The sequence below is a fragment of the Vigna unguiculata genome, chromosome 11 (assembly GCF_037176805.1).
Source record: "Vigna unguiculata cultivar grain cowpea cultivar isolate G323 ecotype 2 chromosome 11, ASM3717680v1, whole genome shotgun sequence".
Lineage (NCBI taxonomy): Eukaryota > Viridiplantae > Streptophyta > Magnoliopsida > Fabales > Fabaceae > Vigna > Vigna unguiculata.
In genome coordinates, this window is record NC_140802.1 from 33,620,796 (window position 1) to 33,692,884 (window position 72,089).

The 72,089-nt window shown below is 30.6% G+C and overlaps 5 protein-coding genes and 1 pseudogene across 5 annotated transcripts; 5 read left to right on the forward strand and 1 right to left on the reverse strand.

The window, feature by feature from the left end:
- Window positions 1-15,865: 15,865 nt before the first annotated feature.
- LOC114168848 (transcription factor bHLH30-like) lies at window positions 15,866-17,747 on the forward strand. Its single transcript, XM_028053811.2, has 2 exons — window positions 15,866-16,625; window positions 17,071-17,747. The coding sequence occupies exons 1-2, from the start codon at window positions 16,323-16,325 to the stop codon at window positions 17,542-17,544; spliced, it is 777 nt and encodes a 258-aa protein (XP_027909612.1). The 5' UTR covers window positions 15,866-16,322; the 3' UTR covers window positions 17,545-17,747.
- Window positions 17,748-18,683: 936 nt separating this feature from the next.
- LOC114168831 (uncharacterized) lies at window positions 18,684-22,489 on the forward strand. The gene is made up of 8 exons (XM_028053794.2): window positions 18,684-18,996; window positions 19,850-19,962; window positions 20,072-20,121; window positions 20,221-20,454; window positions 20,583-20,735; window positions 21,193-21,288; window positions 21,389-21,409; window positions 22,014-22,489. The coding sequence occupies exons 1-8, from the start codon at window positions 18,710-18,712 to the stop codon at window positions 22,179-22,181; spliced, it is 1,122 nt and encodes a 373-aa protein (XP_027909595.2). The 5' UTR covers window positions 18,684-18,709; the 3' UTR covers window positions 22,182-22,489.
- Window positions 22,490-25,138: 2,649 nt separating this feature from the next.
- On the forward strand, window positions 25,139-29,330 carry LOC114170107 (uncharacterized). Its single transcript, XM_028055593.2, has 5 exons — window positions 25,139-25,416; window positions 26,041-26,224; window positions 26,548-27,211; window positions 28,692-28,819; window positions 28,903-29,330. The coding sequence occupies exons 2-5, from the start codon at window positions 26,129-26,131 to the stop codon at window positions 29,095-29,097; spliced, it is 1,083 nt and encodes a 360-aa protein (XP_027911394.1). The 5' UTR covers window positions 25,139-25,416; window positions 26,041-26,128; the 3' UTR covers window positions 29,098-29,330.
- A 19,511-nt stretch (window positions 29,331-48,841) lies between these two features.
- Window positions 48,842-49,962, reverse strand: LOC146881815 (uncharacterized). Its single transcript, XM_085669353.1, has 2 exons — window positions 48,985-49,962; window positions 48,842-48,907 (listed from the first exon to the last, which is right to left on the reverse strand). The coding sequence occupies exons 1-2, from the start codon at window positions 49,960-49,962 to the stop codon at window positions 48,842-48,844; spliced, it is 1,044 nt and encodes a 347-aa protein (XP_085525479.1).
- Window positions 49,963-56,953: 6,991 nt separating this feature from the next.
- On the forward strand, window positions 56,954-59,906 carry LOC114170605 (protein trichome birefringence-like 39). Its single transcript, XM_028056117.2, has 5 exons — window positions 56,954-57,285; window positions 57,439-57,610; window positions 58,909-59,084; window positions 59,162-59,320; window positions 59,403-59,906. Exons 1-5 carry the CDS (start codon window positions 57,020-57,022, stop codon window positions 59,689-59,691), a joined length of 1,062 nt encoding a protein of 353 aa, XP_027911918.2. The 5' UTR covers window positions 56,954-57,019; the 3' UTR covers window positions 59,692-59,906.
- Window positions 59,907-66,321: 6,415 nt separating this feature from the next.
- Window positions 66,322-72,089, forward strand: part of LOC114170312 (uncharacterized) — a 6,222-nt pseudogene continuing 454 nt past the window's right edge.

Below are 72,089 nucleotides of genomic sequence, written 5' to 3' on the forward strand. Positions count from 1 at the left end.
TGTATGCATTTTTTTAAGTATGTGTGATATTATATTAGTAGGTAATAATATTGTAATGTTATTAAGTTAATATATAAACTAAAATTATATTTATTAAAAATAAAGTGAAATATATCAGAACAGATGAAAGAATAATCATTGATAAATAAAGAAGAAGAGAAAAAGCAGAGATAGTCGATTTTATAAAAAAACTTGAAAGTAACGGTCAATTTTTAAAAATTTAATAAATTATTATATTTAAAGGATAAAATTGGTATTTTGAAATGTGGACACAAAAAGGGAATCCCCTTTATATATATCTAATAATAACTTATGACTCTACAGTGACTTTGGATTCTAGGTTATAGAAAATAAATAAATAAATATATATATACATATATATATATATATATATATATTAAATTTTTCATCATTTTTATAGAAAATAGGCGCTATCGCGTCTGTGTGTATGCATTTTCTAAATATATATATATATATATATATATATATATATATATTAAAATTATATTTATTAAAAATAAAGTGAAATATATCAGAACAAATAAAAGAATAACCATTGATAAATAAAAAAGAAGAGAAGAAGCAGAGACATCTGATTTTATAAAAAGTTTGTAAAAATAACGGTCAATTTTTAAAAATTTAATAAATTATTATATTTAAAGGGTAAAATCGGTATTTTGAAAAGTGGACACAAAAAGGGGAATCCCCTTTATATATTGTTATATATATATATATATATATATATATATATATATATATATATATATATATATATATATATATATATATATATATATATATATATATGAGTATTATTCCTTTGGATACAGGATGCAGGGAATATAATGATAGCATTCTTGTTTGGCTAATTACATCGAACGTCATTGGATAAAGCTTAATTACATAACGTTAGAACATTAAATGCTTAGAGCTTTGGATAAATGAAGATAAACCAAATCTGAACAAAATATAAAAGAAATTGAATGCAAAAGTATATCTATATATGTATGTATAGATTTAGATGTCTATAAATAGAAAGGATTCAAAGCTAAAAGAAAAAAAAAAGACAGTGAGAGTGAAAGGAAGCAATACAGAGAAGTGAATGATAAAAACAACGAAGGCGTTAAAAAAAAAAAGAGAGTGTGAGTGTATAAAAAGGAGAAACGTACATTTATCTTTTTCAATCTTTGAGGTAAGGGGAGGAGACATTTATCATTATATCTTTTGACTTTTATTTTTTTTCTTATCTCATAATTTTTTTTATATTTACATGTAAGTCAGGTGTCCCTAACCTCATTCTAATTTATATTTAGTTCTCGTTCTCATTTATTTATTTATATTCATCTCCAGTTGTGCACGGATCCTATTTATTCAATTTATATTTACTCTTATTTATTTATTTATATTTATCTCCAGTTATGTACTGGTCCTTCTTATTTATTTATATTTATTTTAATTATTCATCGATCCTATCTATTTATTTATATAATTATATGATTTAATATTGAAATAAAATTTATGATAAATAAAGATTTGATTATTGTAGTTGGAGGTATGACCTTGGGGGTTTAAACGAGTTAGTATTACTTTATTGGCCATGAGCTCATTTATCTTGACTAGTTACTACAAAATTAATCAGTATCTTTATAGAGTACGATAAAATACAATTTTATAGATTTGAGAGAATTTTCATTTCATTTTATCTTATTATGATATGGTATTTTTTTTGGTGATATTTGTCTCACTTTTCTATTTTATGATTGTGTGTGAAAAACAAAAAAATTTATAACCTTATCATCGTATAATTTTGCCTTTAAATTTTATAAATATATTATAGGAAATAATAATAATAATAATTAAATAAATAGAAATCTTTATCGTCACGGTGAGTACCTATTACCAAAATTATTCTCCATAACAAAAGTAATCACAAGGATTTAACATAACACTACATTTATGATTTTAGATCTTGAAATCTCTTTTGATTGTTTGAAATATCTTTAATTTCTCACTCAAAATTCACTTTTCCAATTCTGAATTCTTCTTTCAGAGAGTGAATGAGAAACTCTATTTACAAATATTTTGAAATTTTGATTTAAAATTGATAGTTATGCTTTTAATCAATTATTTCAAGCTCTTAATCAATTATTCTAGCTGAATTTTGAAAAAGAATTGCAATAATTTCCCTTTTAATTAATTAAATTAACTTTTCATTTATTATTTAATGCAGAAAACAAATTTCATCGATTATAAAAGAATGTAATCAATTATTATTGTAACATCCCATTTAATAGTTTTTACGCTACTAAATAAAACATTATATCATGATCAAGTAAAGCAGATAGTTGGAATAGGCCAATATAGAGTATTAATATAGTCATCCAAAATAACCATATAAGTACTAACTATATTTACAACCTATACTAAGAAAGAGTTAACTTGAACATCCCAAAATTTTAATACAGAGTATGAAACAAAAACTACTACTGGATATCCCATGCTACAAATAAACTCCTGTCCAAGAGGGAAGTGTCTTCGCCTGAATCTTTCTCTGCTCACACCAATTAGTAGGTGATCATTGCAAAGGAGATAACACACATGGAGAACAAACACATGCAAGAAGGGTAAGCTAACATAATTAAAAGAAATCATGTAGTTCAATTATGAATACCAAGCAAGATTTTTCACATTCATCATAATTACTTAAACCACCACAACACAACACAGATACATGACTCTAGACTCAATATCTGAATTATGTAAGCGAAATTGGATTTCTTGGTGGCGTGCACCTGTGATGGTTCCCAAACTCTGCAGAGTTTGGCCTCAAGGGGTTATCACCTAACCACTCACAGGGTAAGTCCCCTTCGCGCCTAAGACTGATCAAGTCCAAAGGATAGGACCTCCTACTACTCCTCACGACATAATCCATTCTACTCTATCTGAGCTTGAATGATTATTAGAGTTTTAGGATACCCCCAATAGTGAGTCATTATGTCCTTACATACCTAAAACATACACATTGGAATTTCCCTTGAAATTCTAGTTCAACCACATCTCCTCACAGTCCAAATCCATGCAAATCCACCATACATGTTACCAGTCACAACAATCCAAGCATATCATAGGCTAAATTCACATTTTAACATTTAAACATATAGCTTCATTCATTAAAACAGATAATTAAGCACTCAGTTGCAGTGGTTTTCACTCAAGCTAGAAGATCTCGCCCAGGCGAGAGAGCTATCTCACTTAGGCGGATCATTTTCGCCTGAGCGAGACTCAAAATAGAGAACAACCCAGACTCTAGGCGAATTCTCACTCAGACTGAGCTGTCTCGCTTATACGAGAGTGTCTCTCCCTCAAGCGAAACTGGCCCGCCTAGGTGAGACCTCGCGCAGTGGCAGGGGTGGGTTTCTGGTGTTTTCGCTCAGCCGAGAGCTACTCGCTTAGGCGAAAACACCAGATTTCCAATTTGTTCTTACATGCAGCAGCCCAGAACTTGGCACAAATTCATCCACACACTCAATTTACACAATCCAAGCATCAATTCACACCCAATCATGCTATCAGAGTTGTTAGAGATGATTTCTATACAAAATTAAAGAAAAACAACTAGCTTCCCTTACCTCTAGCAATCACCAACTAGCAAGAACACTTTCAACATGGGGCACCTCAAATGCACCACCTAAGGAACTGGAATGCATAAACTTAGAGTGAGAATAGGGCTCTGATTCAGTTTAGAAGAAGGAGAAGGTCCCAACATTCAAAATTTGCAAAGAAAGGAGGAAAATGAAGTGGACTTACGTGATTGGGAAGGAGACTCAACTTTGTGGAGGGGTTCTATGCTGAAATCAGATTTACTTGCTGCAATAGTAAGAGAGGAATGGATCAAAATGGGAGTGCAAGCCTTCTGGTTAGAGAGAGAGTGGAAAAATGAGAAGATAAGTGCAAAGTGTGAATGGTTTTAGGGAGAATATGAGTTCAGAGGGTGAACAGAGGAGAGAAAGAAAGAGTAATGAAAAAGGGGGTCTCACAATTATCTTGCAACTTGACTATCCAACTCCCTTATTTAATCAATTATTAAAGAAATAATAATTATCCTGTTCTAAACCTCATCAGGAATAATTTAATCCATCATATTAAAACTTAATCGATTAAAAACATCATAAAACCTTTTTAAAACATTTTTTCATATTTCAAAACTTTTTTTCTTTTTAATTCATTTTAATATGGACCCGTGTTGATTTTAACTTTATAGTACTTTATGTGAAAGACTCAAATAACACCTAATGAAAGTAAAGACCCTTAAACATGTCTCCAACATCTTCATACTTCAATGATCCTTAAAGTAAAGACTTGAGCCTTCTTTCAAAATCTATCAAAGTTGACTCATACTTCATTAAGTAGATTATGGCACATGGACACCTAATATATTAGTTTGTATGCTCATTTTGGTGTTGCTAGAAGACCATACTAGCTTCAGAAGAAAAAAGGTGTTAGTCACCATACACATTCAATGTGATAGTAGGAGTTATCAATGTAAAGTCAAACAAATTACAAAAATTTGCTCTGACACAAGGACAAAGTTAACGCATGCAAGTCACAATGGTTTGATTGAGACGTTTATAAAAGGAAGTTTTCTCATGCAAATATGACCAATTAATCACATATCTTATGTGATAATGCATGTTTCATAACTTAAGTGCTTAGTTTTTATAGTATTTCTAGTAAACCACTTAGAGAGAGTATTTGTGTAAATTCTTCACTTAGTGAAGTTAAGACTCTAGAAGCATGTAATGCTAGATTGCTTTATCCATTTTTTGAGAAATATATTCTTATATAAATTATTGGAAGTATGGTTTATATCTTTGATGAATCCAACCAGTCTCTTGAAGATTTGAATATTAGAATAATCATGAAGATCTGTAAATATTTTAGGTTTAGTGTATTGATTAGGAAATGAATGTAAGTTTTCTCTTTTATAATTTGATCCTACAGTGCAATTAGAAAGCTTTTTCAAATAAATTAGAACTTGTTTTGGTGACATGTATTTTTTAATTGATTAAACATATGTTTTAATATGTTAAAATGTTCTTTACTAGTCTGCAATGACTACAACAAGCATTTTAATCGATTAGATAATTATTTTAATCTATTAAAATCACTTTAAACCACGAGTAATTCTAGCCTTTCTATTTTAATTTGTTAAAACAATTTTTTAATAAATTAAAATCACTTAAGCCTAGTCAATATTTTGGATCCTTTTGTTTTAATTTGTTAAAACGACAAGTTAATAGTGAAATTAATAGCCAATTTTGGATCCAAAATAAAAATTCCACATTCTATGTGGATTGGGCTGTAATCAACTTAGAAGGTGTGGTTTTTTGTTTTCTTATTCTTATTTAGTTGTTCTTTGATCTTTGTGAAGGACTCACCAAGGCAGTTTAGGAAGAGTGAGAGAAAGGAATCTTTTTGTTATATGAGGGCTTGGAGGAAGAAGCCCTTGATCAGTTTGTGGTTAGGCTCTGTCATGTTGAGGTAAGTGCAGATGTTAGAAACTGTCGATGAATTTGGTGGAGGACATGCAAATCTTGTTGAGGACGTTAAGCTTTTGAGCCTTGTTGTTGCCGAAGAGTACGAGGAAGGAGGCACTATTGAGAAAGAGAGAGAGAGAGAGACCAATAACCACTAGAACGACGAGGAGATGAGGGTGCAATGTAGTGCAGCAAGGAGGCAAGGAGGAGATAAGGGTGCAAAGAGGAGGAAAGTTGGGAGTGTGAACCCGTATAATAAGTCATTATAAAATCCAATTAGACTTTAAATATTTAGAAGCTGATTCAAGAACTATCTAAAAAAATTGTAGTTTTTTTTTGTTATCAAAAGTTTTTGTGTTAGTGTAGTTTATACTATTTTATACATAATTTTAATTTATGGACTTTTCTGTTTTTAAACTCTTGTAGAAAAAAAAAATCGTCCTAAACATGTAAACTTAAAAATGTTATCTTAAAGAATTTAAATATGGTTAGAGAAACACTATATTGACAAAATAACTAGTAAATAATAATTTTTTTTAAATAAAAATTTAAAATTATAGCACAAAAATAATGTTTAACGTTGACATGCTTATTGCCCCATTGATCTTGAGGTGGATAATTTATTTATAAATTCATGGATATGTTATCTGAAAAATCTTGAATTAAGAGTTATATATACACCATAACATTGCTGAGCTAATAATACTTAATAATTGGATAGTATATGTCATATTTATTATCTTTATTTTCCCACCCATATATGAATATATTTGCTCTAATTCAATCAAGGTATTCACGAGAAAGAAAAATGTCAATCATATTCAAAGAGATAGTGAGTATCATAAGGATAGATTTCCATAATCTTGTCTCGAACAATAAGTAAATAAAAAATGTATTTTTAAATTAATTCATATAAAAATTAAAAATAAAAGAAAATTTGTATTAAGAGAAATTTTAAAACCTTTAAGTTTAAATACAAAGTTCATAAACGAGTTTTATTATTTTATACTACAAGAAAATGTCTCATTAGCAACCAATTTTAGTGACCAAAAGTTGTTAGTCACTATAATGACAAATTTATACATCAATTTAAAAAATAAAAAATTATTGGTTACTAAAATAGTCATTAATATGAATAAAAAGTTATAATTGGTCTTCAATTAATTAGATACCAATTTAGAAACAAATTCCTTTGGTAGCAAAAATTTTGATAGCTAATGTTTAGTGACCAATTTTTTTTTGTAGCTAAAACCTTCGTAGCTAAATTTTAAAAACTAATTTAGAGACCTATTATAATTTTTTATTCAAAATAGTGAATATTTTAGTAAGCAACAAATTTTTATTTTGTAAATTGGTATCTAAATTGGTTACTATAGTAACTAACAACTTTTGGTTATTAAAATTGGTGGTTAATAAAACATTTTCTTGTAGTGTTAAAACATATTATCTAGCTAAAAACCACTTTTCTAGAATTCACTGTGCTTTTTATTCTCTTTCTTACTCTCTACTTGTCTGTTTGAAGATCTAAGACTACTAGAGTGATCATTGCAGCGAGTTCTTCAATTCCAACCGGTTGTTTTTTCCATTTGAGTAAGTGGACTTTTTGCCTTTTCTTGAAGCTAAATTTGTTTTCTCTTGCATGTGAGCTTTCTTCCTCTTACATGTGTCTTTAGAGTTTTCTATGTAGTTTGTGATCTAGTGTTGATATCATGTGTTGTTTGATGCTTATTTGTGATCATGTGATTTCATTGGTGTTAATTGGGGTTTTGAATGTGATTGAATGAGGAAGTGGTGATCGAGTAATTGGCCAATTAGTATTGATTTGAAAATGTTTTTAAAAGTTGTTTGAGCTAAGAAAAGAGAGGAAAGTACCAATTTGTGAAATTAAGTAATAAAAACTCACTCTATTGTGATCTTTCTATCATGGTGTTGGGCAGCAGTAGAGCGACGCTAGGTACCACTTTACATTTTCAATCCTGGAAGCATTTTTGCTCCAGGGCATTGAACGCAGGACGGTACAGTCGAGCACCACTTTAACATTGGGCCCATGACTTGGTTGTCGTTGAGTGAGCCAATGCTTTAGTGGGCGAGACTAAAGTCAGGGAACTCACTGACTTAGTGTCGTTGGGCGCCACCTTGTACTATTGGGCTCAATTCTTACAAATTGTTCCAGAGGGGTTCCAAGGGCCCTGATGTTGGGCAATAATTTTGTTCATTAGACGTCAAGTCCCTATGAAGTTAGTGTTGGGCGCCACTTTGTGTTGTTAGGCACCATTTCTATTTGAAATTTTTCTTAAATCTCTATGGTATTTTTCATCTTATGATGTCCTTTATTATATATTTTTGTTCCTTGTGTGATAATCATAGGACAAATTTTATTTTTTAACATGTTTAGTTTTGGGAAAACTCTATAGTGAGTAGTTTCTTTATATATACTATATTATTATGGTTATACTCATTTTGGATAATTATACTAATATATTACATTTTGTAGGAGGTATCTGCTATTGTTTATTAATTATGAAATGTCTTTATTTAGTAGTTTTCATTATTAAATGGGATGTTACAAAAAATATTGATCTAAAATATAATTGTTGAAGATCTTATGTTGACTATAAATATGAACAAAATATCAAGTTGGTTTTTGTATTAAACTAATAATAATTGAAATTTAGTATAAATGTTTCATCTTTTGAACTTCAATATATGTTGGATGGTGATAAACAAGATTCATGAATATAAAACTAAATTATTATATTATAGTAAATGAAATATCTTTACATAATTACAATAATAAAATTACACTTATGATAAAGAGTTAGAAGACAAAAATAATTATATAAAAAAATATCAAAACATTATTATACATGATAAAAATAAACGATAAATAAAATTATTAAAAAGAAGTAAAAATGATCAAATGTGTGTCTTAGAAACAATTTAATATAACATTGAATGAATCACACAAGGAACAAAAATGTATAATAAAGGACATGATAAGATGAAAAATACCATAGAGATTTAAGAAAATTTTCAAATATCAAGGTAGTCTAAGTATTGAGAGATGATGAAATTTGTTTTTGTAAGACTAAATAGTTATTCAAGTGAAACAAAAATTAAGATAAAAGAATAAAGGAGATAAATTTTATATATTACCTAATAAATGAATGATTTATGCTATTGAACACTTAAACAAGAGTTAAACATTCTCATGCGAAAAAAAAAGAAACAATAAATAAAAAATAATAAAAAATATTCAAATGTGATAAAAAAAATATTTTCTTGACATACATCATTTGAACATAACAGTACAAAAGTTGTGATAAAAGGTAAAATATCCTAAAGATGTAAATGAATTTCGTGGCAAGTCAAACAATTAGAAGAGGAAGAAAAGATTGTGTAGCTAAAAGAAAAAGAAGGATTATAAAACTAGAGACTAAGAATTATATATATATATATATATATATATATATAAAAGGTTACCTAATAAAGTATGAATATTAGAGCTAGTATGAGGTTGAGGAACGGGTAGATATATATATACACATCATCCCTATAACCAATCGAAAAAAATTGAGTATTACCCATACATATATCTTAACCTAATGAATGCAATGATTTATCGTCAAAACAGGGGTGTTTATACTGTTAGGTGTTAAGTCAAATAGTATGGCAGGGATTTCTCCCTATTTTATGAAGATATAGTGATTGATGCAACCTCTGCCTAACATTAGACACAGAAACAGAATTCCCAACCTGTGATTGTGCTTGAGGAAGATAGTGTTGCCAGTAAAGTAGGGTCTGTTGACCAAGATATTCACGTAAGGAGATCATTTAGTACAATACAAAAACCATCTTGTCTAAATGATTATGAGCTTTTGCATGATGTTGATGTCACACCAGAAGGCAATCTTGTTCATATTGCGTTAATTGCAGAATCTGAAGCTATTAATTTTGATGAAGCTGCCACAGATGCAAATTGATGGAAAGCCATGAAGGAAGAAATAACTTCTATAGAAAAGAACCACACCTAGGAATTGGTTGATCCTCCTTATGGAAAGAAACAAATTGCTTTGAAATGGATTTACAAGGTGAAAGTAAATCCAAAAGAAGAGATAGTGAGATACAAAGCAAGATTGGTTGTGAAAGGATTTCTGCAGAAAGTTAGTGTTGATTGTGGAGAGATTTTCTCACCAGTGGCCAGAATAGAGACTGTGTGTGTTGTGGTTGCCTTGGCCGTTTCATCCAATTAGCCTATGCACCAATTGGATGTAAAAGCAGCTATCTTAAATGGATTTGTCGAGGAGGATGTGTATGTGCAATAACCTGTTGGGTTCGTGGTAAAAGGTCAGGAGGAGAAAGTTTATAAGCTTAGGAAAGCCTTGTATGGTTTGAAGCAGGCTCCTAGAGCTTGGAACTAAAGAATAAATAGTTTTATAAAGCATATTGGTTTTGGAAGGTGCAACTCTGAATATGGTGTGTATGTTAAAAGTCTGAATGGTAAGGTTCACACAAACAAGTTGATTGTGTGCTTATACGTGGATGATCTGTTGGTGACTGGAACAACAGTGAATTAATTGCTTAGTTCAAGACTCAAATGCTAAATGATTTTGAAATGAATGATCTAAGTGAACTCAATTATTTTCTTGGAATTGAGTTTACTAAGACCAAGCATGGAACTGCGATGAACCAAACCAAGTATACTCAAGACTTGTTGAAATGCTTCAGAATGGAGAAAAGTAATTCTACTATTACACCTGCAGAGGTTGAGTAGAAACTACAAGTGGAAACTAATGGAGAATCTGTAGCTGCAACAGATTACAGGAGGATTGTTGGCAGCTTGGGATATTTATGTAACTCTAGGCCTGATTTGAGTTATAATGTTGGGTTAATAAGTAGATACATGCAATATCCAAAGGAATTACATATGTATGTTGCCCAAAGGATCCTAAGATATCTGCAAGGAACCATTGGCTATGGTATCATGTTTCCAAAAGGAAAATCTGATTTAGAATTGGAATTGGTTGGATATTCTGATTCATATTGGTGTGGGGATAAGAGTGATAGGAAAAACACTGCAGGGTATATCTTTTTATTTGGAGGAGTTCCAATTTCATGGAACTCAACTAAGGAAGTAGTGGTGGCCTTGTCTTACTTCGAAGCAAAGTATATAGCAGCGTTAGGAGCTTGTTATCAAGTAATCTGGTTGGAAACAATGCTACAAGAGTTGCAGGTGAAACTCTCAAGCAGAACTAGATTGTTAGTGGATAACAAATCTGCAATTAACTTGGCAAAGCACCCAACATCATATGGAGAAGTAAGCACATTGAGACATAGTTCCATATTATACGTGATCAAGTGTGCAGCGAAAAACTCAATATTGAACACTGCAAATCTAAGTTGCAGTTATCAAACTTATTCATAAAAGCTCTTAGAGCATAATGGTTTAGCTAGTTAACAGATGCAGTTGGAATTGTTAACAACAATGTCACTTTTACTTGAGGAGGAAGGTTAGGTGTTAAGTCAAATAATATGGCAGAGCTGTTAGTTTTTAATGAGTTTGTTAGTTTATGTTGTATTCGTTTTTCTGAGTGTGCTGCTACATATATGCACCTCATTTATGTAATAATTACGAGTTGAATTAAACCTCTGCATATCCATTCAGTTGCACTCTCTATGTTCCTCCAGTGTTAACATATACATCAAAGGTACTCAAAATACTATATGCCACTTTTATATTCAAATCATCCATCATAAGCACTACAAGAAAATGTCTTATTAGTAACCAATTTTAGTGACCAAAAGTTGTTAGTGATTATAATGACTACTTTAGATACTAATTTACAAAGTAAAAAAATATTGGTTACTAAAATTGTTACTATTATGAATAAAAAATTATAATTGGTCACTAAATTGGTTTTTAAAATTAGCTATCATGGTTTTGGCTACCAAAGAAAATTGGTCACTAAAAATTAGTTACCTAGGTTTTGGCTACCAAAATGACTTAGTTACTAAATTGGTCTCTAATTAATTAGTTACCAATTTAGTGACCAATTATAATTTTTTATTTATAATAGTGACTATTTTAGTAATCAATAATTTTTAATTTTATAAATTGGTATCTAAATTGGTATCTAAATTGATCCATGTAGTGACTAACAACTTTTGATCACTAAAATTGGTTACTAATAAAACATTTTCTTGTAGGGAAGTTTCTACTTAAATCATAAATAACTTTCCGTACTTGAAATTGTTTTCTTTAGACCAACTTTCAAATCCAGGTAATAATACTATTCAAAAATTTAAGGACATAAAACATTGTATTTAAACTTGTTCACACCAAGTTGAGGATATCGATTCTTTCCTGACCCACCAAAATTGATGACAAAGAGATAACAAAGAATATTTGCTGTAGACGGGGATAAAGAAGATGTTTCAAGAAATGAAAATGTTGTGCATTTATTCATTCAAGATTTTAATACTATAGTTTGATAAGTGACAATAATGATTTGATGTTAGATAGTAATTTATATTTTTGTGATTTTGGTTTGTATTTGGAGTTTAACATAATTTGGGATTTTATTTGGATTGTATTGAAGTTTATTTAGATTTTTAATCGGAATTATAATTTAGTTTTCTTGAGATTGAAGAAAAAAAATTGTGTGTTTTTTTAATTAAGTGAGCCAGTGAGTCAACCTGTTTAACCCGCCAACCCGTAGTGGGTCGGATCGGGTTCTAATTTTGTTGGCTGGCTAATAAGTGAGCCGAGTTTGGTTTACCCACCAAGTGATCAACCCGTCGCGAACCGAGCCGGATTGGGTCGGGTGACACGTTTTGACAACTCTAAGAACAAGGTATAATTAAATTCTGAAATAACTAAATTATATATATATATATATATATATATATATATATATATATATATATAAAACCAAATTACAGGATAAATTTCACCTTAGTAATAAAATTAAGTTGTTTCTAACGCAATAACTAACAATAGAACAAAAATGGATACATTTTAATTTAAAAATTAAAATTATATGTGCAAAATGAAAGCAAATAAGTGAATTCACAATTGTTTAATTTTCATTTACATCCTTGTCCAAAAATTACCTATGATTAACTAGTAATGTGGAGGATAAAAGAGTAATTTACTATTTTTAATTGTACAAGTTGGCTTACAAACAGGGAGAATGTAGTTTTAGGGCCGGCTACGGTCCCAGTCTTGTTGGAGTATCAAGGAAAAAATACTTTAGCACGTGCATTTAAAATTTAAAAAGATATTAATTTTAAAATTACTTTCGCTATTATTTTTTGAGTGCACAATAAATTTAAAGATTAAAACACACTTTAAATATTGAACTTTATAAAAAAATGAATTATTTTTAAATTTATGAAGTATTTTTAAAGTTATAGTAACTTAGAATTATTTTTAAAGTTACAACTAATAAAATCCTTTCTTACATTTAAATATTTCTGTTAGCTTACTGCCTATCAATTAAAAAGTATAAAATTTAAATTTAATTGTACAAATTTAATAGTTGATTTGACATTAAAAATAAAAAAAATGTACAAAATTTTTTTAAAAAATAATCTACGCCTTAACATATTTTTTGTTTAAGGTCTCAAGTACCCTAGTTGATGATGAATTTTAATGAAGTCTCTGATTAGAAAAGAAAATAGATTGTACAATAAATTTAATCACGTGTTGAATTGTTATGATTAATGATTCGTTCATTATTAGTGAGAGAATTTAAAGTTCGATGATTATATGTTAAAAGCTTAATTATTATACGTTAACAGTTTAATTATTTTGGTCCATGATAAATCGAGAATTTTTAACTGAATTTTTAATAAATTATTGTGATTTATTATTGATTTCTTAAAATTTTTAAACTTTTTAATTAATTTTTTATAATTAAATGTTGCGATTAATTTTATGATATAACATTATTTTTTACTGTGATTGTCAGATAATATTTTGTTATAAAATATTCTGATGACGACGAGATCTTATCAAAAATATTTATTATATTTAATAAAAGTTGTTTAAATTTAATTAAAATTATAAAATTAATAAATTAAAAATAAATTATAAAAAGTAAAATATATAATTATAAAATTATGAAATATAAATTATAAAATTAAAAATTAAAAAGTTAAAAAACTAAAAAATTAAAAGTTATGTAATTATGTAACTATTGTGAAATTATAAAAAATACCAAATTATGAAATTATAAAATTATCACATTTTATAATTTTTTTATTTTGACTTTAATTTTATAATTCATAATTTTATATTTACTTATTTAATATTTTTTTAATTTATATTTTTTTATTTTAAATTTTAAATTTTAATTAAAGTTAAAACAATTTTTTTTAAAATACAGTTAATCTAAAAAAATCTCGTATAACATGATAACAGTCAAAATAGAAATTCAAACCATAATTAAGCAATATTAAAAAAATATTTTTACCTAACACTTCACAAGTAATATGCATTTGTTTACTTTTTTAAGAAAGTGATAACAATAAATACAAAATATTATTTATTTTTTATTACTTTAATAAATACAAAATATTATTTATTTTTTATTACTTTATATAAAGTAGATGATATTTTTCGATAAGATATAATTGTAAGATAATAATTACTTAAAATTATAATTAGGATTTAATATTTTCTGATGAGAAGTTAACTCAAATATATTTTTGAAATAATGAGAATCTAATATTTCCTTTTAGGATGGTTTTTGTTTTCAAAAACTTAAATAAATACTGTAATCTTTTTTTAAAAAAATAGAACTGTTTTAAAAGAAGGACGAGTTTTGTCAAAGAAAACATTGAGAATCATAAAAATATTTTCTTTTCTTAGTTTCTCTTTTATAAATTGTTTAGATAAGTATTTTGTGTTTAAGTGTAGTATTTTTTGAATTTTGTCTTAGGTGTAGTTTTTTTTTTTTTATAACTTAATATTAACATTTTAGTAATTTCACCTTTAGAGCGTGTTGGTCTCTAGAGGAAAAAAACCATTTTGCTTTCTGTTATCAAGGGAGTATTTGAGCGAAAAGTATAAATTATAATCAATTAACATAATAAATACTGTAATTTTATTTTAAATAAAACTTTCAAAAAGAAGGACTAGTATATCAATGAAAACATTAAGAACTAGAGAAATAAAAACCATTTTCTTACTCTTTCTTTTATGTTGAAAAATCTTCCAAGTTTAAGTGACTAAAATCAGAACATTTTTCTTTTTATAAATGATTTAATAATAATATTTTTTTGTTTTTAATAATATAACGTTGACCACCATAAAAACGTATTTCTTTCTGAGAGAAGAAACACATAGAAATATTGTACCAAAATAAATTTTAAAAATAAGATAATAAAATGTTTAAATCGCTAAACAAAACCGTTTTACATAAGAAACTTGTTTTGCCAGTTCAAGAAGTATTTGCTTGAAAAATATATAACCAATTAACGTAATTATATTTTATTGTAATAAATTATTTTTAATATATTTATAACTATATTTTTATTATAATAAAATAAATAATTAAAATAAAAATAGTAAAATAATAACTAAATTTATTTTAATATATTTTTGGACTATAATGTTTTATTTATTAAAATTTAATATTAATTTTTATTTTTATTTTAATTTATATCATCAAAATATTTTTAGAAAATTATTTTATAGTTTTTTTTAAATATACATAACTTTTTTCCATTACTTTCATTAAATCAACTATAAACTTACCATTCATTTTCTTTCTCTTTTCTCTATTTTTTTCTTCAATTCAAACCAATTCTCCAATCTCTTTCTCTTCCTTCCTTTCTTTTTCTAATCACAAAAACATTAACTACAATCCATATTTCCATCTTCTGCCGGTGAAATTGTGCAGTGTTCTTCGTTTTAAACAAAGAAACTGCTATATAGTAATGTCAACTTTTACTGCTGATTAACTTTATATATATATATATATATATATATATATATATATATATATATATATATATATATATATATATATATATATATATATATATATATATATATATATAAATTACTCTTCTAGTAATTTTTAAAATTTTTTTTATTTATTCTCAAAACTTCAACTTGACTTTGTTTAAAATATTTGAACCCAGTTTCCTTCTACCAACAAATAATGTATTGTGTGAAGTTAGGTATTGACAATTTTTTTTGCACAAAATTTCCATCACAAGATTTATCAATTATATATACACCTCAAACAGTGGACTGCTTCAAAAATCAATTTTCTAGATTTGAACCACCCTATTGGAAGATTTGACTGAACAAGTACAGATCTCAATTTAATTTGTTCCTCCAAATGAAAATTTAAATGATTCTACATGATTCTTGTACGGGTAAGATATTGAAATCTAACAAAATATAGTTTCTGAATATAAAATGGTGCAAGAGCCACACTCAATTTTTTTTTGGGACAAGAACTACTCCATTATAATATAAAAGGTGTTTGTGTGTGTTCTTCCTTCCTTAGCAACACAGGTCAAGTTTTCTGTAATCTTACATAGTTTACCATTACTCCTTTGTCATCTTCATATGCTGCCACTGACACAGTTTCTGACACTCACCACTTGCACTCTCTATCTTTGGCTTCAAAGATACACTCCAAACCCACAATGAGAAAGAACAAAACAGCCCCCACTTTATGTTTCACTTCCTATTTCTGAAACTACCGACCCTTTTGACCAAGTAGCTTTTGTTATTATTCTTCTTGTTGTTGTTGTTACTGAGGAATGGAAATGGAGGAATTTTTATGGGGTGGTGACATTGATGGGGATGTTCCTAAGGGGAACAGTGATGGTTTTGAAGGAAGCAGTGGAGTGATTGGAAGTGGGTGTGGTTCATCTTTCTCTCTGGTTTTGGATAGGGAGAGAGGGGAGCTTGTGGAGGCTCCTGTGAAATTGGAAAGAAAAGGGTTGTCCAGTGAGAGAAGCACTGAAGCTTTGAAGAACCATAGTGAGGCAGAGAGGAGAAGGAGGGCAAGGATTAATGCACATCTTGATACACTTCGCAGTGTCATTCCAGGTGCTATGAAGGTATGTTCTATTCTGTTTTTTCAGGCATCATTTTTCTTTTCCTTTTCCTATAGATGATTCAGAAAGCATGTAAATTGTTTGAATGTTTGTGAGTAATGTTTAACTAAGGTAGTCATTTAATTCAATTGGGTCATGAAAGTAAATGGGTGTGCAATAATTATCTGGTTAACTTTATCTGAATTTGGTCCATATCATGTTTGTAGTATTGCATCATTGAGCTTTAACCTTCTCTTCTGCTTCCATTTCCATCTCAGAGTGTCTGTACTAATGAAAAGTGTTGGTAGCTTCAATTGAAGTTACTTTTTACTGTCAAAGACTCAATCTGAGTTTTCTATCCAACTTTGTGCTTTTAGTATGATTCGAGAAGCTCATATGTCAGTAGAAATAAACATGTTTCCCTATTCATTCCTTGTTTGAAAACTTGAGTTTCATTTTGGACATGTAGATGGACAAAGCATCATTACTTGGTGAGGTTATCAGACATTTGAAAGAGCTGAAAAGGAATGCAGCACAAGCTTGTGAAGGTTTGATGATACCAAAGGACAATGATGAAATAAGTGTTGAAGAACAAGAGGGTGGGTTGAATGGTTTTCCTTATTCAATTAGAGCATCACTGTGCTGTGAATATAAACCTGGCCTATTGTCTGATATAAGACAAGCACTGGATTCTCTACATCTTATGATAACAAGGGCTGACATTGCAACCTTAGAAGGCAGAATGAAGAATGTATTTGTGATCATTAGCTGCAAAGAACACAACTTTGAAGATGCTTCATACCGTCAGTTTCTGGCTGGTTCTGTTCACCAAGCTCTTAGGTCTGTGCTGAATAGATTTTCTGTTTCACAGGACATTTTGGGAACCAGGAAAAGAAGAAGGATTTCTATATTCAGTTCTTCATCTTTAGAAGATTTCTTGTAACCTCCCTTTCCAAGTCTTAATGTGCTGAGTGATAGTAGTAAGTTCTTGATGTACCATGTAATGTAAACTCATGTATACATACTCAGATGTTGTCCTTCTATGCTTTCTGATCTGGACATGTACTTGTTAGAAGACAAATCATGTGAAAATATAATGGGCATCTTTTTTTGGGGTGTACAAAATGTTAAAGGTGCTTTGACAGATTGGTTGATGTTTGAGTTATCAAAGTAACATCTTTTGATCGTTTGCTCAACACAAACTGGAGTGGATGATACCAGTTGGTATGAATTATCTTTATGAGCAAGAAAGCAAACTATTGTAAAATGTTATTTTGGAAAAAGTTGTTGATTTGATCAAGGTTTAGCAATGGTTTCTACTAAGTCCTATACTTTTTCTTCAAAAGAACAAAATCAAGAAAAGGCTACTGTGGAAGCCTAAGTTTTGACTGCAGGAAAAGAATGAGAAGACTGTACGATTGAAAAACCCAAAATTATGAGTTTTGGTTATGGAAGAGTGTCAAAATTTTCTAAACATTTTTTATCTTTTTTTTGTTCATCAAACAAAGTATAAAGAACATTTAAAAGAGTTTCCATGAGTATGGTTAGATCACATTTAAAGAACAAAAATGGATACTTTTATAAAAAGAGATGTTAATACAATGTTATTTTAATTTCTAATAGGAATATTCTGCTGTGATATCTTAACTCTAGTTACAAAAGTTAAATCCCAAGTTTTTATGAGGGACTTAATAGGGCTCTAAAACAAGAGTATTTTTCGGTTTAATTATACTTTTTAGTAACGAAAATTTCGGAGCAAATCTTGTTTTTCTAAATATAATTTTAATTCCTAAATGTTAAATTTTAGCTTCAAAAAATTTATTTTAAGTTTTCATTTGTAACATTTTTAGAGATTAGAATATCTTTTTAAAATTTAGAAAGTAAACATGGAATTAACGGAAATTTCAGATACATAAATTTGAGAAAACAATATATGTAAAAATAATGCATGTATTAACACTAAAAAATCCACGTGGTGAGCAAGAGGATATAACAGTCTCTTTCAAAGTCCACGTGGCGATACAGTATAGGTGAGTGAGATTGTGTGGCAATGCAGTGCAATGTCTTTGTGGTCGTCACGGTTGCCCACACAACACATCAGCGACACGATGGCTCTGTCGTCGCCACTTCAGAACCTCTCCGCAGTTATCTCCGCCACCGGCAATGCCACCACGGCAGCGGCCCGGCCGCCGAGGGGACGACGGTGCGAGGTTCGCTCGGCGGCGTCCAATACAAGCGCCACCGCCCCGGTGCAGTTCGGCGGTTACGAAGAAGGGAAGCTTGAGCGACCCAAGTGGACTGGGGAGACCCCTCTTTCTCGGCTGGTTCAGACTCTCATCGCCTTCAAGCCTTTGTACTCTGTTCTCAAGCTTGGTGCTAGAAGGGTTATGATAAGGTTCTTCATCGTGCCTTCTTCACTTTCCTTCAATTTCAAATTTTGCTTACTTTTTTGAACTCGAAACGTGTGTATTGTGAGGGTTGATCGTTTAGGAACTTTTTTTTCTTCTGCATAGTAAATTCTATTAATCAAAGTATTATATGATATCGTATTACGTAATCAACGTTTTGCCAATTGTAGATGATTTAAACATTTGAAAATATGAATAAAGAGGAGTTCTTGCTACACGTTCTTTCAAAAGGATCTGGTTACTAGTTTGATGCATGTAACAAACTCCGTCTTCTGGGAAAAAGAGTTTGGTTGTTATGTTACATTATTGAACTAATATTTGATTATTGTCTCTTAGGATTTATGTTTGAGTCTAACTCAATCGTCCAAAATCAATTAATAAGAAGTGAGTTGTTCCATTTATATTTTATAATTTAATTGGAGTGGTTTTCATCTCCCTCTCATACTGAGAACGGGATAACTTGAACATGACATTTGTAGGATTCGACAATTGTAAGTAGTCTGACGGCGTGGTGATTTGATAGAGCCAATAATAATAATTTGATCTATTGTACCATGAGCAAACCAAATAAACTTACACCATATTCAATCTAAAACTTTTGGAGATTTGACATCAAGTAAAGATATGACCAAATTATAATATATAGGTAGATACAAATCACACTTGTTCAAGTTAGTTGTGTAAGATTTAGTTACACTTAAATTTCACTTTCTTAAGATGGTATTTGAGTCCTGCTTTATAACCCAATTGCTATTGGCAACACGATGAATTGAAGTAGTTATAACTTATAAGGATCTCTTTGTCGGGAAGTGAGTGTGGTTTTTCAATGTGAATGCACAGTACAGCTGAGAAGAACAATATACCGTGGAGGCAAATGGCGAAAGAGGTTTTAGAGTCAGAAGTGTATAGGGAGATGGACAGCATTCAAAACCAGTCTTTAGTGTACCCTGATTGTAAGTTTCTGACGATCTATTTTACAGTATGTTACCCTTCTATCCATCGTTGTCTTTACTCTTGCGTATCATTGAAAATGATGGAATGACCGCTTAAATCAAATAACAGATTATTTGAATCCATTCCATGCATACGAGGAGGGCAATCTTACATGGCTGGTATGTGATAATTCTGAATTTTCCCATATGTCAATTGATGGCTTAATTTGGCCATTCTTTTTTGATGATCAAACAACACTTAGCAAGTTCCTATTATAGGCAGCAGCAGAAGCAGAGGCTGCTACAATGTCAATGGTTAGACGAGCACTTCCAGGTGCTTCTTCATTGGAGGAAGCAAATCAGATACTGCGTGGCAATTGGCTTCAAGCAATTGAACAACACCATATACAGTATTCAGAATCATCTGGGATTAATGACATTCTAGATATTGGATGCTCTGTCGGCATAAGCACTAAATATCTTGCAGACAAGTTTCCCATAGCCAAAGTCACCGTGAGTGAGTTTTTAATGGATGGATGAATATGCTTTCTTAATACTATAAAATCATTCTTTTCCAACTTGAATTTGCCAAGAATAAAAGAAATGTTATACATGGTATTGATGTAATATTTTTGTTCCAGGGGCTAGATCTGTCACCGTATTTTCTAGCTGTGGCTCAGCATAAGGAAAAGGGGGCAATGCCTAGAAAAAATCCTCTAAGATGGATGCATGCAAATGGGGAAGACACGGGCTTGCCTTCTAAATCATTCGACCTTGTTTCTCTTGCCTTTGTGGTATGCTTTTTCTTTTCCTCTTCAATCCTTTTAAGTTTCACCAAAAAGGGTTGGGTCTGGAGAAATGAACTAGTTTGCTCTAATAAAATAGTGAAGGCGTTCACATCCTTACCGGGAGAATTGGGCTAGATATACCTGTCAGAAACTTAGCAAAATAGGTTTAAAAAATGTACTATTTTTCTATATATATTTTATGTCAATCTAGTCAACAAAAACTGAGATACGGTATCATTACTTCAATCAAAGGCCTGAAACGCATACAGATTTTGAAGATTCACATAATTGAAACATTGAATTCTCAAGACTAATATTTTTCAGCGTTCTTGCATTAAATCAGTTGCGAATTTCCAATTTCATATCCCATGATAATTACTTGAAAAACAGATAGGTTGCTCGAATAACGTTCTGGAAAAATTACTAGTGGATTTTAATATCTGGAATCCCTGACCATATGCAGCTTCATGAATGTCCTACAAGAGTTATAGTGAATTTAGTGAGGGAAGCATTCCGTCTCCTTCGGCCTGGAGGCACACTAGCTTTGACAGATTTTTCGGTATATAATATCATGATTTCAACTTCTCTTTTATTCCATGTCTTTTTTGTTTCATGCCTCCTACCACAAATGCTCATATTGTTATTTTTGGCTTCTGCAGCTGAAGTCAAAGGTCCTTCAGGTACCGTATTGTCCAGCTTTTATGCTCTATTTTTTTAATCGTTACACAAATATTCCGTTGACTAAAGTACACTTTTGATTTCTCCTCTTAATTTTTTATTTTAGCTTGGTTTAAAAGGTTCAACTTTGATTCCATTCATGTTAAACTAAATTAATCCTTCTATCAGTTTTCTCTTAGTTTCAACTTATGCACCATCCCTTTGCCATGTGTTATTTGTCGACCAAAGTAGTGTGATGAATTGGTTAAAGGACCAAAGGGATGCCTAAAGAGACCGAAGTGAACATTTTTAAGCTATAAACTGAAACCAAAAGACAAAAATACAAAAAGTAAGATGAAAGACCCAAAGACATAGCATATTTTCTGTGGCCTTTTGTTTAATTGTGCTAAACCTGGTAGTATTAACAAGTCAAATATGCCTAAATGAGATCAAGCAGAGCACAGAGTCCTTTTGGGGACTGCTTGATCTTGGTATTTAATTCTAGGTTACTTTTCTTGGAAAATTTGGTCATCCATGACAAATGATTAACTTAATAATAGCACATTTACATTGTTGTCCATGTAGAAACATCATCTAACTTGGTCTTCCTCTTTCTCTCTCTTACAGGAATTGTCTCCTGTTCTGTTTACACTGATTAAGAGCACAGAACCTTTTCTGGATGAGTATTACTTGACTGATATGGATGAAACACTGAGGGAAGCTGGTTTTGTGAACATAACATCAATTCTTACAGACCCCAAACACGTCACAATTACAGCAACGGTGCCTCAATGAAACATCACATCTTCTTGACAGTTTTTTAGTTTCATTTTCCTTGGTACACAAACATTTTCTTGGGTTTGGCATCAAGCAAGTTAGCACTTGGTCAACGTATTTCCAAATTAATAGTGTGGTCCAAAATGGTTTAACTATGTATCAATGTGCCACGGTCTAATGTTATTATTTATCATTTGGTTTTGTAGAGTATCCCAAGATCTGGTGCAACATAAATTCCTTTGAACATAAACATGATTATCCATTACCAAAGATGTACTGTTGTTCTTTTCTTGAAGCACCGATCAATTACTGTCGTGTCCTTCTTATTTGGGTTTTGTCAATCTCTTTTCTTTTTCTTGGTTTGCTTGCACCCTTTTGATAGTAAACGTTGAATGAAAAGTAAGCGTAGATAACAACAAGACAATAGTTAACAAGACAAGATGTAATCTTATCTTTATAATTCAGTTCTTTTTGGTTGTGATTTCAGTACATTCCTGAATAAAAAGGAGTTTTTCTTGTTAACAGATCATAGATACTTTTTTCTTATGAAAATACAACCAATTTTTTTTTCTATAACTGGTAAAAGGTTACGCACTTAATTATATGTGAAGCAAGTAAAAAAGTAAAACAAACTTTCTACTTCGAACATATGAATTGAGATAAGAGGTGGAAGAAAGGGAGAGAAAGAAAAGAAGTAATAAAAAGAAGAGAAAAGAAAGTAAAGGAGGAAATATAACATAAATGTATATAGATACACTATTAGAATTAGAACCTATGGGAAAACTAAGATCATTCACCATATAATCTTTTAACCTCACATTATTTCAGTATACTTTTTAAAGAAATTATAATTTTATTATATTTAATCGATGTTGTCGAATTTAATAACACTAAATAATTTTGTTTCTAAGGATGATTATTTCTATTTTGGAGAATAATACTTTAATAAAGTTTTTTTAACAAAAATTGACAAATTACTTATTTAACTAAAAAATATTATTTTATTACTTTATAAAAAAAATTGTCAAAAATTCATATTCTTCTATTTTTAAAATCACGAAAAACAAATATATTATCCTCATAATTGTTCCATCATATCGCAATCAGAACTCAATAAAACCATACCACACAAATCTTACCTTTCTCACTAACGATTATTATATATATTATAATTTCTCATTTTTATTGCAATTGTCAAATTTTAATGACGATAAATAATTTTATTTCTAACTTTACTTTTTGTAACTTTATATTCTTTTTCCGATGGCAATTTTTTCTATTTTCAAAATCATAAAAAATGAATATATTATCCCCATAACCATTCCACCATATTCCATGCATATCGCATATCGAACTTAATAAAACGATAAAAACCATACATTTCTAACTTCATTATTTTCAAGAATTGTCGTTTTTATTCTCAAAATCACAACAAATATATTATCTCATAACCGTTCCATCATATTTCATGTATGTCGCAAACAGAACTCAATGAAACCTTACCTTTCTCTCTCATAATCACTATAATATATATATATATATATATATATATATATATATATATATATATATATATATATTCAATTTTAATATTTTTGAAAATTTTATATATTTCTTGTGTTAAATATGTTTTTAATTTCTGAGTTTTGATGGGAAATTAAAATGTGTTCCTAACATTTGAGTTGTTTACTGTGCTTGACAAGTTCCCATTTCAATATCTGTTGAAAATTTTGTTTAACGCATAAAAAAAATTAACTTAATTGGGTTAAAAGTACTATATCTATTCTATCTATTCAGACAATAACGAATTATAATTTTGCATCAAAGTTCATAGACTAAAAATATATTGCTTTAATAAGTCGAATGGTACCACTATTATTCGGATGTGTCACTTTGATACCCGTTTTTAAAAATGTGTCAATTGAGTCCAACTTTTGAAAAGATGTATCAATTAGGTCTTCTTTCAGAAAGAATTGGATCATTTTAAAGAAGGTTAAAATACATTTTTAGTCTCAATTTTCGTCAACTTTTGTCAAATAGGTCCCAATTTTGTTTTTGTGCTCAATCATAATTTTTTTTTGAAAATAAATGATGATTAAATATCTAATTAAACTTAAAATAGTGCCACGTAGGATTACTAATGCAACACGTAGCACAGAAATGCCAACTGTATAGTGAAACATTACACATTTAAACGACGTTACCTAATTAGGACCTAATTGAATCAAATTGACAAAAATTAGGACTTATTTGAGCACAAAAATAAAATTGGGACCTATTTGACAAAAGTTGGGACCAAAAAGATATTTTAACCTTTTAAAGAACAGATGACTAAATTGAAACAAAAATTTAATTAGATAACTAAATTGAAAATAACTATTACACTGACACTTCTCACGATGGTAACCTGACATGTGATAATTTATTAATTTTAAAAAAAAATTCACAGCTTGACACGTGTTGAGGAATTCACAGCTTGACAAGTTGGAGGACACAATGATGTATCCTCCAACTTAACAGCTAATTGAATCATTTTAAATAATTGAGAAACTGAATTAAACCAAGTCAAAAAATTAAAACTAAATAAATAATTATACCCAAAAGTAAAATACAGTGGTTTAAATATAATATCAAAAATAAAATATATTTTATTAAGTTGCAAACAGTAAAACAGCGCCGTTATACTAATCCAACAGACACTCAGCAATTTTTGTATACAGCAGAGAAACAGAACTCAAAAAATTCAACTTGAACAATATAAACCTTATTTTTCTCTCTCATGATTATTATTATATATATTATAATTTTCTCATAATTTTATGAAGGCTTCATTTGATTTAAGAATAATTATTTCTACTTTTAAAATCACGGGCAACAAAAGTGTTTCTGTCTCTTAATATATATATATATATATATATATAAGATTATCCAAAACGAACATAGGAAAAATAGAGGAATATAACAGAAAGATATATCTTAGGAATGAAGAGCATGTACACGTGTGCAAAGTAGGGTTGTCAGGAGCTGAATCTTTAGTGTGTACGTTTCCTTATTCTGTTCCTCCTCGTACACTTCTCCACAAAAACTCACAATCCCTCCCAAGTTTCTCGAACTGTTCCCAGGCTTTTCGTGTTCGAATCTTCTTCTCGTTTGACTCTTTAGAAAGCCAACGATTTGCCGAATTGGGGTGTCACATGACTCATCCTGCAAATGGTTCATGACTTTTTTTTCTTCTCTGCTCTTCTCATAACAGGTATTCTCTTACCCTTTTCCTTTTCATGATCGAATATGTTACTACTGACTTCGTTCCTCTGTTATCACTGATTAGGGAGTTGTTGCTATGGCGTTAAATAACCCTCTTACTCTTTTTTATTCTTTTGTTTGCGTTTGATATAATTTGGTGTGTGCGTATTTCTTTAATTTGGTTATAAGTTTTTTCTGAGGCAAATTTATTCTCTTGACTTGCGTCAGTGATAGTCTATGGTAAATTATCAATGAAAGTTAAAGCTCAACTATATGTGTGTTTAGATTATCTCTGTTGGTGACGGAGAAAAGAGGCAAGTAAGGTTATAACTAGAAGCTGTAGATGGTTTTGGACAATGAAGTTGAACATTCTGGGTTATGTGTGGGGAGTTACGTGAAGATTACTTGTCTTTTTAGAAGATAAAGTATTAGCGTGGTCCCCTTGTGGCATGTTGTCTAATTGGACAATATAAGTTGTAGTTTTAAGTTTGGATGTATTAGGTAAGGACATGTATGAATGGTTTTTCATTATTACTTAGGCGGTTGGATTGATGATTACTAAATATAATTGTGCGATTTTCTGGAATATATCTGCATTTCATGTTACATGTATGTTCTTTCTTCTTTATTGCAGATAATTGAGTACAACCACCTTGAAGTTGAGACAAGAGTAATTGCAAACTTGCTATAATCAGACAATTTTCTATTCCAGGAAGTATATTATGATCACTATGGATGTAAAAGGCATAACATGGGTTGGAAATATGTACCAGAAATTTGAGAATATGTTCCTTGAGGCTGAAGACGTGATGTACGAGGTATGTCTTCGTTGTCACTTGATTGAATACCTATGCTTTTATGTTTTGCCCTCTTTTGACACATATTGCCTGCATCAGAAACCACTAGGACTTTTTTCAGGTGCCTTTCTCCTTTAATTTCCTTGATCTTACATGAGTGTTGAATGCAAATTTACTTATACTTGTCTTGTTATCTGTGATAGTATTTCTGAAAGGGTTTTTCTGTATGGTCCTAATTTTTTAACAGTGATGGGTTAAACTACAGATAGTTCCCTACCCTGCTATTAGAAGACATTCTCACCAGATACTATATATTCTTATAACTGTTTGTTCTTTGGGTATAGGATACTGTTAAGTACATAGAGGATCAAATGCAGGCTGTCGGAGAAAGTGTTAAAAAATTATATTCAGATATTATGGAAGATTTACTTCCCCCAAATGAGAAGGTAGGCATTGAATTGTCTATGGATAAGCGTGCTGAAGCTGGGCTCTGTAAGAAGCCATTTCAAGTGTGTAGTGAAAGGCATGTAAAAACTGATACCAAGCAAGCAACTGAGGATTCAAGGATTGATCATGGTGTTGATAATGTTGCCACACTTGCTACTGCATATAATGGAACTTCTAAGGCTGATGCTTCGTTCATGCCATCTTTGAGAAGTTCCATTAGTTCGCCTTCAAGACAAATTGTTGGAAGAATGGATGTTAAATCAAACCTTCCAGTAAATGATAAAATGGCTGCAACCAAGATAATTGATGAAACCACTTTGGCTGAAACCACTTTGGCAGGAACAAATGCATGCATAGCATCACAATCTTGTGAGACCTCAAACCAAAACCAAAACCAGAATCATGGAGTGCCATGGATTCGCTGTGAAACATACTTTTCTGATGGAATTGAAAATGATAGTACCACACAAAGCCTCAATTATCCGGTGCTAGTTAAATCAGCTGGAGAGAAACAAATTGATACGATTTCTTCCCCGTATGTCTCATTTGCAGAGCCAGTTGGTGAGTACTTCAGTATCTCTTGGTTATAGTATCAAAGTTTACTAATTGTTTAGCTTGATCACTTTTGATTTCTAATATTTTTTGTTCAGTAAGTATGTAGTTTCTATGGTAGGTTTCTCATGGATAGGACATTGCAGTCCTATGATTTACTTCTAATTACTGTAGTTGCTGAATTTAGACATTGACTGGTATCATTCTGAAGAGCTTACCTTGTAGGTATTAACATGACATATTGAAAAATTCTAATTGGTTTCAACCTATGGACTTATTTTGGTTGAAGTTGAGTATTCAGGAACTGTATCATTGTACTGTTTTTCTTTTTTTGCTAATGTTAAATGAAAATAAGTATGAGATTTCCCCACTTGGCTGTATCTGAGAGGTCTGAACAATTCTATTGAAAGAATTCAAGTTTATGATCTACTCTTGATCTGCAGTATATGATGAGAAAACATAGGCCTTTTCTATCAATTGCTTCATGTTACTTGGTCAAAGAGCTATATATTCATTTTTTTTCCTTCACAGTTGAAGCCTAGTGGTTGAAAAAGGAACATTAAGTTAGGTTGTGAGAATTAGGAGTGTGTGACATGGGATTTGTTTAGTTTGTTTTGAAGAATGTATCATCTTTCTTTATCTTCAAGCCATAGTCAACTTAAAAATTTTGCCGTAACCATGCTTAAATAGTTAAATTTACTTAGATCTTTTATGGATTTGATTCTTTCCCCTTTTGATGGGTTCTTAATAGATAACTACCCAACAACTGAAAAATTTATGGTTCATGGAAGCTAATCATAAACCTTCAAAAATGCTGATCCCACTCAACCAATTCAATTGACAGGCTGTTGAATTAATTCATTTATTTTATTTAATGACACTGGTGACTTTCCTAATTTTCTTTGACAAACTTTTTCAGTTTTACCGGTTGGTTGTATAAACTTTCAATATATAGAACTTGATGACAGAATCATCATCTCCCATTCTAGAATCTCATCCATTTCTTTACATTTCTTGCCCAAGGTTCCTTGACTTTCATGTGTTATAGGAAATCATTAATGGCTGAAAAAATGTTCTATCTACTCCATTTCTAGTCTTTTAAATGGATTTTCCCTTTCACTAAACAACTCTACTTTCTTTAGAGAACATGTGGAGAACTAGTAACTCATCCATGACCAAAACATTCTTTCTAACAACAAAATTTTCTGATTGCAGTAATTGCATTTTAATCCAATTGTGATGTTTGATATTTTCTAAAACTTAGATATACACAGACACACAGACACACAGAAATCTAGTGAAGTCACTCAGAAACATGTTCAAATTAAGTTTTCATGAATATAGACATTAGGCTATATTCCATATCTCAGACATGCTGAGGAACATATAAGCACATAGATGGATTAAGTTTTTTTCTTTTTCTTGTTGGTGTGAGAGATTAAAAACTAGTTTCAATGTAACAAAGGTTGATGGTTTGGTACTGTTTTAGAACAAGGCCATTGTTTTATGCCACAAGATCATCTGAAGCTTGAGGAACCTGAGGAAGCTTGTGTTATGGTGGATGGAGATGAAATTCAATTACCTCCCAAAGCAAGTGCTAATTTGAACACTAACAAGGTACACACATTCAACTCCCCCCTCTTTCTTTATCTGATACATATTCACACTCAACACTAACTAAAATATTTTTCCATTTTAAGAAAAAATCGCGGCAACCCTTTTCTTTGTCCAAGAAATCTGCAAGAAAGCAAGAATATAAGGAACTTGCAGCATGGCATCTGAACAGTGAAAAAGCAAAGGGAGATTGCATGGAGAATTTTGATCCAACTTTACCACAGGATCACAAAAACTCACTTCTTCGTAGTATGTCTGAATCTGAGTGGGAGCTTCTCTAACTCTTACACCAGTATGATTAAGTTGTGTAGATTCACTCATTAGTCCTTGTGGAGATTTAAGATGTTGAAACGATTTAAGTTCATACAATATTTTATGCAATCCAACGTTTTTTCTTTTTGCTGGTAACAGAAAAGAGAGAAGGGGAAGCTGTAATTAGGCCATTCAAATGAGAACCTCAAATAAAATATGTTAAACTGCTATCTATTTTATGAATGCTGAACATTTCTAAATACATATTCTCCACTTACTTCCATAATCAATTGCACATCCTTTCTGCATAATTTCATGATCCTGAAATATCTCTTCAGGTGATAATCAGAAGTAGTTCCCATCAACATGAGACTTTTGGTGGCTCTTGAATGATGGTTCTGTGATTTGTGATGTAAAAAAAACTCCACTGGAACTTTGAGTCTGATTCTTGTCTAACTAATTAGAGGAGAAAACACTAAATTTTGAAAGAAAAAAATTATCATGTTATATTATTGCCTACTAATATAACATTTTAAGTTCTTAATCTCAATAGCTGATTATATTGATTCTTTTCAAAGACTAAAGTAGCTTGTGTTTAAGGATTAATATGATTAATGTTCATGATTAATAGAAACTAGTCTAGAATTTTCATAGACGAATTTAAGGTTTCATCACTTGATGTTTTAGATTGGTTGAATAACTCTTTCTGTTTCTCTTTTATTCTGCAGTTTGATTTTCTGAATTTTAAAATAGAAGTTTCTTTTTAGCGTATCTTGCTAGACAAAATTGTTTTTTCATCTATTTGTTACTAACTCATTCAACTTGTTGATATGAGATAAACTGCAAAAAATGTTATATAATATAGATATTCATTACATCGATTAAAATCAAACATTATTTAGCACCAAAAATTGATGAAAAGAAATCAATTTGATCTATCCGTGACATTTTTAATATTCAAAATGAATCTTTTTAAATTTAGGAGATCAAACTGAAAAAAAAAAACATATATATATATATATATATATATATATATATATATAGGGTTAAATATGTTTTTGGTCCCTCAAGTTTCAGCGAAATTTGGAATTAGTCCCTCATCAAAACTTTTGACCAATTTAGTCTTTCATCTTTCAAAATGCGTGAATTTAATCCTTTTAACCAAATTTTGTTAAGTTTATCTGACGTTTCAAGCGCATTTCATGATAATGTCAGATAAACTTAACAAATTTTTTGTGCTTTTAATTTGATAATTAGTCATTTGAAGGCAGAGTAAGCCCAAGTTTTTTGTGGAAAAACACAGTCCTGAATTTAGTCATTATCCTATGTAGGGTTTTTCTTCATCGAGTAATTTCCTCTTTCATCCTCTTAATATAAAACATGAACCAATGAAAATTTGTTATGAACATATTTTTTAAGTAATAGAAACAAAAAAAATGGATAATTTATTAGGAATACAGAAATATTTAAGCCACTACAAAATTAATTTTCTAAACAAATTTACGATATTCTGATTGTTTTCTGTTGAAAGGAAATTTTTACAAAAGTTCTTTATTAGAATAATGAAATTTAAGAACATTTTTAAACATACATATATCATATCCTTTCCTTTTCTTTTATTTCTTTTATTGTTGTCCTATCATATCTTCTATGAATCTACCAATAATTTTCTTTCCATTTCATTAACATTTCTGAGATTCACCAAATGATATCTTGTGATTCGTAATTTTCACTTCATAAAGTGTGTAATTTTATAAAACTCCAAATGGCATAATAATATAATTCATTATAACAGATCCCAAATAGTGTCAAAAAGAGATCTAGAATTGGATTTAGTGTTCTTAGTATACAAATAACTAGAAACTATGCCTCTGCACATGCAAGACGGAACAAAAAGTCAAAACATAGTGGTGGAAAATAATCCAAAAGAAAATATAAAAAAAATTAAAAAGTTATTACTAGTCGAAAAAATAAAAACATATAAATTCAAAAAAAAAACATATATATATATATGATCGAAATTTGTTTACTGGGATATATCAGAATGATTGGCTACATCTGGGAGCATTTCGTCGCTTACTACGCCCTTCCTCGTCTCTGGGTGCCTAGGTATCTACCATAAGCCTTTCTTCGTTTGAACCTCGCCCTTAACTTGAAGGCTATGCCATCCTAAGGTGCTGCTAGATGGAAGGATCTTATCAACGTCCATGAATGAGAAATCATAGCATAGATCAAACTGCCGAATCGGAAAAATTGAAGTGATATCATATACCTTTGTATCGACTAAGTTCACGAGTTGGAGATAAGCGGACTCGAACCGCTGACATCCGCCACAGGGTAAACCACTACGTCTCAGGCCCCGACTGATTCTACCATAGAGGCCAACGATAGACAATAACTTCCCCCCGAACACAGCTCACAACTTTCATCGTACTGTGCTCTCCAAAGAGCAACTCTTCTCAAAATATCAAAAGGTGTTGAGTTGGAATCCCATTCTAACTAAGGATTCTTGTGGTTCCGGAGGATCCAGCTACAGGAGAACCGGGAACGGAGAGCTTCCCCCGCGCTTTTTTTTTTCCGCCCGACTCTTTGCTCTTAAGAATACTGGTTTTTAAGAATGAGTGATTGCCCTTCTCTGACCCTTACTGTCCAACCTGAGAGCGGATAGCTAATGCGTTCCGCTTTTTGAACAGGGTTCTATGGTCGGTCCGCGACCCCTGGATGCCGCAAATTTTGTTAAGTTTATATGACGTTTCAAACATATTTCATGATAGTATTTGAATTGTTTACACCGTTTGACACATTTTCGCTTCAATGTTAACTCAAATATTATCATAAAATGCGTTTAAAGTGTCAAATAAACTTAACAAAATTTGGTAAGAATGACTAAATTCACGCATTTCTAAAGATAAAGGACTAAATTGGTATAAAATTTCGAAAAAGAGACTAATTCCAAAATTCACTAAAATTTAAGAGACCAAAAACATATTTAATCCTTGTTTATATAAGAAACTTGATATAACATCAAATATAAAACTTTACTACTTAATGTTTATGAATTTTATTTTTCTTATATATTATTAATTTTTTATTTTTTATTTTTAATCAATGTGAGACTTTCATCGTGTTTGTATTTCTAACAAAATATATTTATTTCTATTTAAGTTCACAAATTATTAACTCTAATACCTCTACTGCAATTGTGTATTGGGATAAATAGGAGAAATTGATCACAACTAAAATATGAGTTATTTATATAAGAGATTTGACGTCATATTCAATATAAAACTTCAAAACGATTCTTGTTTTTCTTATATATCACTCAAATTTTTTAATTCTATTCTATGTGAGATTTTTATCTTAAAGTTTTAACAATAAGATAGATGAATAAAACAATTAATTGAATAAGAGGATTTGGTTTACTTGAAGATACATCACCACCATATCTTAAACTTCTGACCAAATTGATTGAACACCAGAACTCAGAATCTGAAAACTGTGCAAAAGAGGTTAAGTTATTTCCTTTGAAAGAAGCCTAAGTAAAAGCAGTTTGATTTGACAGAGACAGAGCATAGGCACAATATAAAGAAATCGTGCTAATAATTTATGCCAGCTATGACCAATCCATTCAATCTAGGTTACATTAATTAGTTGATTAATAGTAACAATATCAATAACAATAATACATTTATATTAAATACTATACTATAGTAGCTGCTTTCTTTTTCCATTCCAAAATAACCATTTATTAAGGCATTAACTAACTGTTGTCTCCTGATTCATGAACTTCCAGCTGAACCTAAGAACTTCATATCTATGGTGTAGTGTTATTCACCGACACTTGATAACATAATATAAGTGTTGGAAAAAAAAATAGTAATAGAAGCTCACTATGATCCAAGAGTACCTCAACTTCATAAATAATTCACTAAATTTTGGGACCCCTTTGTTTATTACCTATAGTGCAATACGAAATATCTTACATTAATGATTTTGTGTACTGAAAATAAAACACTTGCTTTGAGATACGGTAAGGGATCTTCATATACATTTTTTTTTTTGTTTGCTTAAGTTAAAAATCAAGTATTGCATCTGTATGAAAATTCAAAAAATAGCTATCTTGATGCTAGCATTATTATGTTAAAAAAAAAATTACGTGTCAAACACACCTGATACTAGCATTTGAGTTGTTTAACCGTTTGACACATTCTACTTAAATGTTAACTCAAAAACACGTTTGACACGCAATAAAAAAATTGACACAATTAGGTTAAAAATACTATATACATTCATTTTTTTAAGTTTGAAGACAAAAATATACAAAATTTTAGACAAAAATAATTTCAATTTTACGTCAAAGTTCATCTATAAAAATATATTTAACCCTTGTAAATATGTTTAACATTCTTTTTCAGATCCAACTAAAAGTAAAATTAATCTTAAACTACAACTAGTTCTAAAGTTAATTTAAATTAGTTTTTCCTTTTCAAATTCAACTCAACTTAACTTTTGATCTAATTAATATATATATATATATATATATATATATATATATATATATATATAAAATTAAATTGATACGATACCAAACCAAGTTTTGATTTAATGTTGACACTTTTTTTAAGATATAATTAAAAATAAAGTTGATAGCAAACTTTAGACTTAAAATCTAAAATGAAATATTTTTTCAAGCTGAATTCAACTAAACTTAATTTACTGAAAATATAAACCTATGTTTGGTTTATTACATTACACTATAAATCTTATTGCATTAGGTGCACAAGAATGTGTTGAAATTGCTTAAGCAAGCGTTTAGTAAAAGTAGATAACATTAATAAATTGATAAAAAATCAAATATAAGTTTCTAAATCTGTTTAATTTTATTACCATTCTAGTTATTAAATGTAAATGCCGACTTACACTTTATGAAGATCCTTTAAAAAATTCAATTTATAATTATTGAAGTGATAAAACTCTAAATTAAGGGAATAAAATAACATATTTGTTTTAAAAAAAAATCCATTTAAAATTTGACTTCAATAAATAATATTTCATACACAAAAATAAAATAAAATTGCAATATACACTAAAGTAACGTTGAGATAATTAATATTAGAAATTCAAGTTTTGAGTTTTGAATCTTATATTAATTAAAGATAAAAAAAGTTGAATAAGTTATAAAGAAAAATACTCACAAGTTCATTATCTTACAAGACTTATATTTAAAGATAGTGTCAAATCTTTTATATAAGTTAAGCAATTTATAAAGAAAAAGACTCACAACCTTATATAATTTTGAATCAAAAATGGTATCAATTATTTTATATAAATTTGTTCATAATTTATTGTTATCAAATCTTCTTCATTTATTTTCTTAAAAAATCTTAACATGATGTAGTTATAAATAGTATAATATGGTATACTATGATTCTACTAATCTAAGTAAAGTATGACTATTATGGTACAAATTACACGACCACCTAATCTAGCATTAAAATTTGGTGAGGTTAAGGGCATAAAGCACATGGCTTTTCTTAATAACAAAGTTAGGTTCATTCATCAATGCATCCATGAAAAGGAGAAGCACAAAGACAACTAAATCATGCCCAACATAACCAACTACTTGTATGTAAATTCACCCATTGGAAACCACCACTATTAATTACGGGTTCCATCAAAATGGGCCAGCCTTTTCGCCCGTACAAGGCCCACATGGCCCACCTTCAACACCATTTGTCCTCAACACACAATACAAAAAATAAAATAAAATAAAAATTAAGAACACAATTACTTCACATTCTTTTGTCCACCTAAAGCCACTATAAATGGTTCAGAACCAACCATGCATTTCAAGTACTTAGTGCTTTAGACTATTATCACCAAACTAACAGCTTTTAATTCCTTAAATCAAAATTAACATAAATATCACAATAAATCACACTTGCTTTCTTCATTTTCTTCTATATTTTATATGCTACTTCTTCCTATTGAAAATTTACAAATGGAACTTTTTAATTGTTTTTAAAATATTAAACTCGCACTTTTTATATACTGCCCAAAACCTTTTAAATTGTTTAGAAAAACATTACATCATATATATTCTAAAAGGTGGTGGTTAAAAAAAAAAATCATCTTAACTCACTCTAAATATTATAAAATATATACTATAATTTCTATTTTTTTACTCCTATCGTTTATGCTTTGATGTGATTTAGTGTAAATCATTGGTTAATATATCATTATTTTTTTTGAAAGAATAAATGATCCACACTGAACCCACGTGAAAGAGTAAAAAGATGAGAATAAAAAAAAAAGAATATAATATAATTTTTCATATTATAAATCTATTATAATAATGAGATGCATTATCTTAACATTTCATCATTATTGATAGTATATATTATTTATTATCTATTAAATTCTCTATTAATGTGAGGTATAAATGTATCATGATGTTACAGAAGTGATGTTTATATTAACGATATTATTATTTGTTAAATAAAATTGATGCTAACAAAAATTGATTTATCATTAGATATTGTTATAGTTAGTATGCAAGAAAATTATAGTGGAAGATGACAGCACAACAAATAAAGGTGTGGAAGAGTGTCCTAAACCCTAATGGTGTGGTCTAATGCCAGCAAAGCTGACAACGATGCTCAGAAATTATGCTAAGACAAGGTTTTAAGTTATTTCTATAAAGTTTGAATGATGACAAGTAGATTTTAGAATTAAATTAAATGCGGTTGGAGCTACATGTTTGTTGATATTGTATAAACCACTATTTTAATATTTCCATCATAATTTGTTGTTATGACTTTTGGGGTTAATCATACCTCTTTTGTGTTACTCTTTAAATGGACCACTTTACCACTTTCTCAAACTAAAACAACAAACCTATAGGAAAATGCATCGTTTAATATTTGTTAACAATTCAAATCAACTTTATATTATACCATTTACGTTATATTTTTATACATGTTCATTAGATCTTATTACAAATAAGAAAAGTTTGAAGAGGTTAAAATTATCTCATCATTTTTTATTGTCTATAATTAATTTTTGTTATATTTGACTTTATCAAATAAAATATCAATATCTTATGATTTTGAGTAAATATTAAAAATAAATAAACTAAAGCATGATTATATTTCGTTTAAAAGACAAACTCAATCAAACAATAAATACAAATATTTTGTCTAGCAGGTGATACAATATTACAATCTTAGTCCAGTATGATAAAGTATGAAAGTGAAAGCACTTAAATGATAAAAATCCAAAAACTAATCACATGAAATATATATATATATATATATATATATATATATATATATATATATAAAAATCCAAAAACTAATCACATGAAATATATATATATATATATATATATATATATATATATATATATATATATATAATAAATGTTTATTACTTCCATGTGACAAAAATTTGTTGGTGAAAGAAAGTACAATGCACAAAAGATCTCTTGAGCAACACAAGACACATTAAAATATTTCTTGAACATTAAAAACTATTTTTCTTCACTAAATTGAATAAAACATTATCAACTTTAGAAGAATTGTCACATTTGTATTACACTATGTCTTAAGCTAACTCAACAAAATACACATTATTCAAGAAGTAGATAAGCACATCTAAGTATTGGGACTTTTGGCAAAATGGAAAAAGAACGTTCATTCTTGTATGGAATACATTAGTGCATTCATCACTAACAAGTTCATGAGACAAAAGGGGAAGATGTTCAAAAGATTTGAAGTTGTTCAATACGGTTAGAAAGTACTCTAACAATGGCTACTTTCTTTTGAAGTCTATACAAAGTCATTTAAAAAAAGGTTTAATCCCACAACAGATTCCAGTTTTTATTAAAAAATTTCAGTTGGGTCCTTAGGTTTTAAATCGTCCCAATTGGATCCTATTTTTGAAAATGTGTTTCAATTTGGTCTTTTCTGTTAGAGTGTGTCACGTGTCAACTCGTGATTTTTTTTAATTTTTTTACTTTTTTTTTAATTTTTAATTTTAATTTTTTTATTCTTAAAAAAAACTATCACGTCAAATTAGGTTGCCACGTGTTAGTTTGTGGTTTTTTTTATTTAATTTTTTTTTGAAAAAAAAAATTGGCACATGTCAAATTATGGTTTTGCTAGCTTATATGAAAAATCTCAATTTGGTTCCTATATTTATTATTTTGTCTCAATCTAGTCCTAATTTCTTTTTAAACTAGAGTAATTTCACCACTTCCAAATTGATACCAAGTTTAAGTTTTATATAAATATTATAATTATATTTTTATTATAATAGATATTTATAATTAAATTAAGTTTATTTAAATTTAAACTTTGCATTGAACTTTATTTAAAATTTCTTTTAATAATTTCTAGACAATGTTATAAATTCAAATGTAAAATTTTCGAACAATTTTATAACAATTACAAACATTTAAATTTTATATTGAAATTTTTTTAATTGTTATAAACCTATTTTAAAATTTTACTTTTGAATTTATAAAGTTGTCTATAAATTATTAAAACAAAATTTAAATAAAATTCAATGCAAAATTTAAATTTAAATAAATTTAATTTGGTTAAAATTATCTATTATAATAAAAATATCATTATAATGTTTATATAAAAGTTAAATTTGGTCTCAAGGAAGGGGTAAATTACACCAATTTAAAAACAAATTAGGGCTAAATGGAGACAAAATGACAAAGGTACCAAATTGAGAATTTTAACACAAACAATTGACATGTGACAGAACCATAATTTGATACGTGATAGTTTTTTTACTTAAATTTAAAAAATTTAAAAATGTATATATTTGAAAAAATATTAAAAAAACTACAAGATGACATGTGGCAAAACCCTAATTTAACGTGTGTGTGTGTGTGTGTGTGTGTGTGTGTGTGTGTGTGTGTGTGTGTGTGTGTGTGTGTGTGTGTGTGTGTGTGTGTGTGTGTGTGTGTGTGTGTGTGTGTGTGTGTGTGTGTGTGTGTGTGTGTGTGTGTGTGTGTGTGTGTGTTTATTAAAAAGATTACATAAAATCTCTTAAGTGTATATAGGATTTTAAGGACAAGAGTGAAGCCTATAAATATACATTTTAAACGAGTGATTGAGTGTTATGTTTGGTCAAAATAACGTGAGATAAGAAGAAATTTTGAAGGTTTACAAAATAAATCAAAGTAGGGAGCTAACATTTTGTATTTTGTTTGCTTGGTATGTGTTTTAAAGTTAAGAACAATAATGTTTTGGGATTTGATTTGATGAATATTTTCAATTTATTGTTTAAAGTTAAAAGAATGAGATTTTGTGAAATTGTATGAAATGGGCACATAGGTTCAAAAGATGGCTTTGGTGAAAGTGAACATGTTTTTGTTATTTGTGAATGTGTGTTTTAGATTGATAAATTAATGTCTAAATTGGTCTCTAATTAATTAGTGACCAATTTAAATACTAATTCGTTTGGTAGTCAAATTCTTAGTTAATGTTTGTAACCAATTTAGAGCCTAATTCGCAAACCAATTATAATCATTCATATAATAGAGACTAATTCATATATCAATAAATTTAAGTTTATAAATTGTTATCTAAATTAGTCACTATAGTGACTAATTATTTTTTATCTCTAAAATTGGTTCATTTAAAGATTTTCTTGTAGTAGTTAGCTTACTCTTCCATTTTTGTTTGTGTTTTTGTTTTATTTTTACAATGATCATGTAATATATTTTTATATTATATGGGAACAGAGTGAAGATGCACAATAATAAAGAATGAGAGTCGAACAAGACTAGGGGATAGTAAAAGATTTTAAAATTTAATTTTAATGTTAATTTTACTAATTTATAATAAATTTTGGATGTAAGGATTATTTATTTTTATTTACTCACTTTATTAAAGTGGTGACATTTTTTTAAGTATCTATTTACAATAGGATTATCATGTAATTATAAAACATAGAAAGGTAAAAAAAATTGGGATGTAATAAAAACAAAAATACTAATAATTTTTGAAATTTTGTAATATAAAACACAATTTAATTCAATTATAAAAAAAACATATATTAGATTATATTCAATATTTAATATTTTTTATACAGATTAAAATTCAAAGTTTAGAAATTGAAAAACATGGAGTGAGTATTAAACAAAGCATCTACATCTGTCAAAAAATAATATTTAAAATTTAAAATACTTGTATGTTTTTACACTTCGTTACAGGAAAATCAAAACCACTCGAAGTAAAGTTAAGTAATTTCATCTGTTCTTTTAACACTGTCATTAAAATTACTTGGAAATGAACTTTTAATAGTTTAAATATATACATACTTAAACGTTGAATCGATTATTTTCACAATTTCTTTTCCATAAACAACCACGATTATATATAATTGTTATTAAAAATAGTGATGGCAACAATTTATGATAGCTATTATTTTAACTACGGTTACAATGAGAATTGTTGTACTGTTGTAAGATTTTTAACATTTGTTAATTTTTCATTTCGCATTTGTGTTTTTTTAATAAAATAAATAGATATTTGCACTTTATATATGTTTATCTAATCTACTTGTTTTAAAAGTAGAGATATGTTTTAATAAGCAAATTCTATATATACTTCTCAAGTAAGTAATTATTTAAAAGTTACTTATTTCAAAAAATCCACGCACCTTTATTTATTGTTTGTTGTTTTATTACAGTTTGGCTCATGGTGTGTTCCTTAGATATGTTATTTTTTTTTTATTGTTTTTCTTATCACCTTATCTGGCCGGACATATTTAATTTTTTATAATTTAATTAAAATCTGAATTTCTTATACAGAAATTCAATGTTTTCACTCGCGTGTGTGTGAAACTCACCTCCAAACCCCTTTCTCTTCATCACAAAAGTCTTTCTCCAAATTTCTCTTTTCTTTTTTAGTTTTCAAAAACCTTCAATTACGAACCCCATCCAAGTTTGACGAAACCAACCCCACACACACACAAAACAAAACCTATTCCCCTTTACCGTGAAAAATCAAAAACCACTTTCTCCTTTTAATTTTTAAAGGGGTTTTTGATTTTTGATTTTTCAAAGGGGTTTGAAAATTAAAAGGAGAAAGAGGTTTTTGATTTTTCACGGTGGAAAAGAGCAGGTTTTGTTTCGTGTGTGTGCAGGGTGGATTTCGTCAAACATGAGTGGGGTTTGTAATTTAAGGTTCAGAGTTTAGATGTTTTCGAGAACTAAAAAAGAAAAGAAGAATTTGGAAAAAGACTTTTGTGATGAAAAGAAAGGGGTTAGTGAAAACATTGAGCTTTTGTATAATAAATTCAGATTTTAATTAAATTATAAAAAATAAAAAAATTAAATATGTCAGGCTAGGTAAAATGATAAGAGAAGTAGTAAAATAGGGAGATCATTACTCAATTAGGTATACAAAAGGTCTAAAAAAAAGAGTCACGAGATATTATTAATAAACAGTTTCATCGATTTAGGTTTACGGGGATTACAAGGGTGTATTAATGTGGTAGAGAAAAAATGATAGAAAAAAAAAATAAAAATCAAACGTATCCTTTAGGGCATAATGCCCACCAAAAAGTGGTTATCTGAGTCAGTTTCTTGTGTTGATGAGAAGGACTTTAGTGATTCCTATTCCTTGCATGCATGAAGACAAGTAATAAGAAGATAACTCATTACTCATATGATATTTTTCTGCATTAAAAACCCCACATCACGTTGGATTTTAATTAGTGTAACGTGTATGAAGGGTCATCATCGTAGAAGAGCTGATAAAGAGTTATTAATTTGCTTTTATTCTTTCAGTTTGATTTTTTTAGGGTGGGAGAGAAAAATAATAATATTAATAATTCTAATAACGAAGAAAACAAACAAAAGTGGATCATACGTTCCCTCATAACCTAATAAATAAATATTTTATCTAACAAAACATCTACTTCTTAATATCAATTTTTGTTGGTTTAATAAAGTCTAACTTGAAGAAATTATTTAAAAATAATGGAGTTGAGTTTTTTGACTTTTCATTCAATGACGGATCTTCAATAAATATTTTAAAAGTGTCAAAATTTTATATAGATGTATAGAAAAATTTGAAAGCTTCAAATATATAAAATATATTAAAATAAAATAGATAGTTTAAATTATACATTCATTTATATAAATATATAAATTAGGATCTTATTTAATAAGATATAAATATAAAAATATCAATCTGACAAATTAACTACATAATTTTTGTAACTTTAATCATATTTTTATAACTTTCCGTTAAGAGTCATCTGTGTCTTGTCAAATCAAGATCAAACTCATCTTCATACAAAAGTCAAGCTACCTCACGACGAACAAAATAGCAATAAAATTAGAATTAATGCATTTTTTGTCTAATCTAAGTTTACAACATCAAAGAGACAACAATGAAAAAAAAATTGCAGTAGCCAAATTGATCCCGAATGGATGAAAGTAAAAATATTTAATGAAAAAATATTTTAATTATATATTAATGTGTATAAATATTAAAAATAATTGGGAGGGTCATGGCCCCTTTATATCATAAAGAAGATCTGTCATTGCTTTGACTTATGATTAACCTGTTCTATTTCTCGATGAAGGCAAGGGAAGGGAGGGAAGGGAAGGGATATAACTAGGGATGGCAACGGGTCGGGTCGGGCATGGATATGTCTACCCGCTACCCGACCCGCAAGAAAAAATCGTACCCGTTACCCGTCCCGTTACCCGTTCGATACCCGTATAAAAAATACCCGCGGATATTTTTCAACCCACGGGTACCCGTTGGATACCCGCGGATATTTAAAAAAAATTATTAATTTTTAAATGAGGTCCAAATTAAATTGCAGAAAAAAAAATTAAGCATACATCCAAATAGAAGTTAATGAACAACTAAATAAAAGTTAAAATATAGATTCAAATTAATAATACCTAAAACATACATCCCAAATATAAGAAATTTAAAAAATAATTCTTCTAAAAATAACAGTCTAAGATCTATGTTTCCTCTCCAATATCTTCATGTTGACCACTTGATTCCTGAAACAAATAAAACACAAATAAAGTCATCAATAAAAATCATAGTGACACTATTAGTAAAATTAGAATAAAATATTAAAAATAAAACTACTAACATCATCATCAATTATCTCCTCTAGTATTGTATTAAGCTTCATCTTGTCCACTTTCAATTTTGAAGAACCTGAAAAGGAAAATCAATTGATTTGTCATAATCAATCATTTGAATGAATATAAATATGTTATTTGAAGTGCTAATTAAATTACCTTCTATGTCAGTCCATAGCCAATCTTGAACACACATCAATGCCTCCAAAGTGTCTGGTTGTAATCTACTACGATGTGGAGTAAGAAATCGACCACCAGTACTAAAAGAAGACTCAGAAGCAACTGTTGAGATAGGAATGGCTAGAAAATCTCTTGTAATCATTTGCAAAATTGGATATTTTAACCCATTAGCCTTTCACCAAACTAAAATGTCAAATTCTTCATCTAAATCAGGTAGTGTTGGTTCCTCCAAGTAATAGTCAAGTTCCAACTTATAATTTGATGGTTCACTTTTCTTTGCAATATGATGTTTTGCAAAATCTCTCCTCCAAGCATCTTTTCTTCCATCAACACTTTGGCATATATTTATGTTTGGATTTTGACATGAAGAAACTAACTTCTTACCTTTCATGTTTATTTCATACTCTCTTACCAAGTCCTTAAAAAGAATCTTCACCTTTTCAATTTCATAATCAGATTGATCACCATATATCTGAGGGAAAAAATAATCCAACAAATCAATTTTATACCTGGGGTCTAACACAATACCTATCGCCATCACTCCACTTATCACACCCTAATACTTATCAAACTTTAAAACCATAGATGCAGCCATTTGATGAATAATAGGATTAGAAGAGTTAAACCATTCAAAGCCAACTTAATTTGACATATCTTTGGAAAAAAAATGTTGGCAGTTGGATAAGAAGTACCAGAAAACAAGAGTGTCACATCATAAAATATTTCCAACTTTTGACAAATTTCATTTGCCATTTGCCAATCATGTGCATTGGGCAAAGCTTTATATTGACTTTCTCATTGTGATAAACGATCAAATACTTCCTTGTATTGTATAGCTACTTGAAGCATTAAAAATGTAGAATTCCACCTAGTTCTACAATCAACAACTAATTTTCTTTTGAATTGAATATTCAATTGAGCACATGTCTCTATAAATTTCTCTTCTCTTTTAGGTGTAGCTGTCCAAAAATTAGCATTGTCTCTAACCTTTTCGATGACATTAGCAATTATGGACAAACCATCCTTCACAATCAAATTCAATATATGTGCACAACATCGCATGTGAAATAGTTGGCCACCCAAAATAAGAGACCTACTTGAGATCTTATCTAAAATGCGATCAATCATAGCATCATTCGTAGTGCAATTATCGATTGTCAAAGTAGAAACTTTTCTATCTAGATTCCAATCCATTAAGCATTCAACCAACAATTCAGCAAGAACTTGACTAGTATGAGGAGTAGGCACATACATAAACCTATATTTGAAAGACAAATTTAATTAATCTAATCAAGAAGAACAAAGTTAATATGAAAATAAAATCAAAATAGACTAAAATGTTATTACCTCACAAGTCGACTTTGTAGCCTCCATAAATCATCAATAAAATAAGCTGTTATAGTCATGTAGCCTCTATTTTGATTAGTAGCAGTCCACATATCAGTGGTAATTGCAACTCGACTTTGAATCCTTGACAACATCAATTTCATCTTCTCTTTTTCTATATTGTAATCCTTCATAATATTTTTTTTTAAGGTGTTTCGAGAAATCACCTTGAATAGAGGTTGAACAGTATCACAAAATTCTTTAAAGCCTATATGGTCAACCATTGACATTGGATACTCATGTAGAATTATCATCTTACGGAGTGCATCTCTAGCTGTTTGTTGATTAAAAACATAGTTGCCAACAACTACGGTTTCACCACCTTCTTTATGAGTTTTTAAAAAGGATTGTCTGATGTCCCGTGTTGTTCGAAGCTTGCAACTCTTGAAATGGCTTCTCAAATGTGATGTACCTTGCTTTGCGTCACCCAAAAGACTTTTGGCGCAATAATTGCATATCGCTTTCCATTTTCCATCTACCTTTTGTCTCTTAAAGTGATTCCAAACATCTGACAATAATCTTCTTGAATTAATAGTTGGAGTTGAACTTTCGTTTTCTCCTGGAATAGAATCTATAGGAACATCATTTTGATTTGAATCTCCTACATTTGCATTTGGTTCTACAAATGTTCCTTGTTGGCCATCATCCATAGGGGAAAATGTATCTTGATTAGACATTCTATAAATATTAAAACACAACAAAAATTAAATTTTGAATATAAAAAAAAGACTAAATCATGTTTAATATAATAATTCATGTGACATGATTATGGCAAAATTTAATAATAACTTGTATAAAAATACAAAAGCATGTAAAATAAAATATGAATGAGTAATAAAGTATGAATTTTCACTTTACATGCCTTAAGTGTGATGAAAAATGTGATTTGAAATTTACTTGTAATTGAAAAAATCATTCATGCATAAAAGATGAATGAACTTGAATTGAAATAGTAAAAAAACTAGGTTCAAGTGAATTCATAAGTTTTCTTAATCATGCATATATATATATATATATATATATATATATATATATATATATATATATATTTCTTATTCAATATTTTAATCATGCCTTTTCTATGAATATTATATATTGATATTGATTTAAGTATCATATTCTTTGGTGTGGTTTTTAATATCTTTAGAAAGAAAGAAAATTATGTCTTAAAATTTCATTTGAAGACAATTTTTCAAGTTTTAATGGCCTTGTTTTCGGTGGTTAATCAATGTCAATTTTTAGCCCTTATCCTAACTTCCAATTTTAAAAAATGTATCCCTCAATTCCCCAGATCTAGAAACGACCTTAATCAGACAGGAAAAAATAATTGGATAGTTGAGTTTATTCAATAAGAATTAATCAGAGTCATGAGCAGTTCGTTCAAGTTCATGTATTAACCTATAACTAAAATAAGAGATAGAAAACATACCCCTTTTGAAGCTTCACCCGAAATTTGAATGATTGGAGGACAACCTTCGAAAGATTCAACACGAGAAAACTGGGAGTAGAGAATGAAAGGAAAATGGGTTAACAAAAATGATAATACCCAAAAGGGTTGTTGATTAAAAACGGAGTTGTAAAGGGAGAAAAAACAATTTTTGAGGATGAATGTTAAGTGTGTAAGAGAGAAAATGAAAGAAGAAGCATGGGTTTACCTGTTCAAAAATCCCAGAGCACTTGGACGACAGCAATGAGTCAAAAGAAGAAATGAACTTCAGCATAAACCTAATATCTCATAACCTAAAAAGGATAAATATATAATTTCATTTTCTTAACGGGTAGTGGATACCCGCGGGTACGGGTAGTATGATACCCGACCCCGACCCGTTAAGAAACGGGTATTAAATTACCCGCTACCCGCGGATATCTATTACCCGCGGGTACTAACTATCCGTCACGGATTTTATCCGCGGATACCCGCGGGCGCGGATTTTTTTGCCATCCCTAGATATAACTCAGCAGTAGAATGTCACCTTGACATGGTGGAAGTTATTAGTTCGAGCTTGATTATCCTTAAACCCAATATAAATTTGTCAACTTGGATGCGTGATCGAAATTGATCAAATAATATAATAATTGAGAATGAATAAGAGGCTCGTGGGATTGTACGAAGGTCGAGAGGCTATATTTTTCTGAGCAAACTCCAGTCGAATATGAATTGTCTAGATAGAAGTGATATCTTGAAATGAAAAACAAACCAATTATGAATCAACTTTGTCAATAAACAAGAAAGTTATAAGTAATGCAACTAGGAATCACATGGAGAGTTCGATCAATGATTTATGATATCAGTTTTCTATTTATACTAAACATTATATAACAATTATGTAAATAATTGATAAGTAAAAATTTAGATTTTACATAAAATAATAAACATATATTTGTAATATATCTCTTATCCATTTAGATCTCATATTAGCAACATAATAATATGAATATTAGTCTTATGAAATTAAGGATATAATAAAATACTAATTGACAGTGGCGGGTTATTTAAGGGGTGGGGAGGGCCATGACCTCCAAACATTTTTGAATTTTTTTTTAATTATATATGTATTTTTGGAATTTTTAAAATTTTTAAATATAGGTAGTATATGTTAGAAATTGATGAAAATTAAATTGTGTGTTCTTTTATTTCTTTTACAAAAATACAATGTTAATAAATAATAAAACATAAAATCAAACATAATAAAAAAATAAAAATATTTAAGTTTAATTATTCTTTTTGTCTCTTCTTTTGTCCAAAAATGTCAAATTGCGATAAAAAGATCGAGACCAAATTGAAACTAAAAAAAAACTAGAGGACCAAATTGACATTTTTGGAAATAAGAATCAAAAGAGTAATTAAATCAAATATTTATTAAGATATTTTTTATTTTCTTTCTCATTGCCCTTTTAGTTTTTCACAAAATTGTACTCATCTCTCACTCTCATATGTTTTCTTTTTGTTTTTGAAGAAAAAATGAAGTTAGATACAAACTCATTATCTTTGTTCTCATTTGTCATTTATTCTCTTTCTTCCTTGAAGAAAAACAATAATTATCTCTTGTCTCATTTGATAATGTAATATTAGTTTAATATTTATTATAATTATTATTTATCTGGGCCTTTGTATATTCATTTTTTATGAATATAGAAGAAAAGATAATGTATTATGTGTTTTTCATAACCGATTTTTAATTGTGACTTGAATATAATATATTTTTCTTTTAATAATTACGTCTTCCAATTTTTTATTAGATTATGATAAATTATTTTTTAAAACAAATAAGTATATTGATGAAGAATAAAATAGTATATTCTTTCTTTAAAAGTGATAAAAGAGAAGCTATATTGGTGAAGATAAAAACAAGATAGATTTTACTTTTTCACATACTTTGAAGCGTTATACTAATGATCCAATCTAATTATCTAATTGTTCATTTAGCAGAATCAATTTTTGAAATATTATACTAATGATCTAATCTAATAATTAATTTGGCTCCTCCAAACTTTTTTGTCAACATATACCGCTGCTAATAGAATATTAAAGTTAGGCTTATATAGTCATTTGGTCTTACTTTTGGATCAGTTTTTTCAGTTTGGTCCTACTTTTATTTTTTTTGTTCAATTGGGTCCTAAATTTCGAATTTCAATTAAGTCCTTCGACCTAACTCCATTAAAATTTTTAACAGAATATTGTGTACGTGTCAGTTTGCCATTGATGTGGACATTGTTTAGTTACATGGACACTGTGAATGCATCTGTGACATGGATTATGGTTTAATTGAAAAAGGGATTTAGGGTTCGTAGAGAAACCTTCTTCCCCTTGTCCACTCTTTTCTTGTCGTCCACCCTTCACCAGAAAGTCATATCTCGTGGGCCATCGTCGTCATCTTGCAACAGTTGGGGGCAACATGGTGGTTCTAGGGTTCTAGGTGGAGCACCCATGTGTGATTGTGGAGAGCTTGCCGTAGTACGGACAACACGAACTGCGAAGAATTTGGGTAAACAATTTTGGGGCTGCGTCAATTTCAAGGTTTGTTTCATATGAGGTTTAAATTGAAGTTGTTTACGTTATTTAAATTAACCTTTTGTTTAATTTTTTTAACAGAGAAGAGGGGAAGATACGGTGGGGTGTAATTTTTTCAGATGGTGCTTTCAAGAGAGTGTTGATGAAATAAATGTTGTAATCATTAGGCAAAGGAAAAGGATAATCAGTGAGAGTTTGGAAGAAAATATTTCAGTTATCAATAGTTGGGATGTTGTTTCTGGTTTTAGTGAACATATTGTTAGTGATCTGTAATTTCCATGGGGTGTTTTAATAGAAGTTTGAATGTACTTCCCATGGTGTGCTTCTACTGTTGTAATGTTATTTAGTAGTTAATGAAGCTGTTTTGGCACGATTTCTCAGTCCATTCCTTTTCACAATTCCAATTTATTTCTAGTTCAGGTTAAATAATGCAACTATCTGATTCAATGAATTTAAAAGTTAAGTTTATTTGAAAGCAAAAACTAAACCAGAATCACAACACAAATTGATGATAACATATTCTTTGATTATAAATTTCAAACAACATTGTTTGTCAAAATACATTCCAAAGTAAACTAAACTTCCTCCATAAAAGTGCACTATATAAGTTCGTCCAAAATAGTGCAGTACACAACAGAAATAACACAAAAGTAAATAGTGCAATACATAATCTCCTTCAAAACAATGCACTACATAATATCAAAGATCATAGTTCACAAAAAGTGATCATGGACATGGCCTTCGAATTTGCATTTTTGGCCTCATCTTTCTAATGCCATAAGATGGTGCTAGAGTAAGTGCTGGAGTAGGTGCTGGAGTGAGTGCTGGAGTACGTGCTAGAGTGAGTGCTGGAGATGGTGTTGGAGTTGGTGCTGGAGTAGGTGCTAAAGATGGTGCTGGAGTTGATGTTGGAGTTGGTGCTGGAGTGGGCGCTGGAGTGGCTGTTGAAGTTGGTCCTACTTGTGGTTGACTTTGTTGTGTTGGTGCAGTGGGTCATTTTTCACAACCTTGGATAAGGAGTGATGGACATATATTTCTCTTATGGCCAAGTTGTCTACAAACTGAACATCTTTTTATATGGCCACCATTCCTCATCTGTGTGTATGGCAGGCAACAATCCCTGTAAAAAACAGATGGGTCATTGATTCATTCAGAAAAATTCATAATTAAATCACAATTAAATATTATAAATAGTACCTTTTGTTGATCAGACATGAATGTGCATGACCTACATATATCAAGACCCCCAAGAACCACCAGTAACTCCAAGAACCAGCTCCATGTTTCTTTGTTCTCAACCTCAACAATAGCATAGGCTAAAGGTAATATTTGATCATTTGCGTCTTGAGCAACTGCAGTCAATAGTTCACCCCTATATTGTCCCTTCAAGAAACATCCATCTAATCCTATAATGGGCCGATAAGAGATGAAACTGTCCTTACAAGCTTTCAAACAGGTATAAAAGCTCATGAATATCTTATCACCATTTACATCTTCTACTTTGATTTTGACAATCGATTCGGGGTTAGATCTAATCAATTCATGAGCGTAATTATAAATTTTTTTGTATTGGTCTCTAAACAATCCTTCAACTTCCTTTGCTGCCAATACCTTTGCCATGTGAGCCATAGAAACGGTTACCTTTGTATTCCATTTTCTCACTGCTTTGTTACGTATATCCACTAGCTTCAAATTTGGATTTTCCCTTAAAGAGTTATCTATTGACTTACTCAACCATTTGGAGTTCATTAAATGAATGTTGAATTCCCTACTACAGGTGTGAGTGTCAATAACTTTTCGTAATTGCCAAGTTTGACATGAAATAAAAAACGCACAATATAGGGACCACTCACACTGTCCTTGGGCCCCTAAACATCTCACCCTTACCCTTTCTTTATCATTTTTTGTAAATTTCAAATTCCTCCCAGCATGCACAACATAAGTCCTAACACCATCTACAAATTGATCCTTGTTCACAAATATTGTACCCACACCCCATTTGTAATCTGCCATAGATTTTGGTTTGGCAAATGTCCCAAATGGACCACAACTCCCAATCTCATTTTTGTCTCTTTCATTATTAGTACCATTCAAACTTATTAACTCTTCTGACTCCCAACCATTATTAGACAAACCTCTATTTAATTCAGGACTCCTATCACGAACCCTTTCCATGTCTTCATCGGTGTCTGTTTCATTTGGATCACATTCAACTTCCACCGTACCTTTACTAGATTTATGCCTCCTACAGTCAACAATTATTTCAACATCATGTGCCCTTCTGAACCCCAGTCCTCACCCTCAGTATTAGTACCAGAATCTGCCTCAGAATCAATCCAACTATGGAGCTCCACCTCACTATAATTCTCTTCACATTGTTTTGTCCCTGCAGCCACACCTTCAGCTCCAACTTTTGCTTCACATTGATCTGTACCTGCAGCCACACCTTCACCTTTCGCTTTAGCCTTACATTGATCTATACCTACAACCACACCTTCACCTCTCGCTTTAGTCTCACATTGATCTGTACCTGCAGCCACACCTTCACATCCCACTTCAGCCTCACAATGTTCTATACCTTCACCCAAACCTTCACATCCAACATCAAATTTGGGCTATTTTAAAATTGAACCAATATCATCTCTTAAAACAATTTCTTTGCCCAACATTGCCTCTTTATCCATAGTTTCACTATCTTTCTCACCTTCTGTGGAATGGCCAACTTGACTACTATCACCACTCTCTAAAGGGCCATGTACACCACCCTCACTTTCAACTATATTGTCCACAACTTCTGCCTCATCAACTCCATACACCACAAACAAGTGAACTTCACCATATCGGTTAGCCACATTAACCATATTAATTGCACCATTGTCATCAGACAACGGGTGCAACATCTACTCAACAGAATACCATGACCCCTTGATACTAATATATCCCATTTCTTTAATTGTCCCTAACACTTCAAAATAGAACCAACGGTCACGATCACATGACCAATTAGTGGTTTCTCCACCAATGTATTTAAAGTATTCATCAGTGGCAAAGTGTCCACCGTGGTGGACCACAACCTCAAATCTTTGGTCACACATCCCAAAGATCAATACAGAGACAAAGCCTGTAAAAGTATTAACAAATTTTAACGGGGGACCACTAACAAAATCAAAATGGTATTAAAGGTTAGGGGACACAATAACCCCACATAAATTTGGACCAAACCCAACATCGAACACCGAAAACCGACAGACAAACATACAATTTTTAAATGGGGGACAAAATGTACTCTATCAACAAAGAAAGTTGCATTTAAAGCGACAAACGGTAATGCGCAAACAAAAAAAACCACAAAACCCATATCAAACAACAAAATCACACAAAATTGAATACCTAACCTCTGTGACGATACGATGTGACCACAACACCAATTTTGTCGCGAACTTGTCTTCTCCGCTCGTCCCTGTGAATCAATTTTGTGACCTAAAGCATGTGAATCTTGCGAACCAAACGACGAAGGCAAACCCTAAATCCCACCAGCCAGCCAAACGACGAAGATGAACCCTAAATCCCTTTTAATTTCAATCCCTTTTAATTTCATTCCCTTTCAATTTCACAATGTCCACGTAACTGAACAGTGTCAACGTCAATGATAAACTGACACATACACAATATTCTGTTAAAAATTTTAACAGAGTTAGCTCGAAGGACTTAATTGAAACACATTTTCGAAATTTAGACCCAATTGAAAAAAAAAACAAAAGTAGGACCAAACTAAAAAAAACCGATCCAAAAGTAAGACCAAATGATTATTTAAGCCTTAAAGTTATTAGATTGAGTTAATTTATATCCACTCACGAAAAAAGTCATTAAAATATTATATCAATTATTAGTTATGTATTGTTTATTGAACATTTCATTTATTTACATCTTCATTATGTTTTTTTTTCTTACTTATTTGTTACATATTCAATATATTTGAACAATAAGAAAAACTAATAAAAGAAAACAATTCCATTTAGAATAGAAAAATGAGAAGAGATTATCACAATAATTTCAAACAAGAAAAACTATTAGACAAAAAGAAAATTTGAATATTTGTCCCTAAATTATTTTCACCAATTATATGTATTCTTACACTAAATTTATACATATTTTGTTCTTATATAAAAATGGTATAAAACATTCTTATGTGGAAACGGCATACAAAGTTATATCCTAATTTATTGTGAAATTTTGTTTGTTACATGAAAAATATTTTATACACAATTTGTTGGAAAAGATGTTTTATACTACTCTCGTAAAATGCAGAAACAAAATAAATTTAATTTAAAGATAAAACAATTTTTTTTAAAAAGTTTATAAACGAAAAATACATTTAAAAAAAATTAATGAAACATAATCTATCCATCTTAAGAACATTTTCCATTATTTTGAAGCACAAATAAAATAAAGGTTAAATATGTTTTTGATCTTTAATTTGTAGTGAAAATTGGAATTAATTATTTTTTAAAACTTTGATCCAATTTAGTCTCCCAACTTTTAGATATGATGGATTTAATCCTTTTAATAAAATTTTGTTAACTTTATTTGAAGTTTCAAACGTATTTCAGGATAATATTTGACTTAACATTGAAACAAAAATATATCAAACGGTGTAAATAACTCAAATATTATTATGAAATGTGTTTGAAACGTAAAAAAAAAAACTTATCAAACTTTGGTTAAAAGTATTAAATCCATACATTTATAAAGTTAGGAACTAAATTAGTATAAAATTTCGAAGATGAACTAATTGTAATTTTTACTGAAAGTTAAGATATAAAAACATATTTAATCCTTAAAATAATAGTTTGCCGAACAATTAAAATTGAAAATTAATTAACTATCATATGTTAATTTCATATTTATATTCAAATAAAATCTAATTATGGTGTCAATAAACTTATACAAGTCAAATACTTCACTTTCTTTCTACCTTGCAATGTGCTCCACATATGTTTGGAATGGTGTATAAATATCCTTCTGCTTATACGTACTTTAACTTTTATTTGTGTTTTCTTTATTGTTAAGTGGGACTGAGGAAAAGGAAGGGATCACATGTATATTTATATTCACATAAGTATTTTATTTTACGAAAAAAAAATAGTAATGTTTGAGTCTCCAATAATGCAAAATCACTCATATTTTTGCATGAAAACTAAATTATTGTTTCATTTTTAACACATTATATTTAGGTCAGTTAATTAAAAGTTAAGAGTGATATTAAAGTTATATTTGAGTGGGGGGTTTATGAAATGATAGTATTTTTATTATGTGGTCAAATTCTACAAAAAATTGGAAATAAAAATGATGCTGCAATTGTACTAAAAAAGAACATATTGACATTAATTATTTATATATTTAAACTTTACATAACTCATATTAGAATTTTATATCCATGCATGTCTTTTCAGAAGAAAATTATATATGAATTGATGCACCTATCATACTCAAGCCATGTGATGATGAGTGATATATAGATAGCTTTTACAAAATATATTTATGAAAAGATGTATAATGATAGCTATTAATGGTAGGATGGCTGTTATCAAATAATTAATATATCCTCTTATTAATAATATTTATGGTACAATAATTAATGATGATTAAATGGTTTTTACCCATCTATCTCTCTCTATATAAATAAAAGTTGTTTAAATAAAATAAAATAAATATTACTTTTAAAGATGAGAAACTTGATAAAAATAATTGTTCTTAAAGTTCTCTAGTTATACCTTTTTCATATCTTTAATTTAAATATCAATAACAAATTTAATACGTTGTAAAGAAAATCTAACTTAAAAAATAACTTTTAAACTTTATTTTTCATATAAAATATCTCCAATTTTATCAATATTTGATGTCTACCAAAAACACAATTCTTAAAAGAAAATAGAATTTAGTTTTCTTTGGATAAAAATATAAAATAATTTTATTTCAAATTTATAATAACTTTTTATATTCTAAATATATATATATTTCAATAAATTTATCTATAAACACAAGAAAAAGTTAAATTAACTTTCTATAAACTAATTTATCAATAGTATTTTTTTTTTCTCTTTTACAAATTTTTATTTGTTTTGAAGTTATAGGTTAAATTAACTTTTGTTTATAATTTTTTTTTACTTTAAAAATATCTAAGGGTTAGTCAGGTAAAACATTTACTTTTAGATTAAAAATAAAATTTTTTTTATACTAATTACTTTAGATTTCAAAAAAAAAAAAACACTAATTGTTTTAGGCATCCAAAGAAAAAGTTCTAAAAAAATTAAAAATAAATTTTATAATAAAATTATGATAAAAAAAATCTTATTTGTTGTTTTAAGTCTTTCAATTCTTTGGGTTTGTCCTATAAAAAAAAAAAAAAAACTGTATGCAAATATAGTAATGTGTAAACTACAAACTCATCCCAAATGTAGTTCTGAATTGAATTATTAGATCCATATTGGTGACTTGTTTCACCAACCTTTGTTTTTGGAAGATAAGAAGTTATATATAAATAAGAAGATTTTTTTATTCAGATTTTGACTTGCAGAAATTATTTATGATAAGTTTGATGCTACTACACTACCAGTTGTTGTTGAGTCCAGGTTGGCCTTTAAGGCCTTTAATCTTAGGGTATTACAACACGACAACACCCACTTCCCATTAATAATCACAAGATTCAATCACGTGATATTTCTTTTATTATTATTATTATTATTATTATTATTATCATCCTTCTCTTTTATTATTATTATCATCGTAAAGTTTACATCTAAACTTTTAAACAAACACGGTCTTTCAAACAAAAAGAAATAAAAATTATAATTACATTATTAAAAACTGAAGACTGAAGCTGTAAGAAATTAGGAATTCAAACAACGAATTTTATCAAATAAAATAAGGTGTATAAATTAATTAGATTTTTTTATTTTAATATTATTTAACACATTTTGGTATTTAAAACGAATACTACATGGAATGTTAATGATGTTATTTTAACATATTTGGAGTCAGAATAAAGGGTATATAAAATTTGTTGTGATTGTGAGACAAATAAGTAGTATGATATTATTTATTTCTTTTGATTGTGTTAAAACTTAAATACCAATCGTACCCTTTTTATGATTAAGTTGGTCGAGTTGTATATTAAAGAAAAAATAGGTGGTATGAAGTGGTAATTAGGATGTTTTAGACTGAGACTCAAAGTTATTTTTAAATTTTGGTAAAAGTCTATAAGAGGTGATGAATAAATTGTTGATCAGATGTAAAGAATTAGTCAAACTTTGAGTTTGAGGTTAATAAGTTGTTTTTGGAGTAGTGATTAGACTAATTTACACTATTGAACACCATATCACATAATACAGAAGATAGATTTTCAATTGGTTAATGTGTTTGAAACTCTAGGTCGAACAAATTTAAGTGGTTATTATAAGAGAAAACAAAGAGAGCATAACCTTACCTTCTATCTGATGAGTGTACTTTCAAGGTTGAAAATTTTGAAAATTTTGTTGTTAACAAGAATGTAAAACCCTTTTAAAATATAAAACTTTGTTTAAAAGGAAAAAAGGGAGAGAACCAAGGCAGGAACCGTGAAGGCCAAAAATGCAGAATTTCCTTTCCTAAACCCTTTTCTCCCTACAACCTCAATATTTTTTCTTTAATTTTTCACTCAAATCTCATCCTCTTCGTGATCAGAGGTTGAGGTTGCATGTAAAATTAATAATGAAAAAGGAATAAGAATCATATTTATGGAAATAATTTATTTAACATGAATATCTCATATTATCATATATATTTGAAAATTTGTCAACATTGTCTTCATCACAAAGAACTCTTGAAATCTACCTGATTAATTTCTCCATTTAGATAAGTAAATTTTTTTGCCCTTTTCGATGTTTTGTTTGTTCTTGTCTTGCAAGTAACCTTTCATGGGGTATATGTATTCGCAGAGCTCTTGACGTTACTGTCTTTTAATTGGTGGTATTTAAAACTTTAAAATAATGAATTTATGTTTTTTTACTGGTATTTAATTTTTTTATTTTTATCTAATATGAGATTTAAATTTACATTTAGATTTTCAATAGTTCGGTGACTATTACTTTTTAATTTTATTTACTCAATTTTGTTTTTCAAATGTTATACTTTTGTGTTTGACAACACATTTGATAAGCTAGTGCTTTTTTTTTATATATAGTTTTGAATCGAGGGTTTGAAGCTTCTCACACTTCAAGCCAACAAATTAATCCAAAGAAAAATGTCACAAAAAGGAAATTGGTATTGTTTAAAACTTTCAGCTAATGAAAACAATATTTTTCACAAACAATAGTGTTTTTGTACACTAAAAGCACAGCATGCACATGATAGTGAGGGAATCACTCAGCTGTGGAGTCAACAAAGGTATGCTCAGTTTATATTATCCAAATCCAAAATGATGCTTCTGAGATCCTCACACTATACAAATATCAGCCACCACCACACCCACATTTAACACAAGAACCACACACAACTAAGGCAGGGTAGACCTAAATGCACCTTTTTATAGTACTACCACACCCTCACACAAAAGGTCAAAAACCATTATTCATTCATACATAAACTTTTTTTTTTGTGTCCTTTAGTTTTGAGAATATTTCTAAGATGTGCTTGTATGAAAAAGTTAGGAACCAGACCCAATATTCACACACATTTATGTACAAATTTTAATTCATGTAATAATTTTACTTCCATAAAAGAGTTTCAGAATTTTCTGAATTCTTTCTTTGGTGCACATATTTATCCGTATGATATTTGTTTGACAGTGGCGGCAAAAGGGAAAAGGAAAGAAGAAAAACCATAACAAGACATTTTCAATTCTGTCTTTCTTGGTGGGCATTATTTTTTGAATCACAATGATCATCATTCCAACAATTTTTAAAGCAAAAAACTGCATCAAACCCCACAAGTTGCCATGGTTAAAAGAACCAACCCGTTCAAAGTTTCACTACATTATTTAAAGTAAAAAAAAAAAAAAACATTAAACACTAAAAAACAACAGCAAACGAGGAAACAAGTTGTTCTGTTTTCACATTCCATGTGCATTCATTTGTGAAACACTCTCTTTCTCCTTCTCTCACGGTTCCATTATATAAGACCTTGATTTGGGGGCAAGTTTCTATTCACTCCTCGTCCTTTCAAAGAATCACGGGGAGGGTTCAGAACCCGAGAAATGGGTGTGTCATTGGTACATGCTCTGTTCTTAACTCTGTTTCTGCTCTGCCTCCAAACAAAAGCAGAGGACTCTGGTGCAACCAGAAAGCTCGCAGGAGCATGCAACTTGTTCAAAGGAAAATGGGTCTACGATGCTTCATACCCTCTCTACGACCCTTCTTCTTGTCCCTTCATAGATCCACAATTCAATTGTCAAAAACATGGTCGCTCGGATAAACTCTACCAGAAATATAGGTGGTCGCCATTTTCTTGTCCCTTGCCAAGGTACAACCTTTGTTTCTCTCATTGTTCATTGAACAAAATATGAACACTTTTCCCCAAATTGTTTTTCAATTCCTATTCTTTTTATATGCATTGTCCTTGTCATGTTATGGTTGGTCCTAGGCTAAGTGGGGCAGTGAAATTTTTGTTGTGCAGGTTCAATGGATTGGACTTTTTGCAGAGATACAGAGGGAAGAAGATTATGTTTGTTGGTGATTCCTTGAGCTTGAACCAGTTCAATTCATTGGCGTGTATGATTCATGCTTGGGTGCCAAAATCTAAGAGCACTTTCAGTCAAAGGGATGCTCTTTCCAAAGTCACATTTGAGGTTGGTCTTTTCATTCTTCTGCTTTACTTTATTTTTCTGGCCCAGTGATTTGAAAGTTAGCATTTTTTGATGGTAATGTTTGTGTGTTTCTTCCCTCTCTTTCTTTCTTGTATTTGACTCCAAAGTTCAAAACTTTCTGAGCCATTTCCATTTTTGAACTCAAATTCTGCTACCCTCAAATCTGATATTATTTGGGTATTTGAGTTCAGAAGTTGGTGTGGTGCATGTGCATATTTTTGTAGCAGCTGTTTAGCACTGTGCAGTGAGGTGAGAGAAGTAAAAGTTAGATGTGATTGGTGAGAAGGCTTTGCTTTTTTGCTGGGGACAATTCTGATTGTTTATTTAAGAGATAATAAATGTTTGTGTCTTAATATACTTTATTCAAAATACTTCTTCTAAGTCTCTCTCTTCCAAATTCAAACAACATAAAGAAAAAGTTAAGAAAATGAAAAATTATTATATTTGTTTCTGGAATTTTACTGTTATACGTGGAGTTTCATTTTCCACATATCATTTGGTTTGGCAGAAAAGGGAAAGTTTTTACTTCACATTCAAAACCACCAACAGTTACTTTTGTTTTGCTCCTCTCACCCTCAAATCCTCAAATTTTATTACTTCCATAAAATATTAAATTGTTTGATTTCATCTTAATAAAGTTTTCAAATTATTAAATTTTTAATGATTATAAATCTCGTATCTTTTTATTTAAATTTATTTGAAGAGTTTTCAAGCAATCTACCATGAAAATCTAGTTGCTTTACGTAGAAAATTTGTCTAACAATTGTTTCAATTAGTAATGATTGATGTTGAAGATTTAATTTAGACTTTATATCGGATTGAAGCATTGAACATCATTGGTTGTAACTGAATTATGAGTATCACAGCGACTGACACCATTATTCTACAAAACCGTTTTTATAGCTTTCTGCAAATCAAATGAATGAAAATTTGATATCTGCACTTTTTTTCAACCACAAAATCTTATTCTATGTTCCATTATGTTTGTTTATCATAAAAGCTTCCATTATGGTATTACGTAGTATCACAACAGATATAATTATTCATAATTGCGTGTGGGTTAATGGGGTTAAAGAAAAAACAATCGTTGAATCACAATATTAAGAAAAACCTATTACATCATTCACAAATATTATGTCGTGTTTTATATTGGCTCCTATTTTCTTTTAAGGTAGAAGGATGAGTACTCTCATCCAACGTAAACACGTGAAAAAAGAATTTAGTATAGAGATTTAATGAAGAAAAATTGAGAATAAAAAAAAAAATTGTGATTTTTTCAGGAGTATGGCCTTGAGATATACTTGTACAGAACAGCATATTTAGTGGATCTTGACCGTGAGAAAGTGGGACGAGTTTTGAAGCTTGACTCTATCAAGAACGGTGACTCGTGGATGGGGATGGACGCGCTGATCTTCAACACGTGGCACTGGTGGACCCATACCGGAAGTTCACAACCGTAGGATCATTCTCTCAGTACAGTTTTCCAATTTCAATGGTTAATCGGTGACACTGATTTGTAAAAATTAATGACAGGTGGGACTATGTTGAGGTGGATAATAGGTTGTTGAAAGACATGAACCGTTTTGTTGCATACTACAAAGGCCTAACAACCTGGGCCAAGTGGATCGAAAGAAACATCAATCCATCACAAACCAAGGTCTTCTTCTTGGGAATTTCTCCGGTGCATTACGTGTAAGTTCTTACACTAAATTCATCACTTTCTGAATAAAGCGAACAATAGTTGATATGATAATAATTGACGTGTGGTGATTAGGGGGAGAGATTGGAATCAACCATCAAAGTCATGCATGAGTGAGACAGAACCATTCTTTGGATTGAAGTACCCTGCAGGAACACCAATGGCGTGGGTGGTGGTGAACAAGGTGTTGAACAGAATAAAAAAGCCTGTGTATTTCCTGGATGTGACCACACTCTCACAGTACAGAAAAGATGCACACCCTGAAGGCTACAGTGGAGTTATGGCAGTAGATTGCAGCCATTGGTGTCTTCCGGGGCTTCCTGACACTTGGAATGAGCTTCTCAGTGCTGTTCTTTCTGGTTGAAAACAAACACACATAACTTTGTTTTTTAGGTCCAACTTGTTAGAGGAAAACCAATTGTTTTCAACTTTAGGAGATATTTTATTTGGCATTTTGGTTCTTGTAACTGTTCAATAAAAGGGCTTCGTGCTCCTAATTGTAAATGTAGATCAATGTGGCAGAAATTTGCCTTCAATTGTACCAAATACCATTCTCAAATTTGAAAACCATTGTGGAAAGATGTCTGACTCCTTGTGAAGTAGTTGATGAATCCCCTTTTCCAAAGTAACAAAACAAAAAATGATGATGTAATGTGGATTTTTCAGATGAAAATCTTTCCTATTCTAAACTTTTAAATTCAATATCTGAATTTTATCTATTTTGTAATGTGATTTATATGGTCATGTATTAACAGCTTTCAATATCAGCTAAAGTGAGGTATTCAAAAGGAAATTTTATAAAGTAATATGTTTAAAATTGGTTTTATCTGTTGATATAAAATTTATAACATACAAATATCTATTGGTAACATAAAAGGTGCGTGATTGGATTCTGTAATATGCAATGTTTCTCAAACCCAGTCATTGAGAAACCCAACTTAAAGTGTAAAATACAAATTACACCTCTAACGGTGCTAGTGTGTACTGTGACCCTCAAACGTTCTCACATTTCCACTTAAATTAGTGGATCCAACCCATAACACATTCACAAATCCATTTTTTCACCACCTCCCCCAATACTAGACAGAAAAGAAGGTTAAATGAAATATGTGTATTATATATACGTGTCGCAACCGGAATCGCGACGGAAAGGCGAACCGAAAAAAAGAAAACGGGTTTAAAAGAGATTTGGAGTCGCCACCATAGTTATTCTGGAAAACTATGAAAAACCATAAAAATAAAACAAGTCTGCAAAAAACCAGATTTTGGATCCGGGAGTCGGTTACGCGTAGGAAAGGTGTTAGCACCCTACCGCGCCCGCCCGAGGGCGGTACCTTTAATTAAAAATGCAAAGTTGATGTGGTTTTCAAAATATTAATTTTCCCAAAAATAATAAGACAAAAAATGCTAAAAAGAAACAAAAATACCTTTTTTAATTTTTTGGGTCCGACAAGGATTGACCTTGGTCCTACGTATTCTCATTCAAGATGAGAAATCAGGGTTACGTAATTCTTTAAGAGAAACGATTTGAAAAACAATTGAGAAATGATTTGATTTTGTTGGAGATGAACCTGACAAGGACTGGCCTTGCTCCTACGTATCTCACAGGGAAGAATCAAGGATCACGTAGTTCTTAAAAGATATGTTTGTTTGAAAATGTTGATATTTTTATATTTCGAAATTTATATATTTTTTGGTATTTTTGAATTACTTGAAAGTATGTGTCACACGACGCGAGCGGTCGGACAGACACGAAAAAAGAAAGAAAAACTATTTTTGGTATTTTTGAAAATGAGTGTCACGCGGTGCGAACGACCAGACTGACACAAAAAGAAAAAGAAATTATTTTTAGTATTTTTGAATTATTTGAAAGAAAGTGTCACACGACGCGAGCGGTCGGACAAACACTAAAGTGAAATAAAATTATTTTTTGTATTTTTGAAAATGAGTGTCACACGGTGCGAACGACCGGACAGACGCAATAAAGTGAAAGAGAACGTTTTTATTTTTCTATTTTTTTGCAATTTTGGTAATTTTCAAATATTTTTGTTTTTTTGTTTTTAGAAATAAAAAAGAAATAAATAAATAAAACATAAAAAAAGTAAAACAAAATAAAATAATAAAAAAGAAACAATTTAATTAAGAAGGATGAAAATGGAAAGTAAATTATGGAAGTGCATGAGTAATTAGGGAAAGGTACATGGAATAAGTGAGCTGTGTTTATTAAATGTGGTGGTGCGGCGAGTAAAATACAAAACAAGCCCAAAATAAGAGTAAAAAGTGTGTGCAGGGGTGTGTGATTAGTAATCGTGGAGGTGCGCGAGAAAGTGAATAATGCAATGAAGCCCAACAAGCAAAAAAACAAGGCGGGAGTGCAGGTCGTAAAAATGGAGGTGCACGAAGTAAACACAATAACAAGCCCAAAAATTAATAAACAAAGATATGGGGGTGCAAGACTATGATATATGGGGTACATGGAGCAAACAAGTGGGGTGAGTAGAGTGAGATAGAGGTGTTGGAAGTAAAACAAAAATCAGCCCCAACAAGGAAAGAAGACAAATGGATTCAGGGTGTGAATAATAGAACCAGGGGTGCAAAGAGCATGGTTGGCCCAATCCGAAAATTCAAAAGATGGAGGTGTGATAAGTGGCATTGGGGGTGCAAAAACCATTCCAGTCCAAAGTGTTAACCTCCTTCACGCTCACGTGCAGAAAACCCAGCGTGGGTATTCATCTTCTTCACGAACAGAACCCCCCAAGGGTTTCTTCTCCTCCAAATGCTTGGATCATAACATCACCCTCCATGCACGGCCACATCCTTCTCAGTCAACCGAGGTCCACCCGAACACCATCTTCACCGTTGCATCACCACGTCCGTGCCGCCATCGTGCGTCCCACCACCGGCGAGAGGCCACGCCGTCGACGCCAGTCACCATCGGCAGTGTCGCCGGCGAGAACCCAGCTGCCTGAGTCGCTTCTTTTCTTCGTTTCTCTCTCCTGCGCGCGAGGCTCCTTCGTCGCACCTCCGTAGCCAACCAAGACTTGCCGCCACCGTACCGGCCACCACGATCGGGACACGCGAGCACCATGGAAGCCTGACCTCCGGCCTTCGCGACCCAAATCGTCACCGCCGCGCCCCAAGCCTTTCATTCTTCTTCTTGCGCGAGACAGATGCTCAAGCTTCACTCCATCTCTTCTCAGGCGTGGCTCGAACGGCTTCCGCTTCGTTCTCTCAGACCACCGCGACCGAGGCCGCCATCGTAGCGTCGTCGCCGTGAACGGGAACACTACTAGAGATTGTAGTTCAGTTCTCTCCTTCCTCACATCAATGCGGCTGAACCCTAGCACTAGTTTGCACACGACTCGCAGCGACGCGGTGAAGCTCCGACTCGCCGGCGGCGCTGCCGCCGGCGATGGTTTTATCTCCTTCTCATTTCTCTGTTTTGGTTGAATGTGTGTAACTGGGGAAGATGAGACTTGAGTGTTTGGCACTGGAATTGAGGTTTGGGTTCTCTGTTATTTTGGCTTTTTATGCGGGTATGAGATGAAGATGATGGTGAGCGAATAGGCAATGCGATGAAGATGTGTTATGCAAAATAAAACCGTTTATGGTGTTCTGTGTGTATGGGCTCTGGTTTGGCTGCTTCTTGCGGGTGAAGGATGAAGATGAAGCTTGAATATGAGGAGGGAGAGGATAATGAGGCTGGAAAGTGGCCTGAGTAGTGGCGCGGGGCTGATGTTGATGATGACGACAGAGATTAAGGGCGATGGAGTGGCGGATGAAATTGGTTTGGCTGTTAGTGCACATTAGAGGAATGGGGAATGTGTGGCTGTGTTAATGAGAGGTGCGATGCTTGTAAGAATGTATAGAATGGTGATTATGATAGTGATTCAGATGAGTTTGAGAGTAAGAAATGGTGGTGAAGGAATTGGCGAGGAGGTGAAGGCTAAGAATGAATGATGTGTGAGAGCGTGTGGAGGAATGATGGTGAAAGGTTCTGTTCTAATGATAGAAAATTCAAGCAACAGTAATGTAATGCACACAACAGCCAAATAAATGACAAGCAAACCCAATATATATGACTACATTATGATCATTCTCGAGCACAATGCAACTGCGTCAGGTTCAAACCAAACATTCAAGTATTCATATTCACCCGACACCTGAAGTGCTTACCTCTCGCAGTCTTCCCTATCAGTGGCTTTACGACTCAAACGATTCTTCCCTCTTTTTTTGCTCGTTTGCTTTTTCTTTCCAAGTGTTATTCTGCCATTTTCTGTTCTTCTTCTGTGATGAGAATCTGTTCGAGCTCCTTTGTGCCAGGAAGTTCTCTTTTCTTTTGTTGTTCTGGATATATTTTGAAATCTTTTCTCTGCTGCCCGTTACCTCTATGTGCCTCGATCTTTTTTCTTTTTTTTTTTCGCCCTCAACGGCTCTATGCTCTTGTTATCATCATGCCATTTTTTCGTTTCACCTCCTCTGTTTGAATTTTTAGCAATGATCAAAAGCAGACCAACTGTTGCTAGGTCTCCCGCTGCGACTGTCATGACTGTCACAGTAATACACAGTCGCCACAGTAATACACAGATATCTAAAATTTCTATTTTTGTGTTAAAGTTAGGCTAAAATCTGAAGATTTGAACGTTTTCCTTGCACGGAGTGGACCTGTCAGAAGAGTACTTGACTTCCAATTTCACCTCATCTAATTTTTTTTAATATTATTTTTTTCTTTTTTTCTTTTTTTTTTCTTTTTTTTTTTAAAAGCAAAACAGAAATAATAAAAGGGGAATAAGATAAGATAAAAAAATAAAAATAAAAATAAAATAAAATGAATATATAAAATAAAATAAAAACAATAAAATAAAATAAAAAATAAAATAAAAATAAAATAAAAGATAAAAGATAAAAATAAAAATATGAATACGTATAGAAATAGAAAATAAAAAGAAAATTAAAGTTGAAATAAGATAAAAAGTAAAAATAAAAATATATGTATATACTCTATGTTCACTTTTCTTTCTATTTTGCTCTTCTCTTAATTATTGTCAAAGTCAAAAAAATATTTTTTTACCCGGACGAAATTGGGTGTTGACAATACGAATATTTATTACTAATAAATTTATATGTTGAATTAATATTTTCAGTTGGCTTTTAAGTTTTTAAGAAAAAGTGTTAACTTTTATTGATTTGTTAACTGTATTTATGATGGACTTTTCATCCTCATGAGCACCAGAGTTAGTTTTGATAGAATTGATCCTATCCACAACCATGAGAGTTGGGAAAGATTAAGGCTATGTTCACTTTAAAAGATAAATTTGAGAGAAAGTGAGAGGATGAATTTAGATGGATATGAGTGAATTTGAGTATATGATTTTTTGTATTTTTTTGAAGGGATTTGGAGATGAAAGTAAATAGATTTGGAGGTAAAGTTTGTGAAAGTTTGAGAAGGATTTAATTGATATGATAGATAAAAAAAATCATTTTAATAAATTAAAATGTAAAATTACTAAGTTGTTTTAATATTAAGAATTGATATATTATTATTATTAATATTATTTAATATTATATATAAATATATATATATATATATATATATTGAGAACGTGGTGCGGGGATAGGATATTACGATAAAACATTATTTTTCGTTACAAATCTGCTCAATTTGGTGAGATTATAATTCCGCAAATTATCTCTCTAACTCACTAACAAATCCGTGCGCAAATGAACAACCTTCGTGTTCGTAAATCTGCTCTCTTAAATTTGTCTATATGCTAAATTTGCACAAGCGAACAGACTATAAGGAATTAACTTATAGCGCACTTGGGAAATATTAGATACATTTGTGAAGGTCAAAAGTTCGTAACAAGTGCTTTGTTATCACAAGTAATATACCGACGATCTTCTCAATTTAAATGATTTATTAAGTATATCTTTCTTGACTAATTAATACTGAATTTTTATAAATTGTGTTTCAATAAATAATTCTTATAAGTATTTATACTTTTATAATTTTAATTTATAATTTATTTTTTTATAAATTAAAAATAAGTTGATTAATTTCATTATTTTCTTTATAAAAGAGTGTTGTTAAAATTTAAAAAACTCTTATATGGTTATATAAATACATTCATTATAATTTCTTATAGTACAATCTAAAATATATGAAAACAAACACCTCTGGAAAATACCCAAATACCCCTATTTATTTCGTTGACATGTGTTCATTTGGATGGTTTTTTGGTCACTTTAACTTCTTGTGAATATGGTCTGTGATGTGCACTGGTATTTTACGGAAAACACCCTCTTCAGCATTCAGGATTATATATGATTGTATAGGTACTTAGGTCATTTGCGCTTTCCCGCCTGTTTGAGGGTTGATGAAGGGAGTATTGTGCATGAGTTGATTGATGTTGCATGCATTAAACTCTCAGCTCAGATACTTTCAAATTTTGTGCATTTTTAAATACAAATGTGTTGGTGGTTTCGTTGTTTATGTTTCTGCTTCTTTGTTCTTCTAGTTTCTGAGGTATGTATGAATTCTTGATATCGTTTTACATTTGGAGTTTGGGTTTTGTGAGGTTCGTTCGTTCTCAGTACATTGTTGTGGTTTAGTTTTGTTGTTATTCATATTGAAGATGTTTTGCCTTTTTTTAGCTCAGTACATTTTGTTTACGTTTTCTTTTTCCCAGTTTGATCAGGAGTTGTCTTCTTCCAGTTTGCTGAGGTATGTATGAGTTTAAGTTCATTGTTTGTTTTTAAGTTCTGTTTTGTGTAGTTATTGAAGATGTTTGGTTTTTAACTCAGTACGTTTTGTCTACGTTTTTTATTTCCCAGTTTCATCAGGAGTTGTCTTTTTCCAGTTTGGTGAGGTATGTATGAGTTTCAGTTCATTGGTAATGTATGGTATTTGTTTTCTAGCTTCATTTATGTCATTATATTGTGTTTGCATTTTCATATTTTCTGACGTTTGTGTTTCGAAAGTTAAGGTTTGAAAATGGCGAGGAAATTTGATATGATCAAAGATATCGATGAGAAGAAAGAAACGTTGAAGCTTGTTGTTCGAGTAAAAGACTTGTGGTTTGTTCAAAACCGGGATACCAATCGTCATATGGAACTGATTCTTTTGGATCAGAAGGTAAAAAAAATTTGTTGTTCTTTTTATTCGACATGTGGAATGATTTTGTTTGGTTCACTTTTTTTGTCAAGGTTCGATGATTCCTACAATGGTAAAAAAATGAAGATTTAGGATTGTGGGGAAAAAAGTTGGTAGAGGGCTAGACATATATAATGCATAATTTTAAAATCTTGAAGAACCAAGGACAATTTTTGGTTTGTGATCATCCTTACAAGTTATTGTTCATAGGAGCAACCACTAGTAAAGAACAACCAATTTTGAGTATTCCAGTAAGCGTTTACAACTTCAAAAGTATCGAGGATATAGTTGATGGAAATTACGCTGTTGATTTAGTGTATGGTATGTTCATGTAATGTTTAATCATTTAATGACTTTTGTCTCATTAAATGTTCAATTATTTATTGAATCATGTTTATAATGGTTTTAGATATTATTGGAGTGGTGGACAATGTGAGGTGTAATCCTCAGTCCAAGAATGTGGTATTTCATATAAGGGATTTCAGGTTAGTAATTTAGTAATTTCATATAACAATGTGGTTTCGAATATCACTTCATATTCATAAACTGTTGTGGTTTCCTTTTGCAGCTCTGCTGTGATTGGGTGTACCTTGTGGGATTCCTATTACTTGAAATTTATGAGTAATTGAAGGGGTGACCCAGATTCATCTATTGTTGTTGTTATGTTGACTCAGGCTAAGATCAAACCGTGTTCAGGTTGGTGAATTTATTTGATGTTTTTTGGTTGTTTGATTTTGTCTGTGCTGATTTTGTTTTTCCTTTTAGGACGATGGCTAGTGTCAATATCAAACTTGTGGAATGGTTCAAAGTTGTTAATGGGTGATGAATGTGCTGAATTGGTACGATTCAAGGAGCAATGGATAAAGTATGTAATTGTTAAGTTTTTTTATATTTGCGACATTATTTATCATTAATTGTATGGAAATGACTTTGATATTGCTATTATAGATGGTTTGGAAATGTGGTCAGTCCGAGCCAAGAATGCAACCAGCTGAGTTCACCTTCCCAGTATAGTGAACATGAAAAATTTATGTATAAAGTTGTTGTGAGTACGATATCTGAAATCACAAGTATGAAGGAGGTAATGAATTACTTATTATTTGTTTTTGTTACATTCCTTTCAATTTTTAGATTCTGCATTGTTGTAATTTTGTTTTTGTTTTTAAAATAGGAACAATACTGTGTTACAATTGCAAATACTGTGAAGTTTAATTTAGGAAATGATGGTATTATCCAGTATGCAATAGTTGCAGGAAGAAGACTGATGAAGTAGGTGCTTTTAAGTGTGTTATCTGTGGCTTTGATAATGAAAAACATGGAATTAGGTTTGTACTTCTTTTTTAAATTGTACATGTTCAGCGACAATTCATTTGTTTGAATTTACTAAATCCACTTCTTGTAGATATAAGTTGGAATTACAGGTGACTAATGGATACAGTTATACCAATTTTGTTTTATGGGATCAAGACTGCAATAACTTGATTGGTGTATCAGCTGTTGAGTTAATGAATAAAATGATCGAGGTAATATTACCATCTTTGACAATTACTGTAATTGATTTTAGTATATAAAAGACTTGTCATTTTTTGTTTTTTCGTAGGATGGGGAGGACGATCCCAAATGTTTTCCAGAGGATCTAGATGTGTTGTTAGGCTATACACTTGCTTTCAAGGTTAGAGTTCAACCAAATAACAGATCTTCATCGGTGATGAAAGCTTCCAGCAACCCTGAAACTATTGCTTGTGTTAGAAGCAAACTTGAGACAAAGATGGTAAGTCATTTACTTCAGTGTTTTAAATTTTATATTGTAAAACTTCTTAATCATCTGTTGGTTGATATGTAGATTAAAGACTCCAGTGGTGAAGGTACTTCCAGTGGTGAAGGTACTTCCAAACTTCTTAATCATCTTTTACCAGTACCCGGAGGACTTCCAAAATTTACTCAACTTTATATTTACGACACTGAAAATGAAGTTCAAAATAGAATAGAAAGTTTAAGGTACATGAACACTTCTTCTTTTGAAAGAAAAAATGTAGCAGAACAAGTGCTTATTAAATTGTTACCCTTTGCAGGAATCAAGATAATATTGATTTGGAACTTGTGAGCAAAATAAAGAAGATGCTTGATGAATTCAATGTTCATGCCAAATCTTTTAGAATGGCAAAGGACAGATATAGAGACCAGCCATTTGATGACTTGAAATTGAGACTTATTTCAGATAGGACAAAAGATGGAAGGATTTATAATGTCTCCAATGTTTCAGAAGTTGCAGCTTTTATAGTCGGTGTGTAGATATGACTTTAGGTAGAGACATCATAATGGAAAAACAATATGGGAAATTACAAAGAATAAATGAATTGCACACGAGCTATTTAGGATTTCAATATCCTTTACTTTTTCCATATGGGGAGGATGGTTATAGACATGATGTCAGTCATCGTGATAAACCGGGAATTAACAGGAAAAGGAACAAACTAACAATTAGGGAGTGGTTCTGCTTTAGGTTGCAAACAAGACAGTCAGAAGCATTAACTTTGCTTAGATCTAGAAGACTTTTTCAGCAATTTATTGTTGATGGATACACAATGATGGAGTCTGAAAGATTGTCATTTATTAAATTTAATCAAAGCAAGTTAAGGGTTGATAAATATAATAACCTCTGTCAAGCTTCTAGCAGCTCACAAACTCAAGGGTCAGAACAAGGGAAAAGGGCTTCCTTCATCTTTTGTTGGTAGTAGAAGATTCATGGACCAATTATATTTTGATGGAATGACAATTTGTAGTTTTATGGGATTTCCAGATCTCTTTATAACTTTCACATGCAATCCTATATGGCCGGAAATTACTAGAGCATTGTCAAAGTCATCCCTTTATCATAATACCTTTAATATTATGTGTTGAAAGTAATCCTTTGTTGCTTAATTTGTAATTATGTATACTATAGAATTTCAGAAGCGCGGTCTACCTCATGCCCACTTGCTGATCTTTCTACAGCCCAACAGCAAGTACCCAACTTCTGATGATATTGACAAAGTCATCTCTGCTGAAATACTGTGTCCAATAAATAATCCAGAATTATATCAATGTGTTGAAGATCACATGATTCATGGTCCTTGTGGAACGGTAAACAGATCATTACCTTACATGAAGAATGGGAAATGCTCACGCCAATATCAAAAAAGATTTCAAACAACAACCACAGTTTCTGAAGATGCTTATCCACATTATCGTAGAAGGAACAATTCATTAATTGTGTCTAAAAGTGGTATTTCCCTAGATAATCGTTCTGTAGTTCCTTACAACCCACAATTGTTGTTAAAGTACCAAGCACATATCAATGTTGAATGGTGTAATCGTAGTACTTCGATCAAGTACTTATTCAAATATATCAACAAAGGTTATGACAGAATTACAGCTGCCATAGTTCCAGAACAGAATGAATCTTTTTTGACGAAACAACCAATGGATGAAATTAAACAATATCTTGATTGCAGATATGTATCTCCCTATGAAGCATGCTGGAGAATATTTTCGTTTCCAATCCATGGACGAAATCCAGCAGTAGAAAGACTATTTTTCCATCTTCTAGGAGAATAAGCAGTATACTTTAAAGATGATGATGAGATTGATGATATCATGGGAAAAATAACAGTTTCTGAATCAATGTTTATAGGTTGGATGGAATGTAATAAGAAATACCCAGAAGCTAGGGATCTAACATATGCTGAATTTGTTTCGAAGTTTGTCTATGTGAAGAAAGATAGATGTTGAAAACCAAGGAAGATGGGAAATACTATCAGAAGACTTATTTGGGTACCTCTAAGTACTGATGAAGTGTTTTATCTTAGGAGAATGCTAACTCATGTAAAAGGTCCAACATCATACATAGATATTAGAACGGTTAACAATGTCACGTATTTACATTTAGAGAAGCTTGCTTAGCTTTGGGTATTTTAGCAAATGACACAGAATATGTTGAAGCTATAAAAGAAGCCAAAGATTGGGGTTCTGGAATATATCTAAGGAAACTGTTTGTTACTATATTGTTGTCAAATAGTGTTAATCGACCAGAGGAACTATGGAACAAAACATAGGAATGGCTATCAGATGGAATTCTCTACAGAGAAAGAAATATATCAGGAAATCCAGGTTATATCACTATATAGTACTTGTGATTCATATAATATAGAAGTACAAAGACCTGTAAAATATTTTTTTGTATGCAGATCTAAACATTGGAGTCGAAATGCTGCAAAATCTAACTTTAGTGGAGATAGAAAAACTTTTCGAAGCAAATAGAAGCAGTTTGAAATTCTTCCCAACAATGTCATACCCAAACGGTTTTTTGACAGAAAATTGTGGAAATAGACTGATATATGCATAACTCAATTATGACATTGCAGAGCAACGACATTTATTTCAATCAAACTTGAAATCAATGACAGGTTCGGATTTATTATTATTTGCTATTGTTGGATTTTAGATCAATATTACATTATGTAACCAGTTTGAATAACAATTATATTACAGGGGAACAGAAAAAAAATATTTGACAAGATCAACCAGGCTGTTGTAAATAAAGAAGGAGGTGTATACTTTCTCTATGGATATGGGGTAATAGGAAAAACCTTCATGTGGAAAACATTGTCAGCAACATTACGTTCTGAAGGTAAAATTGTACTAACGGTTGCTTCAAGTGGAATTGCTTCTCTTTTACTACCAGGAGGAAGAACAACACATTCTAAATTCAAGATACCAGTACCAACACTAGAAAATTCAGTTTGTAACATTGAAAAAGGATCTGAAGCATCAGAACTGTTAAAGAAAGTCGAACTTATTATTTGGGATGAAGCTCCAATGGCACACAAATTTTGTTTTGAAGCTTTGGATAGAACTCTAAATGACATAATCAAGGGTATGACAAAAGAGAATTCAGTTTTTGGAGGGAGAGTCATAGTATTCGGGGGTGACTTCAGGCAAATCCTACTTGTTATACTTGGAGGTACAAGATCTGATATTGTCAATGCCACTGTTAACTCATCCTATCTATAGGACCACTGTGAAGTTTTGACATGGAAAAAAAATATGCGTCTCCTACAACAAGGTTTACAATCCACAACTGCATCCGAGATTCAAGAATTTTCGGATTGGATTGTTAAAATTGGTGATGGTAAATTAGAAGAACCAAATGACGGTTTAGCAGAAGTCGAAATACCTAGAGAATTCCTAATTTCATATTTCAATGATCCTATAGAAGGAATTGTATCTATGACATATCCCGACTTAGTACACAAGTATACAGACGAATCATTTCTGCAGTGTAGAGCAATATTAGCAAGTAGAATTGAGACAGTCAATGAAATCAATGAATATATGTTATCACTAATTCCAGATATGTAAATCTGGAAGCTACAGCTAACATATTTGAAATTTATTTGTTTGGTATGACAAATATTATTACTAATGTATCAAATAATTAATGCAGGGGAAGAAAAAGAATATCTTAGCTCTGATTCAGTAGATGAATCAGAATCTGCTTCAAGTGATGCTTACAACGCTATAACTTCGGAATTCCTAAATTCACTTAGTAAATCTAGACTTCCTAATCA

Bases quoted from the DNA above. Each gene is read 5' to 3' on its own strand.
- LOC114168848 (XM_028053811.2), top strand. From the start codon at position 16,323: ATGGAAATGGAGGAATTTTTATGGGGTGGTGACATTGATGGGGATGTT. The intron at 16,626-17,070 runs GTATGTTCTATT...TTGGACATGTAG, and splicing joins TCATTCCAGGTGCTATGAAG to ATGGACAAAGCATCATTACT.
- LOC114168831 (XM_028053794.2), top strand. From the start codon at position 18,710: ATGGCTCTGTCGTCGCCACTTCAGAACCTCTCCGCAGTTATCTCCGCC. The intron at 19,963-20,071 runs GTAAGTTTCTGA...ATCAAATAACAG, and splicing joins GTCTTTAGTGTACCCTGATT to ATTATTTGAATCCATTCCAT. The intron at 21,410-22,013 runs GTACCGTATTGT...TCTCTCTTACAG, and splicing joins TGAAGTCAAAGGTCCTTCAG to GAATTGTCTCCTGTTCTGTT.
- LOC114170107 (XM_028055593.2), top strand. From the start codon at position 26,129: ATGATCACTATGGATGTAAAAGGCATAACATGGGTTGGAAATATGTAC. The intron at 26,225-26,547 runs GTATGTCTTCGT...CTTTGGGTATAG, and splicing joins CTGAAGACGTGATGTACGAG to GATACTGTTAAGTACATAGA. The intron at 28,820-28,902 runs GTACACACATTC...TTCCATTTTAAG, and splicing joins CTAATTTGAACACTAACAAG to AAAAAATCGCGGCAACCCTT.
- LOC146881815 (XM_085669353.1), bottom strand. From the start codon at position 49,962: ATGGAAAGGGTTCGTGATAGGAGTCCTGAATTAAATAGAGGTTTGTCT. The intron at 48,908-48,984 runs GTACTATTTATA...TGTTTTTTACAG, and splicing joins TCATGTCTGATCAACAAAAG to GGATTGTTGCCTGCCATACA.
- LOC114170605 (XM_028056117.2), top strand. From the start codon at position 57,020: ATGGGTGTGTCATTGGTACATGCTCTGTTCTTAACTCTGTTTCTGCTC. The intron at 57,286-57,438 runs GTACAACCTTTG...TTTGTTGTGCAG, and splicing joins TTTTCTTGTCCCTTGCCAAG to GTTCAATGGATTGGACTTTT. The intron at 59,321-59,402 runs GTAAGTTCTTAC...TGTGGTGATTAG, and splicing joins ATTTCTCCGGTGCATTACGT to GGGGAGAGATTGGAATCAAC.